Source organism: Quercus lobata, chromosome 1 (genome assembly GCF_001633185.2).
Source record: "Quercus lobata isolate SW786 chromosome 1, ValleyOak3.0 Primary Assembly, whole genome shotgun sequence".
NCBI classification, from domain to species: Eukaryota; Viridiplantae; Streptophyta; class Magnoliopsida; order Fagales; family Fagaceae; genus Quercus; species Quercus lobata.
In genome coordinates this window covers 6,001,943-6,074,031 of record NC_044904.1, presented here as the reverse complement: position 1 = coordinate 6,074,031, position 72,089 = coordinate 6,001,943, and the positions used below count along the sequence as shown (strand labels likewise).

The following is a 72,089-nucleotide window of genomic DNA, read 5'->3' as shown; positions in this document are numbered from 1 at the left end:
ACCTAAATCTGTGATAAAAAAATTAAAAGACAGCTTATTTTCAAAAGACTAATTTTGATTTTTTTTTTTTTTTTGTTTCTTAAAATTAAAAAAAAAAAAGGCCCAAAACAAAAACCAAAAAATTATTTTCGATTCTCATTCAACGCCATGCAAACCCTTAAAAAAAAAAAAAAAAAAAAAAAAAAAAAAAAAAAAAGTCGTGCGGGCCTATTGATAATTGATATATCATCACTTTTTTTTTTTTTTGAGAAACTATATATCATCACTTGGATAGACCAAGATTGATTTATTTATTTATTTCTGGCGTTAGGGAGTTCAAGATTCGAGATGGATATTTGGGCTTGAGGAAGTTAAGCTGAGGTTGGTCCTAGATAAGACGGTTTCAAGTGGGTTACATCTAGAGCCCACAAAACAACGAATGCTTTTGAGACCAGCAAATTTGGGCCATAGCAACCCTTCCAGCAATATTGGATTTTATCCTTCTAATAAACTCAAGATTTTTGGGTTTTATGGTTTTATGAGACTTGAATTTGTATTTGCCTCTGGGAAATCAGGCAGTGTGAATTTCCATCAGACAAATCGAGAAGTAACATGCGTAGCCAAAAGTTCCAATTACAGAAAACAAGGCATGAAATATAGTACCAAACTCGATCATTAGCAATATCAGTACACCATGGATAAAGTATTAAGTCTGTAATAAGGCAGATTATCAAAAAAAAAAAAAAAAAAAAAGAGTCAGTAATAAGGCAAAGTGGTGTAGTAGATGAGTTTTCTGAAATGGGGTTTGAGGGAAAAAAAAGAAGCTGTTGGGTTTTGTGGAGCTTAGTTTTGTTTGATTCGGTTTGACGACCCGACCTAACCCGAATAATGTTGCATGGTTTTTAATGGGAGATTGAAAAAATTTTGGCCTGTTTTGTAGCCCATTGTGAATCCTGTGCCCAAGATGTAGAAAACGCAATTTTGTGATTAGGGTTTGTTGTTGTCATGTTTCTTGAGTGAGAGAAAAACTGTAGCCACACTTTTTTATTTTTCCCTGATAATAGTGAAATCCTTGTAACTTTGTGGATGTAAGCAAATTGTCGAATCACGTAAATATTGTCTTGTGCGTGTGATTGTTTTTCTTTGGTTTTTTCTATTTTTTGTTTCTCACAAGTTGGGAATTCGGGTTAATTCCTTACAGAAGCCATAAAGAGATTGAGGATAAGGTGGAAGGGAAGAGAGTTTGTGTTCTCAGCATCAGTTGGGATTATGCATATGTTATTTTTGAGATTCAAAACCAGGTCCCTCATTAAGTAACAAAAGACTTGGGAAATTAAGCGGCCATTTGGTACAGTAGTTTAAGCAACACTTTTCACACACTTTTTCATCCACACATTTTTCCAAAAACTACAAACAACGTTACTAAAATAATGTAATGAAATATTTAGGCCAATTAGGCCATTGCCTAAGAGCATCCATATCAGTTGATGTAAAGTCTTCTAAACAAAAATTCCTTCATTTTACACATTTTGATCAAAAAACACTCACATCAGTAGGTGTAAAATTATGCATAAATACACAATTGCTACAGTAACGGTGCACATATGCACGGTTAATGTAGCACTTGAAATTAATATTTTAATAATTTTTTCTCTCTCCTTCTCTTTGTCTCTCTAGTTGCTCTCAGTCTCACCTCACTCTCACTGTTGCTGATCATCAGAGAACGCCAAATCAACAGAGAACGCCACACCATGCATCAACAGAGAACACCACATCAAAAAATTTCTTCCAAAATCAAGTAAAACAAGAAATTAGTATTACACAGGATTTGTTTGGTTGCCAAGAAAAACACGAAGAAAAAAAAAGAATAAATAAATTTTTGATAAACCTCACTCAAATTTGAGTGGAGCCGATCGTCTTTCCTTCTATTTCTACTCTTTTCCACCACTTTCTCACCAACCAAACAAGAAATCAAGAAAATTAACAACAAAAAAGGCATACCCTAAAGGACCTGGATCTTCAGTGCTAAGAGGAGCATAGGAAGACCGATCCAAGAAGCGAAGCCATTTTGATCACCGGATCGCCGAAACCAGACACCGACAAAAACAAAGGAGCTCACACGCCGACGAAAACAACCGCTACTTTCCTTTGTGTGTTGGGTCTATAAGAGAGTGTTGGGTTTGTGAGAAAGAGGGGCAGTTAGGGAGAGAATAATAAAAAATTGTAAAAGAATGAATATTTTATTGAATAAATGTGTAGAATAGATAAACTGATGTGGATGTTTTGTAAAAATAGGTGTGTAAAATAAAAAAAGTAGATTTTTTTGTGCAAAATAGATGAAAATTTTGCATCCACTGATGTGAATGCTCTAAGACCCCCAAGTGGAACGGTGGTTCCAAAATTTTGAAAAAGAAGGGGTAGTAGAAAAAAAAAAGGTTTTAGATGAAACTCCAAAAATCTGATACATCATTGTGACCAAAGAGCACAAAATTTGGAACATCCTTGTAAACATTGGTACCCAAAAAACTCTTTGGTCTAAACAAAATCAATTATCCCAAAAAAATTTATTATTAACCTCTAGAAAAATAAAAAATCAACTGGATAAAATGCAAATTTAGTCTAAAAAATTACCCACAAAATAATCTCAAATCAAAACAAATCAAAAATCTCAAATCCCTAAAATTTACTATACCCTCTCTCTCTCTCTGGTCAACCCTTTTTTTGCTTTGGGTAAAAAAAAATTGGATTCGGGTCAGGTATTTTTTAGGTCGGTTCATGGTATGTGACAAATTGACAATGGATAATAAATAAACACCTCTTTCGATGTAGTTCTTACACAAGATATATAAACTCATTTCTACTATGTTGTTTTCAACATTAAAATATATAGCTTGGATTAGCTTTTGATTTGGAAAAAAAAAAGTTTAACTCTAAACGTATTTGGAGTCTTAGGTTTCAATTACCAATAAGAAGATGACATGTGTCTTATTATGTGCAATGTACATTATTCACCTAATTAGTTAAGTTAAGTAAATCATATGTATTGTACATAACAAGAACTAATGTAATCATCCTATTAACAGGGCCAGCCCTAGGCCTAGGTCATTTAGGCCATGGCCTAAGGCTCCCTAACATAGAAAGGCCCCCGAATTAATATAGGGCAGTAAGTTTTGTTTTTTTTTTTTTTTTTTTTTTTTTTTTTTTTAATTAAAAAAAAAAGAGGGAGTTACTTGCACTATTTTTTTTTAATCGCATAGGTCTTATAAAATGCCAATGACCACAATAAGTAATTCAATACTTATTTATTTATTTTTATTGAAATGTTACATCAATTTGTAAGTTTTTTATAATAAAATTTGTAGTAACTTTAACAACTTTTCCACACACAAAAAAAAAAAAAAATTATGAATTAATAGAAATACAATACAATTACCAATTCACCATTAAGTGAATAAAAAATGCTAAAACTAATACAAATTTTATGACAAAAAATTTACAACTTATGTGACAGGAATAAGATTGGTGCCACTCAAATAATATAATAAAAAAAAGTTTTGAATAACTTTTGTTTTAAATTTTTTTATTGGTGACACGTTAGTTTGTAAAACTTACATAATAAGTATCATTAGCTCACTTGGTGTGAATTAGTCTTATTAATTAGTAAGAATTAATAATAGATTTGAAATAAAGAATAAACTAAGTATTTTTAAGTGATATTTGGATATAAAAATGCCAATTTAAAATTTTCGCCTTAAGCCTCAAACTATCTTGGGCCAGCCTTGCCTATTCGTTGTCGGAGTTTAATGCTCCATTTATAGTTATTATAGATTATTTAGTTATTCTTTTAAATTTTTTTTTTTTTAATTATATACCACTCTACACTAGTATCAATTTCAGTAACAAATTATTAAACAAATAAGCCTTTTAGTAAAGGTAATTAATTCAAACGTACATTAGTGCTGGATGTATAATCAAAGAATATATGCCTTCAGAATAAGATTTCCTTCCTCTCTTTTTCTTTGCTCGATATCCAACCAAAAAAAAAAAAAAAATTGGTTACTTTTTAGACTAAAGTTTTTATGTGGTGTAGCATAGGACGGGACAGGGAGTGACATATATTTACAATACTATCGCCTGGAAATTTGCATGGTACATATGCGTGTGCTTCAATCTTATATTGCCCAAACAAGCCTAGTTTTAAAACCACAAGATAAACCTGCAACATGAAGGAAATAGGCAGAGCCTTGGGAAGAGGAACTTTTTTTCGTTCGCCATTGATCTCATAAACGACTTTATTCATGGGGAATCAAGATAAGAGCGCAACAATTTGAATCCTAGATATTATGGACACACCTTAAAAAAAAAAGCACTAGAATATTGACCTAATAACAAGAACATTAAACTTAGATCTAAAAAGAGGGAGAACCCAAATCATGGAAAGTCTTGGTTGCAGTGTTAAAGGTCGTGATCTCACAACTCCAGTTGAGGGTGATGGTCTTGCAGTAGTCTTTGTTAAGAGAGAGATCTTATAATTGTATATATATATATATATATATATATAGTAGTTTCTTTTTATTACAAAAATGCAATTGAAAACAGAAAATGAAAATGCGTGTTAATTAAAAAAAAGAAAAGAAAAACTATTTTGCACAATAATTTTTCAGGACAGTTTTCTAAAACCTGTTTTGTGAAAGCAGGTGCCAAACAACATAACCATTAGTAGGACCCACTATTTTCAATTGCTCTTCTCACTTATAATATATGCTGTTATACTAGAATTAAACTCGGATTAAAACACAAGTTATTTTTGCATATATATTGTGGCACACACTTCAGCTAAATTGCAAATATAATTATGAAATGAATACAGTTCACAATTATATTTGAAATCATGTTTTTCAAAACATGATTTTAGCTGTCCCATACACACATAGTGGGTAATTATCACTCTGTCTAAAATGGAGATAAAAAGTCACAAAATCTAGACAAAGATTGAAATAACATGGAAAAAAGTTTCCATGTTTACCCAAAATCCATTCTTCCAAAATTCTTTCTCCATCAATCAGGCCACAATATCCTGTTCCTTCTTAAGTCTTCTTCCTCATTGACAATGCAGCACTGAAAAAGTCATCCATGGCTTTGACAGAAGACCCTTTGAAACCTTCCTCATCTTTCTTGGCATTCTTAATAATCTCCATCACTTCACAAGCTCTACTTCTCATTTCATTGCCTTTCTTTGTCTCATTCATCACCAACTCAATCTTCTCAACTATATATTCATGTCTAATCTCACAGCTCTTCCCTCTAGCTAACTCCACACAAACTCCCAACTCTTCCTCCAGCAACTTCACATTGAAAAATTGCTCTGCTGCCATAGGCCACCCGATAATAGGCACACCATGACTAAGCGATTCAAGCACTGAATTCCACCCACAATGACTCAAAAATGTAGAAACAGACTTGTGAGACAAAATGTCCAACTGGGGTGCCCAATTATGCACTAGTAACCCTCTTTTTGATCCCTTTATTCTCTCTTCAAATCCTTCCGGCAACCATTCATTTGATTTGAATTCTGAGTTCAAGTCAAACCCAATTGGTGGCCTAACTACCCAAATAAAATTCTTGCCACTAGCCTCCAATCCCATAGCCAATTGCATCATCTGTGAGGCAGAGATGGTGTTCATAGAGCCAAAAGACACATAAAGAACAGAATTAAAAGGCTTTGTGTTAAGCCATTCAAGACAAAGCTCAGAACTAATACCACCTTCTTTGCCAGCACGAGCTTGCCTTTTTGTGGATAAAAGAACCGGCCCAATAGGCCAAAAAGGCCGACCAAGTTTGCGCCTAAAGTACAATAATCCAACGAGGTCAAACTCTTCCACAGTGTTAAACAAAATCCCATCAGATTTCACCCACTCTGGAAGATTCTTCTTTTGGTGAAAGATAGACCAAGGATCGGTACCATCAGCCTCTTTTATATTTTTTGCCAACTGTGAAACATGAATGCTTGAAGCCTCAGCAAAATCAGGCAAAGAAAACTCATCAGAATCCACATACCTGTGAGGCAGGTGTATCCAGAGAGAATAGTAACAAGCCAAGCCGAACCCGCAATTACCACTAAAGATTGCATGAAACACATTGAGCTCTTTAGCAATACTTGCAGTCCATCCAAAGAAAATGTCAGCAATGATACAAAGTGGAGGGTTGCCTTGTTGTTCGGTGAGGTTTTCAATGAGCTTCTTGAATGATGGCTTGAGAGAAATGCCGGCTTCCACGAGTTGGATGACTTGGTAGTAAGGAAGAGCGTCTGTGTTCTCAGTGTTGGGAGGGAGGCCATAGTCAGAGCTTGAGAAAGGGATTTCAACGAGGTTAATGGAGGAGTTTGGAGGGAGAGAGGGCCTTAGCTTCTTGATGTTTAAGGGGGTATTGACCAAAGTTACTGTGTAGTTTTTGCTTTGTTCTATGTGGAGGGCTAAGGCTAGGAAAGGTATAATATGGCCTTGTGCCATGAATGGAAAAAGCACTATGTTTTCCTCTCTCTCTGCCATTGCTTTAACGGTGTATTTGGCTTGGAGTAGTGTGCTTTTGAAACAAAATATGGGACTTGTTGCAAAGGGTCCTAAAGGTTTCTTGACATCAAAGGTGAAAGGGTCTAGGGTTGAAATTGAATAGTATATGGTTAGACACTTTTTATAGGGTGTAATGTTAGTACAATGGAGATGGATTCTTTCACATTTTTTGCAATTTGGTAAGATAAGAGCATTCAGCAAATATGTAGGATTCAAAAAAATTCACGCATTAGTCTCACCAATCTACCAAAAATATTTAACATTCAACGTTACCTCACCACAACCCTGTATTACAACTGTTTTTTTCCTATACTACTATTTAAAGGTTTTCCTTGTTTGGAAAGGACTTCTTAATAGTTCAAAAATGCCACTACACCTTAAGTTTAAACAAAGACAAAACTTGAGGTTAATACTGTGACAATACATCTCTAACTCTCACGGTAAAATATTTCCTATAAAATAGGATCATTCTTCGAGAGAGGGCCTTAGCTTCTCGATGTTTAAGGGGGTATTGATCAAAGTTACTGTGTAGTTTTTGCTTTGTTCTATGTGGAGGGCTAAGGCTAGGAAAGGTATAATATGGCCTTGTGCCATGAATGGAAAAGCACTATGTTTTCCTCTCTCTCTGCCATTGCTTTAACGGTGTATTTGGCTTGGAGTTGTGTGCTTTTGAAACAAAATATGGGACTTGTTGCAAAGGGTCCTAAAGGTTTCTTGACATCAAAGGTGAAAGGGTCTAGGGTTAAAATTGAATAGTATATGGTTAGACACTTTTTATAGGGTGTAATGTTAGTACAATAGAGATGGATTCTTTCACATTTTTTGCAATTTGGTAAGATAAGAGCATTCAACAAATATGTAGGATTCAAAAAAATTCATGCATTAGTCTCACCAATCTACCAAAAATATTTAACATTCAACGTTACCTCACCACAACCCTGCATTACAGCTGTTTTTTTCCTATACTACTATTTAAAGGTTTTTGTTGTTTGGAAAGGACTTCTTAATAGTTCAAAAATACCACTACACCTTAAGTTTAAACAAAGACAAAACTTGAGGTTAATATTGTGACAATACATCTCTAACTCTCACGTAAAATATTTCCTACAAAATAAGATCATTCTTCCACTAACCCACTTATTCAAAATGACTATACATTTATGGTTTCTTTTTAAAAAATAGAAAAACAAGTTAAACAAACTCTCATTGCTTTTTTTTTTTCTTTTTTTTTTTCCTTATATTACTATTTAAGGGGTTTCCCTTGTTTGAAAATGACTTTTCAATAGTTTAAAAATATGTCTACACCTTAAGTTTAAGCAAAGACAAAACTTGAGTATAATACTGTAAAAATACATATCTATTTCTCACCTAAAACATTTCTTACAAAGTAGGATCACTCTCCTACTAATCCACTTATTCGAAGCAACTATACATTTATTGTTTTTTTCTTTATAAAAAAGAAAAAAGAAAAAAGAAAAACAAGTTAAACAAATCCACATTGCTTTTTTTTTTTTTTTTTTTTTTTTTTTTTTTTTTTTTTTTTTTTTTTTTCCCTAAGAGTTCAAAAATACTCCTATTCCTTAAGTTTAAGCCAAAACAAAACTTGAGGATAATACTATAAAAATAAATCTCTAACTATAACTTAAAACATTTCATACAAAATAGTATCACTCTTCCACTAACCCATTTGATCAAAACAACTATACGTTCACCTTTTTATTTTTATTTTTATTTTTTTTTATATATTTTTTTTCTAAATATTAAAAAAAATGGTTAAACAACCCCACATTGCTTTTTTTTTTTCCCCTATAAAAAAAATTTCAAAGAACATCCTCACGTTAAAAAAAGAAACTAAATAGATATACACACGTTTGATTACAATTTAAATAGCTTTTAACTTCTTTTAAAAAAATATAATTGCTCTTAAATTATTATACTTATCCTTATTTATTCACATGCACTCAACAAAAATTAACAATACCAAATCCTTTATTGTTCACAATTCTATCTCTATAGGTTGGAAGCCTTGAATCCAAGAGGTTTAATGTGATTTTTTATGTGTTTAATCATTAATGTTGTTTTGAAAGTCATATTCCTGATTTTAGGTTCACCGCTAATGCATTATGTTGTTATTTACTTATTTTTATTTTTTTGTGTAGATGAATTTCTTGGTTAAGATTTTTGCCTTATAGATTGTGTTGGGATCTCAACTATCAGATCTCTTTAAAGTTTCAAGTTTATTGTTTCAAATTAAAGATAAAGTCAAAATTTAATCTTGCTTTAGATAAGTCTTCATGTTTGTTATGTTCTATCTTGCTTTGGCTTTTGGTCTCTCACATTCTGTCTTTTACTTTTTCACCCGTGAGTTAAGATTGAAAAATTGTTTCAGTCTAGTAATAATGATGCGGCAATAGGGATGAAAGGGGGACTTCAGCGAAATCGTGAGTTAAGATTGAAAAATTATTTCCGTCTAGCAATAATGATGCGGCAATAGGGATGAAAGGGGAATTTCAGCGAAAAGCGATAAGAGAGAGAGAGAGAGAGAGAGAGAGAGAGAGAGAGAGAGAGACAAAAGGAGCATGGACTATGGAGGAACCACAACTAAAGCATATACTTTGATGTCTTGTGACAATGCAATATTAGCAATAAGAAAGTAGTTGTGTTTGAGACTATTAATAGTGTTGGGGTTGTCATCCACCACATCATGAGTTGAACTACGACACTATATATATATATATATATATATATATTTTTTTTTTTTCCACTGGGGGTTATTGTTGAAAACTTGGATTTGGATGATAATGCACTATTGCACAGGATAAGGCTTCACGTGTAGAGAGTTAGGAAGTTAATCATGAAATGTATAATAGTGTTTTTTTTTTTTTTTTTTTTAATTTTAAAATTATTTTATAGTGCCCGTTTGGGAAATATTTATTTCAGGTACTGTGGGCGCAAGCATCTGCAAAGAATGGTTTCCTCATGGGAAGTACGTTTCAGCCTAAGGTGGACCGAATGGAGGGTGTAAATGGAGTCTCCACTTAGATTAGCTCTAGGAACCTTAAGTATAGCACTCTTGTGGAAGGAGTGATCTTTACCAGAGCATGTGTTCGGAGTTTAGGTATGGGGATGGGAAGGTGTTAGGTACCCAACCTCACCCGACCCGTAGGTCGGCCTTCACTCATTGTGTTTCGAATCCTAAACCCATCAAAGGGTCTTCTAATATGTTATTCTATACCCGCACACACTATCATGCATCTAAAATCCAAACATGACATATGTCCCACACTCATCCATAGCATAAAACCCTATCATTCATCTAACACATATATATCCAAGGGCAGCAAGTATGCCCAAGGCAATAGCATCAACAAGGAATTTAATCAAGCATAGCGTCATGGCATTCATCAATCAAAAAGGCCAATCATTAAGTTCAGAAGCATTTTCATATTCATATGCATGGCTTACCTTCACTTACTTCAATGCACCATAACACCTCAGCACCTATGCATCAATGCATGTTCAAATTTTCATAAATTTTCATATGGTTCATCAAAGCATAAACCCTAATCATTAATCTATCAATTCAAGTATGTGAAACATGTTATTCTACTAACACTAGACATAAACATATGAAAATTAGACTCAACAAGACCTAAACAGAGTAATAAAACAAAGCAAAACAAATGAAATCAAGAAGAACCGTAAATCTGCGTTTCTAGGCCTTGAGTATGCGTACGCATGCATAAAGAATACATACACATACACACCTAGAAACACAGTTTTAAAGCAAGCAACAATATGACAATCAAACAAAACCTAGCATACTTCTATTATATTAATTCAACTCTTCATTCAAAACATAGTGAGACACAACAAATCAAAATAAAACAAAAAAAAAAATCATATTTCTAAGTATGCACAACATATAAATCAAATTAAGAATAACAAGAACACAAGTTATAAAAATCCAAATTAAGGAGGAGCCATAGAGAGAGACTCACTTTGCCTATAGAACACAACTTGGTAGATATTTAACTAGCCCTTTAGTGCCTACACAACAAGATCGAATGATAATAAAGGGAATTAAATATATCAATAGTCCGTTAGTAATCACAACTCAAAGTAAAAAGATATTCTTGAAAAGCTTTAGAAAGAATGTTTGAAAAAGGTTTCTTTGGAATGAGATTGATAGTTTCTACCTTAATGAGTAATAGAGAGAGGTTTTGAAGAAACAAAAACGTGCATAGTGGCTATGCGTGCAGAAGATTCAGAGATAAGAGTGTTCTTGGATGAGTTTTAGTGAAAAAGAGTCTCTCTTTATCTAGGGTTTGAGTTTGGAGGCATAAGATTGTATTTATATGCTTAAACTAGGATTTTCAGACTCATTTAGAGGGTTTTGGATGTTCTCAAGGGTCTAAAGGCCGGCCCACATCAAAGGATGATGTTTTGGGGACCTAAAATTGAAGTTTTGAAACCTAGAAAATCGGTGTGTGTATGGATCTTTCAAGGGTGTGTATGCACACTTGATTTATACGTACGTATACTTTCAAAACCCTAATTCCTAACAGTTCTAATGACCCAACTTCAAACAGCCATAACTCACTCAATATAAATCTAAATTAGGAAAAATTTATGTTAAAATTGAAACTCAAGATGCCTATTTTCCAATGAAATAAACCTAACACGCAAAATGTATTTGTGGATCAAAAGTTATGATCAAAATAGTGAACAAAGGTCATTTTTTAGCATTGTTTTCAAAGTAATTTGAGCACTTTTGAGTTGTGATTGCTTTCAAACTATCAAAGTAACTTCAATTACCCTTTGTAGAAATTTCAAGCTCATCTTGGGACCGGGGAGGCAGGGACTAAAATAAGTGAAAAGCCTATCCATACATATTATTTAAACAAATCACACAATTAATTAAAATAGTCATATAACAAAAATTATACATGGATAATTTTTTCAATTGCCATAGTGAGTTTAGGAAAAATTCCGCCAAATTGATTTGGAACAAAACTGTTTCCTAAAATAATATCTAAATTAGGGAATAGATTAATTAAGGAAAAATAACTTATTTGAAAACTAGCAAATTAGTTTTTAAAGCAATATTCCAAGTGAATTATTTTTTTTGTAAAAATATCTATGTTATGTATGAGAGGAGATTATTTCAATAGCTAAATCAAGAGATGTAATAGGATTTTACAACACTTTGATTAACGAAATTGTATTGAATATAAAATTTTATCAATGAAATATTGAAATTTGTCCAGCGCAACTATGCAAAGTAAATATTGATAATGAATTGTATCAAGATTGCATGGATTAAAGACTTATAGCTATATATTAATTTTAGTAATGCAAAAAAAAAAAAAAAAAAAAAGCATTGATTCAAGTTAATTAAGAAACCTAACTGAGCTCTCAGAGGCTGTTCTATTTTTTTTTTTGGTAAAAGTTAATAATTTGCATCTATTATAATTTCGGATTACTATATCTTTCAATCACAAAAATATCTAGGGGTGTAATGAGTATTTTGCGTTTATGGATGAAATAACTTTTTTCATAACACTCTTAGGTATTTTTGTGATTAAATAATATAATAATTTTAAATTATAATGAATACAAATTATTAACCTTTACCAACAAAATAAAAAAGCCTTTAAGAGCCCATAGGCTAGTTGTTGCAAAAGGACCTTCTGGTATGTGAAGGTAAAAGAGATGGTTTTTTTTTTTTTTTTTGAAAAACGTGAAGGAGATAACGTGGAAGGAAAAGTTGGGTGTAGGAAAGACATAAAACAATAAAATAATTATTTACTCAATGAGAGAGAAAAAATATTATTAAAATTAAATAGAGAAATAAATATTGATTCTAATATAATTTAAATTATGTGTTTATTAAAATAATAAAAGTGAATTTTTTGAGTTAATTTATCTAAAAACTTGTTGAGGCTATTGTGAATATTCTAATAACATTTTGAATGAGTTTTGGCATACTCACATTATATATTATAATCATTTTGTACCACTATTTATATTGTTGTATTTGTGACACCATTAACATTACAAATGCTTCCATGTTTTATTATTTTTCATGAAAAGTTTCTTTGTTTTAGAAGAAGACAGTATCTTATGAGGTCCATGTATCAGTGAGACACATGTTTCATGCGCCTAGTATATATGAAAGTTTTTCGTTTGAGAGGATTTACTTTTGATGTAGACAATTAACTAGCTAGTCAACGATACCAAGGGTTAAGATTCAAGGCTTGCCATTATTATTATTTTTTTAGAGAAAGGCTTGCCATTAAATTTTAGGGGAATGTGGACATTTAATTTGGATAAAAACTCTTACAGATTGAATTACAAATATCAATATAAATCAATAAGAAAATTGAATTGCTTTGGGTAGTATTTGTTTGCATACCTTGTGTAATAAACACTGCCCTAAAAGTTGTAGGATTATTTTTGTAAAGTTATTATCTATTTTAATTATTGATCAAATAGTTATTTAAATGAAATTTTTAATTCTTTATTCGCAAATATCTTAAATGCATACTGTCTCAAAGATACATAAGATACATCTCATGAGCTGGCTCAATTAATGCTAATTAATTAGTTTTTCAAACGTTGGTGGCACCTGATATCTTTCCTTAATTATTAAATATTTTTTTATTCTAAACTCAATCGTTTTCTAAGCTTTTTGAAGTAACGTTGCTAATCTGCTCCTTACAACCTTACAAGTTACAATTGATTTGACGAGTCAAAGCAATTATAAATTTACATCTTATCTTTATCTTATTAATTTATTAAAGTTGGTTTGGATTATTTACTTTATATAGGCTTGTATTGTATGACCTTTTTTAAAATATATTTTATGAAAAATATGTGTGCATGGTATATATTCTTGGGTTAAAAAAATGTTCGGTTAATGTATGCCCTTTAATTATTTATTTTTTTAGAAAAAATTGTAAAAAAGTTAGTCATTTTTTCTTTTCTTTTCCTTTTTTATAATTTTTTTTATCAAATTGTTTATTAATGTATGCCTAAGAATAAATGTTAATAAAAACCCTTAAAAAAATAACAGTTTGAGAGCTAATCTTGAGACCTAAGAAAGTTAACATACATAAAATTCCTCAACTTTTCTTTTATGGTCCGTTTGGATTGAAGGAGAGGGAGAGAGAGTAGAGTAAAGTTGGTCCAAAATTAATCTATTTTTAGTCAACTTTACTCTATTCCCCCTCCTTCCCCACGTCATCTAAACGGACCCTTAATTTTCAGGTCTTGCTCATGGGATATACTAGTGGTGGTAGGTGGCTACTCTAATATTGTTTGGGTTGTTGGAAAGTCTTTTGACTCTTTGGGACTTGGTTGGGATGTAGTTGGTTTCAAATTGAGATGAATAAAAGTATGAAACGAAAATGGCTAGGATCCGAAGGATGATGAGAGAGCGTCTCAAAGGAGTGTGTGTGTATATATATAAAATAATTGTCTTGAATACACATAAAATATATATATATATATATATAATTCCAACTAATGTCTACACTTTGTGAATGGTCTGTGAACATTGGGAGTATATAACGATCATGCTCCTTAATTCATTTAATTTTTTTTTCCCAACATTATCATGCATTAGAATCAACGCAATGTAATATTTAATATTGTGGGAGGGGAAGCCCGAAGAAGGAAGATCGTCAAATGGGCTCAACTCGAGAAATAGCCAAGCCCAACTATTTATCAAGTCAAGCCCAGCATTATCAGGATAATCTAGTTAGTGAAATCAAAGAAGACAGCCCTCGTGAGGAGCCCGAGGAATAGATACTCCTTAGGAAACTGGAGATAAACCACTAAGGCCATAAGGTTGAAGGCTGAGGAAGGAAATAGTGGCATGCAAACAAGGGAAGGAGGAAGCTTCCAGATAAAACACCCATCACCTCCCTATTTGATGCACTATACTAACTCAATCTATCGTATTAATGGCAGAATGACCCCTGCACAGTGCCTTCACAGCCTGCAGCCTACTTTACCACCACCAATAAAGCAGCAATGGGACAAGTATCTAAGGAGGGATCGGCGACCATCCAAATGGAGGGCTTGGATGCAATTCAAGCAGCTATATATAGGAAGGAAGATCCTCCAAGAGGGGGGATCAAGAAAATCAAAGGAAAAAGAAATAGAAAAAGAGAGTGAAATTGAGAACTGTGTAACTGAGAAGTGTATATTCTAAAAACTGTTGCTCCTCAACCAACCTGAGGAACAACTTGAATAAGAATATCTATTTTTCTTGCTATTATTCTCTACTAGGACTATTATCTTTGCCATTTTTCTTTCTTTAAATTACCAAACATAGCTACTAAGGCTTGAAGGGTTGACCTTAACAATCCACCTCTACAAATTAATTGTACTGGGCCTCCGTTCCAGCTTGTTCTCATACAGCTTGTGCCGAATTGTTCGTTTTACCCCCTAAAAATATATTTTATATAATACTATATTTTTCTCAACTTGATGATCAATTGGAATCCAACCTTCTTATATTCTATATCATATACTTTTGTATGTGACTAGTTTATTTTTTTTGAGAAACAGTATGTGTCTAGTTTTAATTAGTCGTTTTCATTTCAGTTTACCAAACCAATTTCCATATTTGTTAACCTACGCACCTTATCTTATCTAATATCTTTGTTTGATTATCTTATTCTTTTTAGTGTCTATTTTTTTTTTTTTTTTTTTGGGATGAAATTTAGTGTTTATTTGGCTATCTTATAGTTTCCCATAGTTTATTTGCATAGTATTTATCAAAATATATAATATTTTTTTATAACATTTATATTAAAACTGTGATAAAAAATTAAAAGCTAGCTTATTTTCAAAAGGCTAATTTTGCTTTTTTTTCTTTTTCTTTTTCTTTTTAAAATAAAAAAGGCTGAAGCAAAAACCAAAAATGTATTTTCGATTCTCATTCAAAGTCATGTAAACCCTTGAAAAAAAAGCTACATGGGGGCGTAATGCGTTAGTAGGAGTCGTGGACTGGATCACACCTGCATGTTTAAGAGTTGCCTGATTCGAGTCGTGTGTTTCATAAAAATGCTGTGTCACAACATGAGTAGCCTTAACGCACCCAAGGGTGCCCCACGCCATGAATTTTGTGGGTTCAAGTGGGCTAGGTCAATGATCACACACGTAAGACCCTTTTTTGTTTATTTAAAAAAAAAAAAAAAGGGTCGTGCAGGCGTATTTGATAATTTATATATCATTACTTGGATGCCAAGATTTATTTATGGCTTGACAGAGTTCAAGATTTGAGATGGATATTTGGGCCTGAGGAAGTTTAAGCTGAGGCAGGTCCTACATCAGAGAGTTTCAACTTTCAAGTGTTACATCTAGAGCCCACAAAAATAACGAATGCTTTAAGACCAGCAAATTTGGGCCTATAGCAACCCTTCCAGCGATATTGGAACTTATCCTTCCAATAAACTCATATTTTTGGGTTTCATGAGTTATCAGGGAGTGGCCTTGGAAAGAAACATGCGTAGCCAAAAGCTCCAACTACAGAAAACAAGACATGAAATATAGTACTAAACTTGATAATAAGTGAGTTTCTCACAAAATGGGAGTATGAGGTCTTACCTAGGAGCAAGTTGGGTATAATTATGATCACGCCTAGATAAAGAAGCCATACTGGTCGCCTCTCTTTACTTATTTTTTGCTTCACCAAAAAAAAAAAAAAAAAAAAAAAAAAAAAAAAAACTTGATCATGAGCAAATATCAGAACACCAAGGATAAAGTACTAAGGCAAAGTGATGGAGTTGAGCCATTTACTTGGTGGACAAGATGGTGGATGAGTTTTCTGAAATGGAAGGGAAGAGAGTTTGGGCTCTCAGCATCAGCTGGGATTATGCACGTGATTTTGTCAAGATTTGAAACCAAGTCCCTTATTAAGTGACAAAAATCTTTTTTAGTGCTGAGAAAAATCATGCTTGATGAAAGATATATCTTTATATAATATATATATATATATATAGAGAGAGAGAGAGAGAGAGAGAGAGAGAGAGAGAGAGTTGGGTTCAAGTTATATCTGATGTAATCTTAAGCAATGTTATGCTACCCAATAATTTGTTATAAAATTCATATTTTGAAAATCCTATTATTAAATTACACGTTCTATATGTTCTTAACATTCATGCCAATTTTCATGTCAATTAGATGTTATTTACCATTTAATCCATAAACTCATCTTTTATGCATTATTTTAAAATATAAAAACTTGAATTTAAACAACTAATTGATGACATGACTATTAATTTTTTATCACGTTGAAATTTGCAAACATAGTAAATATACGAAGATAATGTAATCTAATGGTGGATTTGTCAAAATTTGCATCTTATTAAAAAATATTGAGTGGTGTAATATTGCTTATTTGATATGGCTAATTATGAGTGCTGAAAAAAATGATGGGTCTATGTGAAAGTAACATGCACATTCCTTAACACATATGATAAATTTAATTAGAAATAATTATATTTTAAAAAAAATACAAACTATCTCTTTGTGCATAATAATTATAAAATTATTGTGTTTCTAAAAATAGAGATTTGTGGTTCGATTTCTATTTTACAACCAAGTGTACTAATGAAAATTTCAGCCAAAAAAAAAAGAAATGTATTAATGAAAATATTTATTCCATTATACTACATTGGAAAGTTTAGGAAAACAAAACTTTTCACTACTTAACTACAATTATGACGTAGCAAAGTATAATTGGTAAAGAAAAAAGTAGTAGATTTATGCTTAAGTGATGATTAATCACTCATAGTCTACCAAGTCAAATTGTGGCAAAAAAAAATTGTGGAATAATTTGTGATTCTAGAAATACTCTGTTACGTTCTGCTGTAGATTACTATTCTGCTAGGTGGTTTTCTTCTTCTCTCTCCATAACATTGTGGCATTGAAGAATTCATCAATGGCTTTGACAGAAGTCCCCGTGAAACCATCCTCATCTTTCTTAGCATTCTTGATAATGTCCATCACCTCACCAGCTTTCCTTGTCATGTCCTTTCCTTTCTCAGTCTCATTCATCACCAACTCAATCTTGGCCACCATATCTTCATGACTAACCTCACTGCTTGCCCCATTAGCCACCTCAACACAAACCTCCATCTCTTCCTCCAACTTCTTTGCATTGAAATGCTGCTCAGCCATAATAGGCCAAGCCAAAATGGGAACTCCATGACTAAGAGAATCAAGCACAGAGTTCCATCCACAGTGACTCAAAAAAGCACCCACAGATTTGTGTGATAAAATTTCCACCTGGGGTGCCCAATTGTGCACCAAAAGTCCCTTATTTTCAACTCCTACACGTTGTTCAAATCCTTTTGGTAACCATTCTTCAGCATTGAACTCCGAGTTAATGTCAAACTCTAAAGGTGGCCTAATAACCCAGATGAAATCCTTGCCACTAGCCTCTAATGCCTTTGCCAACTCCATCATTTGAGACAATGAAATAGTGCTTTGTGACCCGAATGAAATATATAGAACTGAACCATAAGGTTTTGAGTCTAGCCAATTCTTACAAAGTTCCCACGTAATTCCCGAGTCTTTTCCAGAACCAGCTTTGCTTCCCAAGGTGAGCTTCACAGGCCCAATAGGCCACACCGGGCGATTCATTTGCTGCCTGAAATATGTCAATCCAATTTGATCAATCTCTTCCACTGTATTGAACAAAAACGCATCAGATTCCAACCATTCATCAAACACTCTATGCATAAACTTTATCCATGAATCATCAGGTTTAGAAAATCTAAGATGCTCCGGCATTTGATTTATGCGTATTCGAGAAGAATCAGGAAAGCCCGGAAGTGGGAATTCATTGGAGTCTGTTTTCAAGTGAGGGAGGTTTAACCAGAGATTGTGAAATACCCCCATGCCATAGCCACCACCAGCGTTGAAGATTGCGTTAAAAACTCCAAATTCGTGAGCAACATCTGCAGTCCAAGAGAAGAACATATCAGCAATAATGCAAAGTGGTCTTTGGCCATTTTGCTCTTCTATAAGATTGGAAATGAGAGTTTTAAAAGAAGGTTTGAAAGAATGAGAAGCTTCGATGAGTTGGCCCATGAATTGGGGAAAAGCATCAGTGTTCTCAGCATCTGGAGGAAGGCCATGATCAGAGCTGAAGAAAGGGATTTCAATGAGGCGAATGGAGGAGTTTGATGGGAGAGATGGTTGGAGTTTTTTGATATTGAGAGAGGTGTTGATAAAGTTTACAGTGTAATTCTTACTTTGTACTATTTGGTAGGCTAATGCTAAGAAAGGCCTTATATGACCCTGTGCCATGAATGGGAACAACACTACATTTTCTTTTCTCTGCTCCATTATTGTTTCTTTGAGGGACAGTGTGGTGATTGAGGAAGAGGAGGAGACAGTGAGGGAGGTTTCCCACAAAACCTGCTTTTTAAACCCTAAGGGCACATTTGATATATAAGTATATCACTGAGAGTAGAAGATGATATATAAGGAAATTTTATATTTTTGAAAATATTTTAATTTGAAAATCTATGAAAAACTTGAAAAAGATGATATATAAGAATCGAAAATTTATATTTTTGGATATATAGATTTTAAAACCTATTAAATGCACCAAGAAATAGAGTCTAAATTTGGATTCCAAGAAATAGTTATTACAACCATTTTAAAAAAGGAACAGTTTCATAATTTAAACAATAATTAGTCTTATGTAATAACTAATTCAAGTATAAAGATGTAACCAAATGACTAAATTGCTATTACAGATTACTATTCCATTACTAGAGCTATTACAGCATATATACCAAACAAAGAGCGGTGTCTAGTGACCAAATACATGTCTGATGGAGATAAACATTCCCTTGCAACTACAAAAGATCAGGGCCGGCTCTATGGTGGAGCAAAAAATGCAATCGCCTAAGGCCCCATGTAAAAAAAAGGCCCCTAAATTTTAACCAATAGGATTATTTATAATCAATAAATAAAATAATTTTTTTTATTAGATGAAAAACAAATAAAAAAATAGAGAAAAATGCAACGTCGTCCACAATATTTTTCACAACATTTTTACAACTAATGCTAAGTAGCAAGTTATTACAGCCTATTGTTGATGGCAAAAAAATAATTATAGTGATATTTTCAAATAAAAAACAAAAAGCAGTTTAAAACCTAGGATTTGTTGTAAAAAATATTGTGAATGTTGCACTTCTAAAAAAAAAAGAATAATAATAAGAGTTTAATTAGCAAACTTTTACTAGTTTTCATCTAAATCAACCACTAATACCACTGTTTTACTTACCACTATCAATTTACCACATCAACAAGTATGAAAAATTTTGTCAAATTTTTTTTGTCTTAAAAATTCAAAAAAAAAAAAAAAAAATTCTATGTAGTTCATGTTAATTAGTAGTAATTTTGCATCTAAATAAGATGATCAATTTTCGCCTTAGGCCCCCAAATGCATCAAGGAGCCCCTGCAAAAGATCATTATATGGAAAGACCGATAGAGCATGCTTGCCTAATAATGATGAATGGCATTGTGCCATGCATAAGATTTTAAGAACTCTAAATGGAATTATCTTATGTTAATCTGTAGAGAGTTATCTTAAGAGCTCTAAAGAATCCTCATCCACTTTGATGCTATATTCTGTACTTTAAAAAGAAAAAAGAAAAAAGAAACCCTACTCGAAAGGAGAGAGTTAACCAATAAAATATCGAATAATAGCATTGGGCATATAAGGAACGGAATATATCAAATATGTCAACCTAAAAAAATTATATATGGGAACAAATCAGTAGAGATTAGAGAATAATGTGATGAAAATATTTAAAGAAAATTTGAACAAATCAATAGAGACTATTATGTTTAGTTACTGAAATTGGCTCGTGAACTAACCTAGTCTAGGAGTTGGGTCACTTATCATTTATCAAACATCAAGGTATATAACAATATATAAAATTACCACCATACATTTTTGGTGTGGTGGTCACTCCACAAGTATAAATGCTTATGAGGTGTGGGAGGCGAGGGCCGGGGTTCAAATTTCTAGGAAGAAGTTTTATACACATATACACTTAGATTAGGTTAGAGTATAAATTTTATCTTGTATTAAAAAATATATATAACAAATTAATAAATATAAAATAAGTTTGAGAAATCATAAAATAAATAAGTAAATTGAAAACTTGAAACTTTATCCTTATTGAAAAATCTAGCATCAACCTTATTCTAAAATCATTTGTTTTCTTTATGCCCCAAATTTAGAAACAGTAAAATGAACCTATAAATATAATTTTGTTCAAAATAGGTTGTGTGAAAACAACCTGTTTGGGTTGCACGAGTCGCAAAAGACCTTTTGGGTTTTACCAACTCAATTGCATAAGTAGTCCAATTAACCAACCGGACCGACTTATGTATCAGTTCAATGGGTTAATAGCTCGATCATGTCAAGCCGAGTTAAGTTAGTTTTAACAACTATTGAAAAAAAAATTGAATATATTTTATGTTTCCATATACAGTTATTAAGGGTTTTTATGAATGCTATTCTAGGATTATTATTTTATATGTAACAAGTGCACCTAAAGAGGTTGATAACTTAATATAGTTCATAGCATGCAGTATTTTTTTCTTTATTTTTTTGAGATGATAAAATCTATGAACTTTGAATGGTGTAAACTTAAGAATCTATATATTATTTAACTTTTATTTTTGAATATTTTGTTATTTGTTTTATTATTTGTATGGAAAGGAAGACAGCTATAATATGATTGTATTTTATTATTGTAGGGTCATGTTTTTCAGGCCAAGCCTAAGATGCATGAGACCTTAGACTAGTGAGCCAGATACAATAAATTTGTAGAGAGTGGGCCAAAGAGCTGGGCTTTAGTGTATGGACAACAATCATCACAGTGTTCCTCATAGGCCGAGTTTACCAAAGAAAATTGGTCCTCGGCATGATTCGAGGAGCTTTTCTTGGTACCTCTGGTATGTTGGGGGGGGGGGGGGGGGTCTCCCCCTTTTCTGTTTCTTTTTACTCCCTTTTTATAGTCGTTTTCTTCCTCCTGAATGGAGTCTCTAGGATAGGTACTTGTCCCATCAGCCTCTCCTTTCAGTTGTTGGGAGTGGTTGTAAGGACAGAGAAGTATAGCTCTGTTAGGCACAAGGTACTGAATGCAATAATGGTAGCCTTTCCCTTAGACGCTTCCGTTTTCTCCTTTGTCTTTTTCTACTTTAGTGCTTTTCCTGCCCTGTGAAACGATGTGGAGTGTCGCTACCGGTGGTATGTTGCCTCTTTCACCCTTAGTTATATCTCAGCCGAGGAGGATTCTCCCATGGCCAAGGAGGGGTTTTCCTTGGGCTGGGCCCTTGGCCCAGTGTAGACATCGACATGGGCCTATTAGTCTTTGACCCCCCACAATTATCATTAGAAATAATAATAAAATTATTATTATTATGTATGCCAAAAATTACATGTCAATCTTCACCTAATTGTCCCAATTCGTAACCTGATCAACCTAACCAATTTAGTAATTGGTTTAGGATGACTTTTTTTTTTTTGCACAAATTCGGATTGATCAAACCTGAATCCAATCAACTCGCGACTCATTTGCCAGTTCTTCACACAACTCAAAAGAGGATTTCAAGTTTTCAATCTCTAATCTTTATAATTTTGATAATACATTGAAATAACATGGCACGAAATTAAGTTAAGTTTGTATATACCTATTCCTTGGCAATGACTGAAGCCTGTTGAAACTGTGGGCTGCTTGGTCCACCAAGAAATTTCTTTGAACCAACTTTTACAAATTGGTTGTGTAGAAACTCGTGTGATAGCTTCCCAACCCCAAATTCTTCTCGTTCTTGGAGTACTCTATTCGTTCTTTAGTTGTTGCCCAAAACCCTTGCTTTATCCTGAGGAATAGATCATTTTGTTTTATTTTATAAAGCCCTGATTCATTAGCTAAGAAGCAACAAAAGATTCAGGACAAAGCCTGTTAGAGTACAACTCAAGTAAGTCTGAATTAAAAACATCTACAACCCTACAGGATGGGCCTAAAAAGAATAGAGTCCACATGATTGTCTTGTTTAGGGATGGCAATTTATATCCGACCCACGGATACCCGGTCCGGCTGGACCCTAATGGACCGGATTTTACCCGGTTCGATATATTATAGGGTCGAGTATGGGTTTTAAAAAAAACCTGAAGCAGGTCCGGGTCGGGTCTGGGTTTTGGCAAAAACTCGGCCCGAACCCGGACCCGGACTCGACTCGTTTATATATATAAGGTAAAAATATTAAAATACCCCCGTATATATATAAGTTAAAAAAAAAAACCCTAACCCCATATTCCCATTTCACACAATCACTCTGAGCCGCCTGCCTACTCTTTTTCTCCTCTCCCACTCTCACTTGGTCAGTCCCTCTTCATCACACCCAACCTCCGATCTGTCACCGTCGGCCTGAACATCTGTCTCCGGCATGATTAGCCTGAAGCCCTTCACCGCTGGCCATCACTTGCACCTTCAGCCGCCTCGCTTCCTCCATTTGTCTCCATTGGACCACCTCGTTCTCTATCTTTTTTTTTTTTTTTTTTTTTTTTTTTTTTTTTTTTTCGGTTCATTTCGTCTCAATCATGTGAGTTGTTTGTGATTGTGTTAGGATTTGTGTTTGTGATTTTGAAAGGGAAAACATAAATCTGAAATTTTTGTGTTTGTGTTTGTGTTTGTGATTTTAAATGGGAAAAATCATAAATCTAAATTTGTGTTTGTGTTTGTGATTTTGAATGGGAAAATTATAAATTTGAAAATTTTGGGTTTGTGTTTGTGTTAGGATTTGTGTTTGTTTTTGTGATTTTGAAAGGGAAAATCATAAATCTTTGGTCATTGTTCATCCATGATTTCCTAGTGGTTCTTTTTTTTTTTTCAAATTTTCAATTCTCATCCTTTGATTTCTTTGATTTTCTCTACCTAAGTATACTCCTGCTAGTATAAAAAAAAAAAAAATTTATGTTTGCCTAAAATCAAGGCTTGAATATGGGTAAACACATTCTCAAAAAATTTGGGCAAACATTTTTTATTTAATTTTTGGGCCACGGTATGGGCTTCAGGCAGAATTTTTTTTTTTTTTTTGGGATTGGGCCACAGTTTGGGCACAAATTGTGGCATGGCTACGGGGCCCGCGGGTACCCGACGGGCCGGGTTTGGGGTTAAGAAAAAAATCCGTTTAATAAACGGGCCGGGTTCGAGTTTTTGGGACAGACCCGTGGGTCGGGTCCAGGTATGAAAAAACCCGACCCGAACCCGACTTGCTGCCATTCCTAGTCTTGTTCCTATCTTGGCAAGAGCATTTACACACTTATTAGCTTATTTGAAATAATGGACAATTTTCTTATGGAGAATCCAGGAAACCAGTCTCCAATGATTATAGAGAATCAATACCAAAGAATAGATCAAATCAATACAACCTAAATCATATTTCATCAATGCTTTTAGGCCTCATAAAAGGTGTTATGAGAGTCAATAAAGTGCCAAAAGTCTTCTAACTTAATTAGTAAATTTTGATATTTTATAACATAGATGTTTAGGATTCAAATCTCCCGCTCTCATTGTAACTATCAATTAAAAAAAAAAAGTTAGTTGAGTCAAGCAAATTTTTAATTGGTGTTATTATTTTGGCTAAAATGCAAAATGCACATTTTAAGTTTGACTAAAATTCATTTCAATTTTCTAATTATATTTTCGTTCAATTAAATTCTCTAAGTTTCAAAATTATTCAATTCAGACTTTTTGTTCAATTTCGTTAAAAAAAATTGTTGTTAAGTATGCAATTAATTAATGAATTTTTTTTTTTTTAAAAAAATTCTTACATAAAAAAATCTATAAAATATTTTTATTAATTTCATAGGTTTTTTTAATGTGCAAATAATATATTTTTAAGGGAAATTTTTTAACAAAATTGAAAAGAATATTTGAATTGAATAAATTTGAACAAAAATTAAATAACTAAAATGAACTTCAGCTAAATTTGAAAAGTGTAATCTGTATTTTAACCTATTATTTTTATTTTTGAAGTAGTTGACTGGTATTCATAATTATTTAAAAATCAATTTAATTATTAGCATTCTTTAAAAATATACATAAATTGAAACATATCTCAAAAAAAAAAAAAAAAAAAAAAAAAAACTGAATTTCGGAAATAACTCTAAAAGCAATCTTGACTGTTTATTGAAATAAATAAACGGTGTGGATTACCCCCACCTCGGTGGCTCAGTTTGCAAACAATAAGGATTAAGGACACAACACCGACACGTGCAAGGCAAATCCCTAGAGTTAGATACCGTTCCGGTTTCTCTTCTAACCTCATATCTGCTTCTTCTGCTATTGCCATGGCGGCGGAGTCAAGTGCAGACCTTTCTTTGGTTCCCGATAGCCGCAAAAGAAGAATAGAAGAGTCAGAACCAGACCCATCATCTTCGTATGAATTCACGAACATCAACAAACTCTCTGATCTTTTGTTGTTCGAGATCCTTTTTCGACTCCCATGTCGATGGGCTCTCCAATGCAAATCCATCTCAAAGCGCTGGCTTTCTCTTATTTCCCATCCTTACTTTATTCGTCGCTACATTCACCACCGCCACTCAGACTCACAACAACAACCCTTTACTCTTCTGTTACAGTATGTACACAACTCTGAAAAAACCATCCTGGTTCTTCCATCCCATAATTCTGAATTCTTCACCGACTCTACCAATGTCGGACTCGATTTTCTCAACTTTCTCCCTTTGAAAGCAAGAAAAAACGACCCATTTTGCGTCGAAGTCGAAGCATCGTTCAACGATTTATTGCTGGTACGCCACGAAGTAAAGTTTTGCGAGTATTTCATCTGCAATCCATTTACCAAACAATGGCTGACCCTCCCTCCGAGAACGACCAGTTTCGTTATGGTTGGCTTTGTATGCAAACCCTATTGCCTTGACAAAGAGCAAGGGTGTGTTACCAATGTGCATTATAGATATAAGGTGGTACGCATTCATTCTCCGGCTGAAACCAATACTACTCAGTTACGTATGGAGATATTTTCTTCCGAAACTGGTGAATGGCGAGACTCGGTTGTTTCGTCGCCGCGGGGATTGAGTCCCTTCAAAGTAGAGTCTCTGCATGCTGGTGTTGTTGCCTGCAATGGGATGCTGCATTGGGTGAACACAGATGAAGAGAATAAATTCATCAAAGGTTTTGTGGTGTTCGATACATTCAACTACGCAGAACGATGCCATTATCTCGATCCACCTATAGACATTTCACCTAAACACTTTGCTGTTTCCATCGGCGAATTCCAAGGGCGTCTTAGGATATTCCAAGGCGGACATGGTCGCAATGATGCTTACAATTCTTACAATTTTTCGGTTTGGGAACTCGAGGACTACAGTGATGCAGGTACATGGTGCATGAAACACAAAGTTCACTTCAAGGACATGGTTTCAGAACATTCCGAGATTGTTCAGATCATTAAGATAATGGGGGAGTACGAGCTCCCGCCGCCCGTGTTGTTTCTAGCTTTCGACCCAATTGATGATGAAATTGTCTTCTTACAATTCCGCCATCACGTTGTCTTGTGTAACATGAGGACGGGGGTATTGAAAATGGCTGGCGAATTACTACGAGATAGGGGGAAAATCTTATCTGAAGTTTCCGGTTTCCTTTGGTCAGTACCTACAAAATATGCATTTTTACTTGGGCAGCCATCGTGGCCAACACCTGTTCCTCCCCTCCCATTGAAGTTTGATGAATGCCCTTCCAATTGTTAGTTACTGAAGTACATTTCAGCTGAAAGTTGTTAACTGTATGCTACTCTTTGTTGTTTATTTAGTCTTCTGATCTTAATTTCCTTCTTTTTCTGTAGTGCTTACATGACACATTTGGATTGGAAATTAGATCTTTATTCTGATCCCTGAAAACTCTTGTCATATCTGTAAGATTGAGCACCTGAACTCAAAATCATTGTTGAAATTTTGGATAGTGGTGTGTTTTTTTTTTTAGTATGCAAGAACATTTGTAGATAGCCATCAAAGGCCAAAACTTCAAGTGCTTTTCTTTCGAAATTATGTTTTGGCTTAATTAGCTACCAATATGAATTTTGTAGCAATTGAGTATACCTTGTATTTCTCTGATTCAAACGTGTTGTGATCATGTTTTCCTTTCAATTGTCTAGTGGACAAGAGTTTCTAATGGAATAGAAGTTTTTTTCTTTTGTGAAGCAGTATTCTGCATTATTTTTGCTTTCTAATCAAGTATTGGGCAGTGTCTTTTTGGATGTATTTTTCTTTGATTGTGACAAAATGCCTCAAACTTTCTGATCAAATTATGCAGATTTTTTTCCCCTTTTGCTTTGCAAAGGGTTAAATTTTATCAGTTTCAAAGTAGTTTTGGTGCTACTCAGAAGCAGATTTTGCGTATGATTTGGGGACTTGAGGATTACAGTTATGCAGGTACATGGTGCATGATACACAAGGTTTATTTTTAAGGACATGGTTTTAGAATATTCTAGGCTTGTTAAAATAGTAAGGAGCTCCAGCCACCTGTGGATTTGCTAGCCTTCCAACCAAATAATGGTGGAGTTATCTTCTAGCTTGTGCAACATGCGGAAGAGAGGGTATTGAAAATGGCTTACCAACAACAAAATATGGGAAAATCTTATCTGGTAACTCCAGCTACATTGTTTTTGTACCTATGAAATCTGTATCCCTATTGTAAACCATCATGGCCAACACCAATTCCTCCACTCCCTCTGAAAATTTGAATGCCTTCGCAATTGTTAGTTACCTGATGTTCTAAACTACACATGTATTGGTTTAAGTTAAAGGCATTTATTATGATTGTGTTTGAAAACTTACTCATAATGATACATTTTACCATGATTTTATTGTTTCTCTATAATCCTGTAGAGTGGTTTTATTTGAAAAAAAAAAATTGACGGATTTTTTCAACTTGTTTAATTAATTGTGAAATCTGAAAGTATATATATATATATATATATATTTTTTTTTTTTTTTTTTTTGAGAGAGAAAGTGTAATATTCTTTGTACAAAGTTGATTGCTTTGTGTAGGTTTTGGTAGAGAAATTTTTTTTTCTAGAGACTTTAAGAGGTGATTTGGTCGTTTTCAATGTTGGGCTATGCATGTTTCAACAATAACAGCCTCATTCTTTCCTTCCCTTATTTATCTTTGGATCCACCATTTATAAAATAAAAATAATATAAAAATAAAAAAATTATTAAAAAAAAAAAGTAAAAGGAAAAGAAACTCCCTAATGTGTTTTTATTTGGCAAGATAACAGAAGGTAGCTTGAATCTCTAGTGGCAAAGAAAGAAAATGTGCAGCTAAGTTTTGGCATCAGACAACAAAAACAACCCAAAAAGTCAAATAAGATATATTTCAAGTCATCAGTTAACCTTAAACTTCACCTAATACTTGACTAAGTAGAAAAACAATGTTGGTCAACAATAGAAGAAACCCACTTTTACATTTATTAACGCATCAATTTGATAATTACAAACTTCTCTAGGTGAGACTACCTTGGAAAAAAAAAAATTAAGAAAAGGGGAAAAAGCTAGCAATATTAAAACCAAATTCTAAACAATTAAGCTACAGATTTATACCTACAGAGAACCTTACACCTCAATACCCTGTCCTGAACATAAAACCCTGGCATCACCATGATCTTAACTCGGCTAGGACCATTTGACTTCTGCCTTTCCATGAACATGTCCTCCATGTAATGAGGATCAAACATCCTATTCTCTTCAACCCTTAAAATTCCCAATGGTGGATTGAATGAAAAGGCAAGCAAATGAAGCAACCATATGCATTTGGCAGCAACAAAGAATGCTTGCAGAAGCTGTTCAGGCCATGGTCTAGTCCAATTCAACGTCGTGATAATGCAACTCATTTTCTGGTCACAAAATTTACTGAATTCTTCACTGTAATATTTAGTCCCTTTCCTTAATACCTCATTCCAGCTTAAGTTCCTCAACGCCACAAATGATGAGAATTGCGCTTGGCGATCTTGTTGGGGGTCTAACAGCTTTGGGGAGCCATTTTTCTGAAATACTGAGTTCTCAAAGTCTTGGTAGAGTGACTGATTTATGAAAGCTTCCAAATGGTATAACACTGCCTTTGAGTATTTGGAACTCAAAGAAAGTTTATATGGTTGAAGAAGCGTATTTAAGTTGTCCACTAGAGTATTATCAGTTTCTTCAATCTGGCCAACAAGGGTCTTGCAGAATTGCTTTACTGACAATCTTGCTTCTGATACTATCTGCAAGAAACCTTCCACCATTACTTCTGTGCTGACAGGCATCAAATTTTCTCCATTTACATCTGAGGATTTCCCTCTCTTAGGAAAATTTCCAAGAGTTTCAGGAACTTGGGAATCCTTTGCCTGCATTGCTTGTTTTAGTGCTTTCTTCAGTTCTTCACAGTAAGTCTCCAAGTACTCCAGCTTGTGTTTAAGCTCTCCCAATGAAGATTTCATCTCAGAAACTTCCATCAATGCTGCATCTCTATTCTCATTTGCTTCCATCAGCTCTTTCTTTAACGTTTCAATTGACATTATCCCAAAGTCTTTATAGATTTGAGAAACATCTTCGGATTCTGCTCGATTAGGAGAATTTTCATTCCTATTTTTTTTCTTTAACCGAGGAAACAACCACGAAATCACTCCCCGATTCTTTGGTTGTGATTGAATAGATGTGTGAGAATCCGTTAATGGAACAACAATATTAGAGTTCCTGCTGTTTCTTGTCGCAGTTTCAGATTCAGTAGTTATAACTGCAGGCTTGCATCTATTGCAGGATGATACTGATTTGAATTCCCCCAAACTGTTTCTTCTGTTTGACTTGAAGTAGTCATTTCCAGGTGATGTTTGAAGCACAGTGATTTGGTTTGCACAAGAACCAGTGACAGATTTTTGATCCTCAGCTGGACAAATATGGGAGCCTACACTGGCCAAACCACAAGGCAATCCCTTTCTTGAGGATGAATTCTCCTTATAATCCGATAGGAAAGTTTCATTGCCATTTCCTCCTAGTCCATACTCATCCCAACTTTCTGATAGTGTGTGGTCTTTAAGTGGAATTTGTGGATACCCAGGTGTTGGTTCATCTTCATAGCTCTGTCAATGTTTCTCAAATTCAGAAAGCTCCCTCATTTTTTAAAAATAGAAATTCACTCATTAAAAATAGAGAATTTTTATTTGGGTCTGTAGTCTTAGGTTTGAATGATACAAAGCTTCACTTACTAAAGATAAAGTACCAAATTCAAAATAAACAAATACACACACAAACACAGACTGAAAAACAATGCAAAAGTTAAAAAAAGAAAAAAAGAATAGTCATCAGAATATTCTGCAGCTATGTTAAAAATATAACAACTACTATAATAGAACTGAATTTCTGGGTATAGTTTAGTTAAGCGTTTAAACTGTAAATATGGGATTACAGTCATAATAAGAGACTTCACCGGATGAATTAAGTAAAACCCACATAAATATAGATAGTATAAACTTTATTACCATGAGGTGCATTCACTTTCCAATCAATTAATGTATGAAAACTGAATAAATAAATGAAGAATATAATCACTGCAACACATGATAGTGACATTCTTGAGTTTGATATAATTAGAATCATCAACCTAAATAAATGCGTAAATTTCAGGAAAAATCTAGGTGTATAAATACCCAACACATAAACACAAAGAATAGAATGTATAAATCAAGCATTACTGGAAAAGAAGTAAGAAATAAATACTCACAGGTGTAAAAACAGGGTAATCTTGAGCAGAGAACTGAGAAACAGGGCGTGAAGCAGGGGAAGGAGATGGAAATCTAAGATTGGAGGGGCTGCTTCCTTGCATCAAAGCAGCATGAAGGGTTCTCAACTCCACTGCTTTGGCAATGGCAGCTCGGATATCTTGCCTGCTAATCTCACGGTTGGTATTGCTGCTGTTGTTGTTGCTATGGTTTTCAAAGACTTGAGAGGCAGTAGTAGCAGCAGCCATGAACAGAGGACAGAACAGAGCAGAACATATGAACTCAGAAGTAAAAGAATATGATATCTAAGTTTAGATAAAGTTCAGAAATTTTTTTCAATGACAGAAAAGTACAAAGTGGGTTAACATGAGGGTATCTAGCAGTTGGATTTGATTTGCACTGAGGAAAACCATATCCAGTGCAAAATCTTGGAGAACCAGAAATTCTAAGAGAGAGAGAGAGAGAGGGATGTAGAGGTATCTCAAACCAATGAGCTTTTGTCTTTGTTCTCAAAGGATTATGAGTAGAATGAGAGCATGTGAGTTGTGAAGTAGGAAGAGAGAGAGAGTCAGAGTAGTTTTTACTCTATGTAGGCATGCCTCTAAGTGTGAAATCAGTTTACCAAAATGCCCATTGTTTCCAAAAATAACCATAAACACACCAAAATCATTTGGTGGTACGATTGTCAACATGATTACTTTAATACTATCATAATAAGTAGTTCCACTATATTCCACTAGAATGCCAACAGTGTCAAGATGTGGTATCCTTTACATTATTGCATTGATAATCTTTTAGAAAATACTTTTTGTGTTATCACTTGTCATCACAGGCAATGATAGAGCCTGGTTTGCTTGCAATTTGATTGTGTTCTTAGACAAATATTGATTAGACTTTTCATCATTTTGGATCCCATTATGTATTGCTCTGGCAATCTGGCTACCTTCCTTTCAATTTGTCCCTGGCCGGCTATGAAGTTTGATTTTTGTATGGTTTCTTTTGGTGCAATATGAATCTATTCTTAGCCCCAAAAAAAATAATTACTAATAAATTACCAGGTCCCAGCACAAGAAAACAAAAGAAGATCCAATAATGCAATGAATTATTTTTTTTCTTCTTTGTTTTTTTTGAATGTATGGTGATGAAATTATAATCTTTTTTTGCAATTGATATGTAGCTGTGGATAGAATTATGGCATACTATATTTTGTTATGATGTGTATGCATAATTCACCAATATTTTAAATTTTGGTTAGGTGCTAGGTACAAATTTGATTTATCATAACAAAAGAGAAAGAAATAGATGCTAATTTGAAAATACTAAGAAATGAATACGACCTTATTAGTGGACTGGACCTGAAGCTTTGTTCTTTTTTGTCTTTTACTTTTCTCAGCCAGGCTAGTATTCGATAGATGATAGATCGCTTTTCATGTAAGTTTACATGTGCAGCCTTCACTGAAGAAAAGCTGAGGAGAACTTTCGTGGCAGTGGAAATTGCTTCTAAAGAGGGGAATTCCTCTCTCTCTCTCTCTCTCTCTCTCTCTCTCTCTCTCTCTCAATGAGCCAGGAATTTTTTTTCCCCCAAAAAGAACAGAAAAGAAATGCCCACGTTGAACATATGCAAGGAAAAAAAAAAAAAAAAAAAACTAAAATTACACTCCATTTTATTATAAAATATTTACAAATTAACTTCATCATAATAAATAAAATTCTTGCTTTTTTTTTTCTTCTTCTTCTTAATCTTTTGTTTAAAAGTTGACATATCGGTTTGTAATATGGATGAAAATGAAGTAATAGATGATTAGACCAAGGATGCCCTGTCTCTCCATGTGCCCTTTTTTAAGGCACAACCTATGTGGGGCATGTCGGTGATGAGGTGATTTAGAGGTGTTTCAATATCCCTAATGAGGTAGTTTTAACACTAATGAAGTAAAAATGAAAGAGAAAGATGATAGGTAATCATGAGAGAGAGAGAGAGTTTTAGGGATGGAAATAGAATAAGTATAAAAAATATATATTATAAATAGCATATGCATAAAAAATGTTAAATTATATATAAATAATTTAAACATATTAAATAAGTATATACACACACATTTGAGATGGGATGAGAGTGAGCATAATTCGTAAAGTCCCATCATTTTTTTAGGTCGGGAAAAATTCACATGGGACAAGATGAGTCAAGTGGTATGGAGAATTTTTTCCATATGCGATGTGTAAAGTCAATAAAAAAAAAAAAAATTGTAATAGTGCAGAATAGAATGAAATAGAGAAGAAATTTCATTTTCTTGATTGATGTAATATCGGAGCATTATGCCCATGGCCTGCCAATTGTCCACCATGCAAACGAGGTAAAAAAAAAAGTAAAAAAAAAAGGTGAATCCTGACCTTTACAATTCCAAGAAGTATAAGATCCTTATTCTTATACCATCCTAAACTATTGCAGAGAGTCAGCTAAAAACTTGCAATATTGATTAATGAACTATCATGTCCTGTATTTTATTGAATAGCTTTTATATATAAAAAAAATTCCTGCACATCACTATTGATGAGGGTTGACCTTTAGGTGGACAAATAAAAGAAAATAACAAAAAAATATTCCAAAAAGTTATTAGGTAATGGAAAATTACCAATTTTCTTTGCAACTCCTGTCACATTGAAAACTAATGTTGTGATATCTCGCATTGATTGGATAAAGTTTGACTATATATCATGTGGTATGTCTTGAGTCTCACATCAAGCACATACAACATTGACCTGGTCTATATTAACGACAGCAAAGAATCGTAATTGTGACTAAATTAGTTTCTTTTTGGATCTACGACTCTACATAAGTGTGCAAATATAACTAGCCCTTTTGTTCAGGTCGGTATAAATTTATTATACAATTATTTGTGTTGAGGGGCAAATTCGTCCATGAAAAGATATCGAGCTGTCCAAGTGCTGTTTCAACCGAAAGGGATTTGAGGTGTGGGGGACAGAAATATCCAAAACCTTCCAAACACTGTTATTACTCAGTTGTCTTTCTGCTTTTCTCTCTCTCTCTCTTTCTTCTCCCAAAGATTGAATCTAGGGCGTGGTGGCTGCACCCCTTCAGAATCAGTGGGGACCAAACGGAAATGGAAATTCCCTCCAGACCAAAAAATTACATAAATGCCCATAAGACACCACTAAATGTGTGTCTCAATAATGAGGGCTACATGGAATATTCCAAGGAAGTAAGGGTGGAGTATTTTTGAAACAAAAGGAAATATGTTTTTTATTTGGAAATGGAATTCCATGTAGGATTGTGGAATTGTTTGGATACGGAGTTCGTTGTTTCCTATAACTACTTTGTGTTAGGGGAAAAAAAAAAAAAAAATCATTATTTTATTGAAAATAACTTTCTGAACCAACAACCCCCAGAAAGTTAGTAAGATTTGTCAACCTAACACATGCGAAAAAGTTTTCCTCTCCTCTGATCAATAGCATCATAAAGTTCATGAAATTGGTGATTAGGTTCCAATTAAACTTTAGAGCCAGTAACATTTTTTAATTAGCAATTAAAGTAAGCCAATACGTTCTCTAACTTTATGACCTAGGACTGCTTTCTTTTTATAATTTATAAATAAAAAATATTATAGGTAACATCTGTTCAAAGTACTTTGGAAAATAATAAAAAAGTACTACTATTACTTTAGTTTTACTCTTAAGTAACTAATATTTTTCTTCAAAACTAATCAATTTGGTCCCTAAACTCAACTTGGTCTCTAAATTATTACTTTTTTTTTTCTTTATTATAGTGATTAAGGATCAAGTTGGCCAATTTTGAAAAATTTTAGATCTATATTTTACCTTTTTTTTTTTGAAATAAAAAAAAAAAAAAAAACTTTTTTAAGGCATCAATGAATTAATTTAAACGTTGCCCCTGTAGTGCAAGTAATTTCACTTCGGAAAGTAACTCAATTAGGTAGCTAGCTATGATCTCCAAGGGAAGGTTTAGAACCTAACAAGTAGGTTTTGTCTGCTTTGACAATAAGCATAATTAGAAAAATGTACTTACACAGTTACACGGAAACATTCACATTTCCAACAAGAAAATATTTTAAGCTAGGTTTATTATTCCGAGCAAAAAGTAATTATCATTTAATTTTTATTTTTAGATGAATCATTTTACTTTTTATCTGCTTGTCTTGGTCCTAGGCAGTACACCAGCCAATGATTTTTAGTAATTCGTGGCACAAAGGTTTCCTGAACGACATCAACATGTTTGATTCTTGCCTTTAACCCAAAATATTCGAAGTACAATAATACAATTTCTTTGGCCTTTTTCGTATTCGATAAGTGTAGTGATACAAAAATTTCTTTGGCCTTTTCGTATTCGATAAGTTTAGTGAAAAAAAAATTTTCATAATTTTTGAGATAATATGTTATGATTTGTGCAAATTATAATGTGAGATGCTGATGATAGGCAATGTAAACATAATTTTACTCAAATTTTAACTTATCATTATTAACAATTATAAAAAAAAAAAAAATGTGAAATTTGTGTGTTCCATATAAATTACAAGGCGTGAAAAAAAGAAAAGAAAAGGGTGAAGTTAGTGTAATAAAGACCAATAAGTTGAGTCAGGTCCCTACCTAGTACCTGGTATATGATCTTGATATGATTATAAGCAGTTGATATGTTTCGCACATGTAATTCCTAGCTAGTAGACTAGTACTGGCTAGGTCATAAAAAATTTGTAGCTGAAAAATATATACAGTCCTGGTATTCAACAATTCAGGGTGTTTTTCCCCCAATAAATATTCAAGGTTTAGATACACAAATAAAAGTGGGTTTCTGGTCCCCAAAAGGACAGGAATGAAAGATTTAATTAGGGACCTCAACTTTATGGAAGGTGGATCCAAACAAGTGCAGTACTGCCTTTGATGTTAGACATTGGTCAAAGGATTCCAAGCTTTTCTTGTGTCAAAACAATGTAGCAAAACTAACAAAATTAGTGGTTTGTTTGAAACAGTTTATTTAGTTGAAATTGAAAACTTTTTACCAAAAGTGTAAAAAAAAAAGTTAAAAACTAATTGAATAGTACAATGGAACCCATAAATAGTATTAAAAAGTGAAATAAGACTCATGAATAGTACCAAAAAGAAGCTAAAACTAAAACTAAAATAAACTGAACTTTTCATCACATCTCAAACAAACTCTAAGAGTATTTATAATTCAACTTTGCATCTTTTGATATTTTAAACGTTTAATATTCAAATCCTTCCTTAGTAATAATCGAATTTAATTATATAAAAAATGGAGCAAAGAGGTGATTATAAATTGAAAAGAAAGAAAGTGATATAGTGTTCATCATCATATCACTCTACAAACCACCCATGTTATGTTACATAGTGCGGGCATGCATGTCCTCCAGCATAAGGGTGCCTATCATGATCTGGGGTGTACTTCCACTACAAGGGATGGGGTGTACTTAATCACCCATAATTACTTGTAATTACTTAATGACCCAAAGCCTAAGGGCAATGCTATAGATAGGCCTATGTTTATAAGATAATCAGTTTATATTTGGGGGCACATGGGGATCATTACTTGTACCATGTTGTAAGGTTTACTCTAATATGTTCGTTTCCTTCTTCAAAGAACGACTTCTTTACTTAAAAAATTTCTTGAATCATGAGTGCTTTAAGCAAACCCCTCAATTAATATATACTGTATAATATTAGTCTTATACAATATGATAATTTTTAATTACATCCTTATTTTAAAATCTCACTGTTAAATTATATTCTCTCTTAATGCTTAAGTATACTAAATTTCAAATCAATTAAATGTAATTTACCATGCAATTTATAAATTCATTTCTTATACAATTATAAAATATAATAAAACTTAAATACCAACATTATATACTAATTATTAAGTTATTATTCATCAAAAACAAAACTAAATACTTATCATTATTATTTTATAATCTTATTGCTTGTAAGTATAGAAAGTGTTAAATAGCAAATATTATTATATGACACAAGCTTTACTTTTTAATTTTTATTTTTTTTATTTTTTTTTATAAATATAATAAGATTTGAATCTATGATGTCATTTCCACGATGATTATTCTTTATTATATTAGATTAAAACACTAATAAGCTAGTTTTTTGGTTTTACGATGTTTTTATTTTATTTTATTTTATTTTATTTTATTTAGTATAGTTGAGATTCTCAAATCTAATACTCAATGACAAAAGTCTTTATTAGGCGACCCATGGTCAAGATTAGATATTGGTTTATCATTCTTTTAAAAGGATTTTCTTCAGTTCATCTCTACTCTCACTTTGGAAACACCGAAACAGAATAAGAATATGTATACTTGCATCGCAAAATTAATGTATCTTTATGTTTGTTAAGATGTAAATGTAGTGCCGCTTTCATTTTCAAAAGAGAGGTGGCTTTTGGTTTCTCTCTCTACCCCAGAAGGAATAAAACAGGAATTGGTAAAGGATACCAGCATGTCCATGCAATAATGTGGCCGTAAATATATATGTTTTCTCTGACCCAAGAAAAAGGTGAATAGGGTTCTCTGTTCTTCAGTCAAATGGCCACAAAAACTCTGGCTCAGTCACTTTTGTGGTACAAACATATATAATAAGTATTCTTGTCAATGTTAAAGTATATAGAAAGATAACAGTATTTTACTATTTGTACTGGCTTTCTCGTATAACGTTTAGATTTTGTCCTGTTTTTGTTGTTTCGATCCCAGAAAAGAGGATTCGAATGTTAACCTCACAACATGCATATAGCCAGTACAATTTTTTTTAATCATATTTTTAATGGTGTAATTAAATAAGGTTTTTTTATATTTTTATTTTTTATTTATTTTTTATTTTTTTAATGTAGTCCACTAATCCTAATTCTTAGGACTTTTTATTCTTCGATGTCCTACCAAATTGTTCTTCTAGACCCTATCTTCTTGTTCTTGTAGCAAATTTGTTTAGTTAGAATTAAGGCTCAAGTGCATTCTCTGATTAAATTCTAAATGTTTACGTTGAAAATGCTAAGAAAAACTAAAATAAATGTGCCAATGAAGCGATCATGAAGCATTTGATTTCTTCCTGAAAAGGCTTTTGCCTTTTATGGGTTTTTCTAGTATAAAAAAAAAAGATATTTTTTGCTGGTTAGGGGTGGTTTAGTAAGATTACAATTGCTGCATTAGTTTTGCTCTGGCTAAAAATAGGAGTACTAGTGTAGAAATTGAAAAGGTAATTCAATGTTGATTATGAATTTCCTCTTCCATTGCAATGAAGATTTGGAAGACCCCTGCATTAGTTTTGCTTTGGCTAAATCTTTGCAGCAAGAATTTCCTCTACCATTGCAATAAATATATTGCAATTTATTGGTGTGCGTTTAGAACATCAATATATTATAACCCATAAGCAAACTTACAATTTCATAGTTATCTGTTTCTCAAAAAAGAAAAAAAAAAATCATACATAAGATATAAACTATAACAAACAAAGCAATGGGTTGTAAAACCCATGTTTTACATTATCTAATAAGAGATTGTCATATCAGTATTTTACTTAAAATTTAATACATTCTATCACACTTAATAACATCTCAATAAAGTCCCAATTTGGTTGGATTTATATATGAGAATAAGAATTGATTGAGTGTGGTTGTGCTTACTATTAGATTTGTGATGAGATGATGTGACATGTTGAGAATAGAAGGGTAAAATATGAGTTATATACCACATCTTTATAAAATTTAATCTGTAACAATAAATTTAAAACCCAAATTTTATTGAGAGTATCTGAACTAAAAAGGCAACTAATTAACTAGTAAATATACTCTCTTTGTAGTTGAATGTCTGGAAACAAAGAAAAAGATGAAAATGTATTAACTTGCTAAATTTTTTTAAGCATTATCTCCTAAGAAAGGAGATTCTTTAGGACTTTCACTTCCACGTGGGTTGGGTATGCAACTATGCATAGAGCATAGGTGAGGCAAAACCTTTAAGAATAGTCATATGAAAGTACTGATGGTACAATGTGGAGTTCATGTCTTTACAGGGTGGATATGGATTATAGATATGCAAGATTAAAGCCTGTACAATAGGAAACATCAATTCCCCACGAACACCTTATTTAAAAATTAGGCACCATGTTCTTGAACCGTGAATTTGGGCTTTTCTTCTTCGTTAGGTAGGCTTTACCTCGTTTTCTTTTGATCACCACATACTTCTTGCATTATACGAACCAAATTTGAAGAACCCAATGGTACAATTTTTTTAGTAGTCATGTCAAGTGGTTGGAAGAAACTTTGGAATTACTTTATCTATTCTATATGAGTGAGTTGCAATACAAAAATTTTCATAATTATATGGTGATTAGAACATTATCTTTGTATGAATTCATCATTGACCTCACTTTTATTAGCACCTATCATAATATATAAACAATTTTTTTTTAGTAGTCATGTCAACCAGTTGGAACTTGGAAGACACATGGATTAGTTTAGTTGTAAAAAAAAAAAAAAAAGTGTTTATCTTTTTTCATTTGAATAAGTTTATAGGTACAATAATTTTCATAATCGTTGATGACGTAGAAAGTTGTAAGAACATCACCTTCACATGACCACACTAGTGATAATGCTTTTATTTGCACCTATTGTAATATTCCACCCCAATATGCAGTTTTGAAAAATTTTGTACCCTCAAACTTATTGTTTTTTCTTTTATTGAGGGATCATCAAGGTTTTGTTGACTTTTATATAAATTCTAAGTAGGAAATGGGCAATCATTCTTAGACGTCTATATTGAAAACACCTCAAAAAATAAATAATAATAATAATAATAATAACCATTTAACATAAAGTTCATTGGCCAACTTTTGCTGATTTGTTATCAAGAGACATGACGTAATTTTGAAGGTTCTATATTACATTTCTTGAACACTTTCACTCATTTTGACATCGATTAATGTAGGCAGTATATGAATCAATTGATACATGGCCCTCAATTCATTTTGGAATGGATGCAAACCACAAGGCCCAACTTCATTCGCATTCTGAGAACCCAAACTATAAGTTCCACACCGTACATCTTGTTTTATCTTGCGTTGGAAACTTGGAATTCAACCGACCAGTTCATAAAGTTAATCTGGTGTTTAGAGCTACGCCTTTTTTTTTTTTTTGAGAAGGTTTAGAGCTATGAATTAAAACATGCATTTTCATCTAAAAATTAAATTAAATTAAAACCTGAATTTAAGAAAAATAATGCTCTTACCAAGCTTTAGTAATGTGAGCCTATAACTAAGTGAAGCGTTAAAGCGGTTAAAAATATAGTGAAAATGGCTTAATTGGGACTGCATGGTTTGTCCTTGGGTTAATGAATCAATACTTATTAAAAAAGAAGAAGAAGAAGACAATAATGCTCTTTGCCTACATTTACAACCAATGTCGATCAAAGTACAATATCAATGATATGAATTACCGTCCCAATCAACCAAAACTCATTAACTATACTAAAAAGATTCTCAAAATTAACACTAACTAATAACTATACCTCACAAACACATACACTCCAAATACAAATTAACTGAAATCTCATTATACACACGAAAATAAAATAGCAAATATAAAATTGAAATAACAAAAAACCTCAATATTAACTTAGAAACTTACAAAGAAGACATTCACAATTCTAAAGTTCTAATACACCCTATGGTACTTTCTCACTTAAACAATAGAAAAACACTTGACTCGCATATACTAGTATCTTTCAACCCAAGGAAATTACCAAACTATTCACCCCATATTCTCCTAAAAGAGTCTTCTCCTCTACCCATACAAGAATACCACTTGAGATAAAGTCTCAAACTCTATCTAGATTAATTTATTTACTAGAGTTTCAAATCTTATTCCTAAGTAAACAAAATATGGGACAAGGATTGAGTCTAGTGCACCTAAGCCTGTTTCCAAGAAATGTAACATTACACCTTTTACAAGCAATACCAATGATTTTTTTTTTTTTTTTGGCAATGAATAATTTTTTTTTCAATGACAAGAAAACTCAAATAGATAACCAAGTAAAAAATAATAATTTTAGGCAATTTTATAGTTAAATGCTTGCCAACGAACACCAAATTCACTCACCCTCTATGAATCTGAAAAATCAAATTGGTTTTTCGGTTTTCATTTTCTATGCCGTTTTAATGTTTGATTTCATTTTTGCAAATTTCTGTGTTTGATTCAAATCTTGCATTTCCAGTTTAATATGTCTGTTTTCTAATGTTTCAAATATCTAAATGTTATTCTCTCAAACAATCTATACTTTACGTAGTGTTTCAGTAAGTCCACATACAATCTATTCCTCTCATACAACCGCATGAAGATTTTGTTATATTAAGGCTACAAGAGTTGTAGGTTGAATTTTGGAGGAACTCATTTATATATATAATGAATTGATGATATCATTATTGCATCAAGAATGAGAAATTAATAGAAATTGAATGAAATTAAAAGAATTAATAGTACTGACTCTGGTCTGAACCAACTTCTAAATTATAGAACAGTCCGATCAAGAAAATTTCACTCAAAATGCATTGATAAAATAAGAGTACAAGCTCCCTTAAGAGTCAATACAATAAAGTAAGAATACAAGCTTCCTTAAGAATCAATACAGAGTTCTTAATAGTACAGTGAGACTCCTTAATAAAACACTTGTAACAATACACACACTATTAAATGACCAGAGTTCAGCAATATATAGCACACAATATACAATACAAAATGCAGAAATTAAGGAAATTATTTTTCTTCCCTATCATTAGCGTTACTCTTAGTAACTATTATTAAAAGGGAAAATGGGTAGTAGACAATGTAGCGAAAAATGGGATGGGACAAGGAACTTGGTAAACAAAGTGGCAAAAATAGTATCGTGAGGATGAGGATGAAGAATGATCCAATGATCAAAACGACATAAGCAAGCCAGTTGAGGCCTCTCACCATTAAATAACTACCAATCATGAATGATGAGGAGACCATAATAAGAGCTAGTCCCAATATTGGCACGGCAAACTTAAGGGAAGCAATAACCAAGTTAAGATCACCTAATTGTGCCCAGATGAGTGCAACAACAACAGTAACAGAACTATACATAGCTATGGTGTTGCTGATAATGAATGCTTGGAACAAGTGGTGTTGTAGAAATTTTGCCATGCCTTTGTGTGGATCAGAGTCATCGTTGCCGCCTGGCACAGTGAAACCTGCAGCAAACGTTACAGTGGCCACAAGTGTTGCAACCAACAATAGAGTGTTGACCCTATCCTTGTAATTGTCCATGTTGGGTGCTTCCCTTGGCTTTGAGCTTTGTAAGTTCTCCTTCACGGCGTCCTTATTCTTGTCCAGGTTAGATGGCTCCCCTGGATTTGAACTTGGAGGGTTCTCCCTGGTGGTGCTTGGACGAGCAGCATGTGGGGCACCGGCGTATCTCAAGGCTAGCCGTGTCAATCGCTGCATGGTAAATAAATAACATTTTTCCATAACCATATTGTTGATCACACTGAGCAATTATCCCCACTAGATAGCTTTTGTGGTCACCACTTGAATTAGTAACTTAACATCAATGGTATCATTCTACATTATATTTGTTAGAATTATTTTATTTTATTTTATTTTATATATATATATATATATATATATATGTGAATTTCCCTCCGGGAGACTTGAACCCCCCCCCAAATCCCTCTCACACTCCACAAACACTTATATTTGTTAGAATTGAAGTTAAGTTAATATGTTGGGTTGAGAGAGGGAAAAAAGAAGAAGAGAGAGCCGAAATGCAGAGAAATCAGGATTGCTAATAGACTTAGGAGACGTAGCCCACCCTTCCAACCCAATCCAAATAGAAGGACCACGTACAATTTCATAAGATGGGTCGAGCAGATGATGGGCCCAAGCTGTTTTAAGGATTAGGTTTTGAGTTAGGTGTCGGGTGGGGAAATTTCTCATCCCACTAACCTGACTTGAATTGATTGACTATTATGATGACATGTCATATTATGCTAAGGTAGTCGTGGAGAATGTCTATAGAGAATAGGCACACAAAATTTTACAACTTGACATGACAAGTTATTAGTGGTAAATACATAAATAATATGTGGGTCTAAATGAAAATTAGCAAAAACTTGTTAATTCAAATGTTCTGAAAATAAAAAAAGTTTTATTATTATTATTTTTTTATATATATATAACATTACTCTTTTAATTTATTGAAAATCTAACCTTATCTGCCACGTAAATCACCCACTCTTCCTTAACCAAAAAAAAAAAAAATCCAAGGAATCAATTAACGTGACATTTATCATTTGAATATTCAATTGCTTTTCCTTTTATATCGCCCCACCTAATCTGAAGAACATGGAATACAACATTGCACCACCAAAATCCCTAGCCTAACTCAATAAGTGAAGACCGAGAGGGAGAAAGAGAGAAAGAAATTAATATGGTTCGGCCTAACAATTTTTTTTTTTTAATAGTAAACGTTGGACCTAACAATTTACATACATAGCAAAAAGCCCTTGATTGGCTATATTTTAACTTTAAGCCCATTGAGATATATATACATGCTAACCCTTTAGACCAATCATAGACTAGTCTTGGAGTAACTTTACTCATACTCCTACAAGTAAGTTTACTATAAGTAGGATTAAGATTACTTTACCTAATCTTAATACACTAAATCTTAGACTATTTATAATAGTCTAGGGACTTGGCCTTATATCTCTAAGGTTATCTAAAACAGAGTTTGCTATTAGGTACGCAATTTTATCAAACTTTCAAGAATCACATACCTCTCGAAATGAGGGCACCTTCCCGCTGTACTTTCCTGCAACGTCGAGAGCTGTCTTGCCTTCGTTGTTCAACAACTTTAAGTCAACCCTTTTGTCCCATGTCAGAATGCTCACGACCTTAGGATGCTTAGTATTGGACGCCAAATGTAAAGAGGTGTTTCCATCCTTGTCTTTTTCATTGATGAGCATTTCCAACTCAGGCTTTTCAAGGATATAGTTTACCACTTTGGCCTTCCCATTCATAGCAGCTACATGCAAAATATTTCGACCTTGATGGTTGAGCAACTCAACCGAATCTGGACATCGCTGGAGAAACTCTTGAATTACCTTGATATGTCCTCTACTGGATGCTGTGTGAATTGGAAAAGAACCATTCTGGTCACTTTCATATTTGCAATATGTAGATTTGTTTAACAAGTAGCCAACACCTTCAAGGTATCCTATGGATGCTGCATAGGAAAGAGGTGTCATCCCTTTGTTGTCTTTCTCTTTGATGAGTTCTGGATGTCTGCTCAAAACACTCTCCAAGACACCTAGTACATAAACAAGAACTATCATTCACTGAAAAAATGGGAAAACCTTTAACTATCAACCTTAATTATGATAAAAAATGAGAAACGTGTTCATCCAAATCCAATATACTTTGTTAGTTTCCTCCGTAAGCATAAATTGAAATTGAAACACAGTGAAGTAGCTCACTAGTAAACTTACCTATGTTCTTCCCAGTGATGGCAGCGTGAGCAATTAATTGGACTTCCTCAGATGGCATCTGACTTATATTTGCTTTTTCAATCATGAGCTTTACTAGTTTTACATCCCTTGCTTCGGCTGCCATATATAGAGGAGATTTGTGTTCCTCATTCAGATAATATGACACTTCTGGTTCTTGCTCAACCAAGAAATCAGCCATCTCACTGTACCTACTTTTCAAAACCAAGTTAAAATCCACTTTGTATTTGTTTATCAAGGCCAAGTGAAGGGGAGTATTCCCCTCGTTATTCTTCACCTTTGGTAACTCAGTACCGGCCATTTTTTTTACCAAATCCAAATGCCCACCACTTGTAGCTACATGGAGAGGAATATCACCAGCAGAGTTAATTCTCAGCTCAAGTTCATAGTGGCTTTGACGGATCGCTTCCACAAGCTGATAGTGACCTGAGCTTATAGCAATATGAAGAATTGTATTCGATCTGGGAGTTTCTTGGTAGGAAATAGGACGCTCGATATCTTCAGCTTTCAGCTGTTTGATGAAATCAATGTCCCCACGTTTTGCAGCCATGTACAAATCAGGATGCATGTTTCGAGCCGTTCTAGAAACATCAGTAGATTCAGTACTGATATTGGAAGGCTTATTGTCTGCTGCTATTTCTTTCTCTAGCTCCTTCTCCATTTCAGCCTCCCCAACCATTTCTCGGTTCATCAGTTCCTCATTTTCCATTTCAGCATCAAATGCATGACGGCGAGCCCGTCGACGCGGTTGGGATGAGGAGGAGCCTGTACTCGCCATTGAGGTTTTCACAAGTGAAACAGTTCCAGGTGATTGCTGTTCACTTAACGTCAATCAAAATGTGATTGGGTTCGCTAGACCTGTCAAAACGGGTACGCTAATTTTTAGAGTCTTTGGTAAAATATTGGTCACAGGTATCGGAATTTTGCATGTTATTAAGTAAAGGAATCACCGAACTAACAAGCAAAAACGTTGAGCAATTCGGCAAATAAAATTTTACAGTTTATGGAATACATAGTAGTACATGCATTTTTATGTTGCGTTGGCTCTCACTTTCCTTCTATAGGTAATACACTAGTATAACAAGAGTCATGCTTATACATTTCTAAGTTACACAAAAATGATTCAAAATTCGTTCTGAATACATGGGAGAACACAGAGAGAGAGAGATAAATTCTCTAGATTTATTTGCATTCCAAGCATAATGATAATATGTACATTAAGACTTTTTATAGAGTTCTACAATTGATCACGTGGGTCTAACCCTAATAACAATCTGTTACTAACTTTCCTAATAGATTATATAAATATCAAGTTTGTTACAAAATCTATCTGGATCAGTTTGAAGTTATCTGGATTGGTTCAACACATCAGCAGCACAACCATGGAGGTCTGGTAGTCTTGATAACTAGAAAACAGAGTTGAGGAAGGAAGCTTGGAACGACGTCATGTTGGTCTCAACAGAAAATATAAAACTCGTCTAAAACAGAACGACGTCGTGCTACTAAAAACGAAAATGGCACGGTTTGATATATTACCGTTAAGTAGGCGTTGTGCTCATTTTTTGAACCAGGATCAGAATCTGACTATGAACTGGACAGATGGCTTTGGCTTCTTCCCCCCTCAAAATCATGGGGGAGATAGGCAGCATGATTTTGGCTCGCAGAAATAGGAAAGGAGCAGTGGGAAGGCTTTTAGTGAATACATCTGCCAATTGATCATCAGTGGCAATGTATTTAACTTGAAGAACTCAATCTCGAATAAAATGGTAATCGACTTCAATGTGCTTCGTTCTGGCGTGAAAAAGGGGATGGGAAGCAATAGCTAAGGCAGAAACATTATCACACTAGAGTTTGGGTCGATTGGAAAGAAAAATGCCCAAATCTTTCAACAATTGACGAAGCCAAGCAGCATTGGAGGCAATAGCTAGATTCAGATTCTGTGGAAGATAGGGAGACAGTCAGCTGCTTTTTGGCACTCCAGGTAATAGGACTATACTTGAAATAAACTAAATAGCCTGTAGTGGATCGTTTATCATATGGAACACCAGCCTAATCTGAGTCAGAAAAGGCTGAAAGTAATAGAGGACCTAGGGCAGATTAGGTGACTTATTATGCAGATTAGGTGTGGGAAGTCTTGCAGTTGCAACTGCATACGACCAGTAAGAGAGGGGAAGTTTGGAGAGAGATAACATTGTAAGTGAGCACTCAATGATATGCCTGTGTTTTCTCTTAGCAACACCATTTTGCTGAGGTGTGTGTGGGCAAGAAAATTGATGAATGATGCCTTGTGAGGAACAAAACTCAGCAAAGGCTTTAAAAGAAAACTCCCCACCACCATTTCACCTAAATGTCTTGATTTTTAGATTGAATTGATTTTCTACTGTGGCTTTGACAAATTTGAAGATATTAAAGACATTTGACTTGAGCTTAAGTAAATAAACCAATACAAATCTAGTATAGTCATCAACAAAGATAAGATAGTATTTGAAGTTATAAACAGAAATAACAGGAGCAGGACCCCACCCCACACATCACAATGAATGAGTTCAAGAGGTGATTCAGATTGAAAATTTGATATTACAAAGGGAAGTTGATGCATCTTAACACTAAGGCAATGCTTACAATGTGAAGTAACAGAAAAAGTACACTTGAATACATCAGAATGTTCAAGAACTGAGATTCCTGAATGTAAAACATTATCACTAGGATGACTTAGTCTATGGTGCCATAGCAAGCATTTATTTGACCTATTAATGTTGAAAGCTGAATGTGGAGCATACTATGCAGGGATGGACTAAGAGGCAGAATGAACAGAAGTGATTGAAGGATGAGTAAATGAAGGAAGCCTGGATTGAAGCTTTGAGTAGATAGGATAGACACCATTCTCACTCAAGCCCCTGTAGAGGAGTCTCCCCATAAGAATATCCTGAATTTTGAGTTCATTAGCATCAAAGTGACAAGAACAATTGTTGTGAAAGCAAAATTTGAACACAGACAACAGATTCATAGCAATCCTAGGGACATATAAGACACTTCTAAGAATAAACTTGTGGTATATGGTGTAGATAGAGGAGTTACCTATATTGTTGATTGGAAGTGCTTGACCATTCCTCACAATGACTTGTTCAGCACCCTTATACTGAGATGGAGTGGAAAGATTGTTCGAGTTGGTTGTGAGGTGCTTGACCATTCCTCACAATGAATTAGCTAACCATGGATCTTGGTTGCTGGTGATAGCAGCATTAGATGCAGTTGTCATAGCTGCAAGTTTAGTTGGAGGATTTTTGCCTTGATAAGAAAAATCCATCTTGTGATAGCAATCCAGTGCAAGGTGACTAGTTTTCCCACAAATCTAGCACACAGGACGATTAGAATTAGTTCTTAAGGACTGATTTCCAAAGTGTGAGTTAGTTTGATTTTGATGTGGAGAGTAATTCTGATGAGAAGAACCACCACTGTTATTGTTATCTGCCACCACCTCTTCCTTTGTTGGAGCCATTTCGACCCCTTCCTCTTCTAGAACCTTGATTCCAAGTATTGCTTACATTTGGCCTTGAATTAGCAGCAAACATAGCTAAAGATTAAGGAATAGCCTCAAAATTCTCAGCCATTGCTAGTTCTTCACTTTGCAACATAATGGAGAGTTGCTCATAAGTGATTGGATCACTTCTTGTATGTATAGCTGAGCAGAAGTGTGCAAACTCCTTGGGCAAGCCTCGAAGAACAATGCAGAGAAGTTCTTTATTATCAACTACAATTCCTACTACAAGAAGCTTGTCTCTTGCAATCTTTATCTTCTGCAAGAACACATTTATAGTGTCACTTCCGTTCTTTTGGCTTTGCAATTCCAGATTCAAATCGAGAATATTGGCTCTTGAAGTAGAGAAGAAACTTTGTTCTAAAGTATTCCAAATCTCTCTAGAGCTTGTGATTCCAACTACTAGGGAGAAACTTTGTGGTGTTAGAGTGGAATTATCAAAGAAAGTATGGCCTTGTCTTTGATTTTCCAAGCTGAATGCTTAGGATTCACATTCACAATAGAAAAGTCCTTGATTGTCAAGGAGAAATTGACATGATTGAGGCACAGTGCCATCAATATGATCAAATAGTGAATAAGCTTCAAGAATGGTGACAAGTTGATGCCTCTATGGAATGTAATTTGTGTAATCAAGCTTGATTGACATCAGATTTGACACGTTTGAGAGGAGTAGTAATGGAGATTGTAAAGATGGAATGTGAGATATGGAAGGTGAGCTAGTGCTTGATGAGGAAGCAGTGGTAGAGGCAGTGGAAGCCATGGAAATTAGCTTTGATACCGTGATAGAAAAATGAAAGGTTGGAAGAAAAGCTCAAATCTTAACATATATATATATATATATAGAGAGAGAGAGAGAGAGAGAGAGAGAGAGAGAGAGAGAGAGAGAGAGAGAGAGAGAGAGAGAGAATTGTATTGAATAGAATTCTCTAGAATTATTTGCATTCCAAGCATAATGATAAAAGACAAAAATGCAAAATTAACCCTTTAATTTTCAACTTTTTTCATTTCAGTCCTTTAACTTTCAGTTTTGTCATTTCAGTTCTCTAATTTTCAGTTGTTGTCAATTCGGTATTTTGTTAACAATCTGTTAAGTGTTCCTGTTAAATAAGCAAACAAAGTTGAAGAAAGGAAAACTTTGGCTGTCTGGGTAGAACAGAGCAAAGAGAACATGAAGAAAGGAAAAGAACCCACGTGCTTGATCGATTTCAGGATGCAAGAGACTGTGAAGGAGTTAACAATGTGCGTGTGCTTCATTTGCGCTATCTGGTCATCGGTTATCAAAGAATCGGACTTCGGCAACCATATCAACTTGACTTCTTCACGCACTTTCGCCAAAACCTCCGGATGCAAGTCGAGGAGAGTCATGGCCCAGAGGAGTGATGAAGTGGAAGCGTCCTGAGCAGCGAAGAGAAAGTCGAAGAGGTAGCTTCCGATTTCAACGTTGCTGGTGCTTGGTGGTAGCGGCGCCGTGGTTTCGCCGGATTCAGATAAAGCTACTAACTTCTTCACAGTCTCTTGCATCCAGAATTCGATCTAGCACTTGGGTTTTTTACCTTTCTTCATGTTCTATTTGCTCTGTTCTACGCAGACAGATTCTTCAACTTCGGTTTTTTTTCTTTCTTAAAAAAGGGCCAAAACGGTGTCGTTTTACTCATTTAACGGAAACACTTAATAGATGGTTAACAAAATACCTAATTGACAATAATTAAAAGTTAGAGGACTGAAATGACAAAACTGAAAGTTAGAGGACTAAAATGAAAAATATTGAAAGTTAGAGGGTCAATTTTGTATTTTTGCCATGATAAAATGTACATTAAGACTCTTTTTATAGAGTTCTACAATTGATCACGTGGGTCTAATCCCAATAAGAATCTGAAACTCACTTTCCTAACAGATTATATAAATATCAAGTTTGTTACAAAATCTATCTAGGTCAGTTTGAAGTTATTTGGATTGGTTTGGTAGTCTTGATAGCCAGAAAACAAAGTTGAGGAAGGAAGCTTGGAACGACGTCGTGTTGGTCTCAACAAAAAACATAAAACTCATCTAAAACAAAACGACGTCGTGCTACTTAACCAAACGATGCTGTTTGTCTTTAAATGAAAAAACGGCACCGTTTGATATATTACCGTTAAGTAGCTGTTGTGCTCATTTTTTGAACCAGGATCTGAATCTGACTAAGAACTGAACATATGGCTTTGGCTTCTTCCTCTTTCATTACGTGCTAGTGGGTCATTATATATGAAGGTCTAAGACTCCTCAGAAATATTTTCAACTTTGGGGGGCCATGGTGATGGAACTCTAATCCTTGAGTAATTTCACCATTAAGATCTGAAATACAAAATATATAGGAGATTTTTGAAAATCTTTGGGAGGGGATGGCACCCTTTGCCCCTTAATAGATTCGACAATGAGTGAGCAAGAAATATAGTATTACTCTTTTGACAAGAAATGTCAATTATTTCTTTGGCAATGAATAAACTTTTCTTCTACAACAACCCAAAAAAAAAAAAAAAAAATACTTAAATTGACAACCAAGTAAAATAATAATTTGAGGCAATTTCTCTTAGCTAAATTTTCATTGATGGACACCCAAATTCATTCTCTCTCTATGAAAATGAAAAATCAAATTAGTTTTTTGGTTCTCACTGTCTAAGCCGTTTTTATGTTTGAGTTCATTTTTGCACATTTATGTGTGTTTGATTCAAGTCTTGCACTTGCAGCTTAATTTGTCTGTTTTTCTAATGTTTCTAATATTTATATTTTATTCTCTCATGCAATTTTTAATTCTACCTAATGTTTCAATTCAATAAGTCCACATGCAAAATCCTTTTATTCGGAACTGTTTGAAGATTTTATTTTGCTGAGGCTACACAAATTATAGGTTGAATTTTGGAGAGACTCAAGGATTTATATGATGATTTTTTTTTTTTTTTTGAGAAAGTTATATGATGAATTGATGATATATTTAAATATGGCCCATATGGATCATAATACTGTCCCATAGCAATTATGATCCTTATTGCATTAAGAATGAGAAATTAATATCAACTTAAAGAAATATAAGAATTAATAGTGACTTTGATCCAAACCAACTTCTAAATTCAAAAACAGTTCGAACAAGAAAATTTCACTCGTCAGATATTAATAGAATAGAAGCTTTCATAAGAATCAATAAAGAGTTATTAATAGTACAGTGAGAGTCCTTTATAAAACATTAGTAACAATACACACCCTATTAAATGACCAGAGTTCAGCAATATATAGCACACAATATACAATACAACATGCATTAAATAAAAGAGATTATTTTTCTTCCCCATCATTAGTGTTACTCCTAGTAACTATTACCAAAAGGCAGAACGGGTAGTAGACAATGTAGCGAAAAATAGGATGTGGTAAGGAACTTGGCAAACATAGTGGAAAAAATAGTAACGTGAGGATAAGGAGGAAGAATGATCCAATGATCAAAACGATAGAAGCAAGCCAGTGGAGGCCTCTCACCATTAAATAACTACCAGTCATGAATGCTGAGGAGACCATAATAAGAGCTAGTCCCAATATTGGCACGGCAAACTTAAGGGAAGCAATAACCAAGTTGAGATCACCTAATTGTGCCCAGATGAGTGCAACAACAACAGTAACAGAACTATACATAGCTATGGTGTTGCTGATAATGAATGCTTGGAACAAGTGGTGTCGTAGGAATTTTGCCATGCCTTTGTTTGGATCAGAGTCATCGTTGCCGCCTGGCACAGTGAAACCTGCAGCAAAGGTTACAGTGGCCACAAGTGTTGCAACCACCAATAGAGTGTTGACCCTATCCTTGTAATTGTCCATGTTGGGTGTCTGCCTTGGCTTTGAGCTTTGTGAGTTCTCAGTGATGGTTTCCTTATCCTTGTCCATGCTTGGACAAGGAGCATGTGAGACGCCGGCGTGTCTCAAGGCTAACCACGTTAATCGCTGCACGATAAATGACAAACATTTTGTCATGACCATATTGGTCAAACACAACATATATAATCTTCCCCCATTTTATATAGTTTTTGCAGAATTGAAGTTGAGCTTTAATACAATTTTATAATTTATATATGTTAAGGGTTGAGAGAGAGAGAGAGAGAGAGAGAGAGAAGAAGAAGAAGAAGAAGAAGAAGAAGAAGAAGAAGAAGAAGAAGAAGAAGAAGAAGCACCTAGAAATCAAGATTAATTGCTCATAGATCTAAGAGACATGCCCACCCAAATGGAGAGGCCACAAACAATTTCTAAGGATGGGTCAAGCTGATGGCAGTCCACGAGCCCAAAGCTATTTTTAAGATTACAAAATTTGGCAACAAACTTGATTATAAGTTGTAACCTTAAATTACAATTAATGTTCATTTAATATATTTTTTAATCGGATATGAATTTTGATAAATATATTATTAAATTATATTTTCTTATTATATCTCCTATACTTGTAAACTTTTCAAAAGATTAAAGATTAATAATTACGTACATTAATCAAATATTTAAATTTCAAATTTTTGTAATTCAAAATTGTATATAATAAATAATTTTATAAATCGAATAATAAATAACATCTGATTGACACAAAATTTAACATATTTGTTAAAAATATAAATAACATATAATTCAATAGTTATATTTTCAAAATATGTAATAATTTTTTTGATAAAAATTATAGCTTTAAATTACAATCAAGTTTGTAACCAAACTTTTTTCTTTAGGTAAATTGCAAATTAAACCCCTAAAGTTTGGGGGTGATTGGGTTTTACACCTTGAAATTTCAGAATTTGGATTTTACCTCTTGAAATTTTGGGTGTTTGGATTTTACACCCTGACATTTCAGAACTTGGATTTTATTCCCTAAAGTTTAGGGTTGTTTAGATTTTACACCCCCAAATTCTGAAACTTTAGGGTGTAAAATCCAAATACTCTAAAACTTTAGCGAGTAAAATCCAAACACTCTTAGAATATAGGGGGTAAATTTTAAGTAAAATCCAAACATTAACAAACTTCAGAGAGGTAAAATCCAAATTTTGAAATTTCAGAGTATAAAATCCAATCATTGCCAAACTTTAGTGATGTAATTTACAATTTATCCTTTTTCTTTTAAAGACCAGGTTGTGAGTCAAACGTCGGTTGAGGAAATTTCTCACCCCACTAAGCCTATATTTGGAACCTCCATTGAGAATGCATAAAATCATTTACATAGGCAAAAAAAAAAAGTATTTTGTTATACGTTTCAGTATTTGTAAAAGTCATTTACCTAGAATGTATTTTTCAAATTCTATTTTCTAAGGCAGAAGTCAAAAGGTCAAATTCTATTTTCTAGAGCTAGTCCCACTGCAAAAGCTCTTCCTTCTCTTTCTTTTAATTAATTAATTAATTCTGTTTCTTCTCTAGCCCTTTCCCCATCTTCGTTTGTTCTCACAGAAAATTATTTCTCTTTCCATCAATCACTTTCTTTTTCAACCCAAAATCATAACAAAACAAAAATGAAATCCCAAAATTATATCAACAATCTCTCTCTCTCTCTCTCAGATTCCTTTTAGTGTTATTTATTTATTTTATTTATTGAAAATTTCAAGCACTCAAATGAGTAAAATCAGAGAAATGAAAATCCCAAATTTTGTGCTTCCTCAACATTAATATGAGATTCTGAGAAATAAAAATCACAAATTTTTTTTTTTTTGGGAGGAAAGAAAAAAGAAGGATCATTTCCAAATTGAACCTTCTTTTTTCTTTCCTCCGAAAAAAAAAAAAATCGCAAGGAATCAACATGAGCTCTTTCACTAGGTTTACATCTACCATTCAAATATATGAGATTGCTTTTCCATGAGTTTTTTTAGTCAGTAGGATTTTTTTTTTTTTTTTTTTTTTTTTTTAATTTAGAAACAGCTGGTAGGATTTGAATGACATTTATTTATTTTTAATTTTTAGGACATGATGTTTCTTTACTCAAATTTTAATTTAACTTTAGCCAATGCCAGTTCCAGCTTGAAATTTATTTATTTTTGGTTGGAAATGACCCAGGCACAAAACATAAAAAGCAGTTGCAGACCATTAATACAAGTAGCAAGCTAGCGAAAGTTTCTCTCTGAAACTTCTCCTAGAGAGTAGAATTGCCGTCCCTTCCTCGGAAGGCTGTCTTGTACCTTCAGATAACAAGTTTATCTAAAGGTTTTGTGGGTTTCTTTTTTTGGGGAGTGGGAAACAGTAATACGGTGTGGAAAAAAAATTTCTTGGTCTCTCATGGATGATCTTACAAAACATTGGATTGGTCTCTCTTTATCTGAGAAGGAGGGACCTAGTCTTTGTCTAAAGAAAGAACAGGCAGTAGAAGAGTTCTGTCTAGCTGCGAGTTTTTAACGAAACGGGCGCTCAATACAGATGCCATTGCCAAGACTTTCCAACCATTATGGCGTTCAAAAAATGGTTTCAAAGTTACAAATATGGGCGAACACGTTATACTGTTTACGTTTGATAACAAATATGAGATGGAACGGATCCTATCTAGTGAACCTTGGAGCTTTGATAAGCACTTGATAGTGCTACAACGATACGAGAAGGACAGCAATATACGAACTATGGATTTTAACAGAGTTGTTTTTTGGGTACAGGTACACAATATTCCTTCGAGATTTATGAACCAGGAGGTAGCGGAAAAAATATGTGAGCCCATTGGAACGATTTGTAGACCTCAAAATGCACCAGATGGAGATGGTGGAGGTTTCGTGCGGGTGAGAATAGCTATAGATATTACACAACCTCTCTGCCGAGGAAGGATCATATCTTTGGAAGATGGTCAAAAACATCGGATTTCTTTCAAGTATGAGAGACTACCACACTTTTGCTACTGGTGTGGGCGTCTCACACACAATGATAGAGATTGTGAACGCTGGATTGATAGTGAAGGAAGCCTATCCACTGAAGATCAACAGTTTGGCTCGTGGCTACGTGCACCACCCTTCTCGGCGTCGCGGAAAAATGTAGTGGTTGTCCCAGGTCTCTACTCAAAAAAATATGGGAATTCCACGATAGTGCCATCAGCTCCACCACCTGAACCACCAGCTACAGCGGTTCCAGAGACAGCCTCAACAGTCACAAATGCTTATCCCGATAAGGTATGTGCTGAAGCTGAGGAATGTCATAATTCCTTCCTTTTTCGGAGGCATTAAATGGCTCTATGGCTAAATTGTCAACGGAAGATACGGACCATGAAAATCAAGGAGGGCTGAAATTTTCAAGACGGTAGGAACACATAAATAAGGATGAATTGTTTTCGGCGAAATTGTCGGAGATTGATCAAGAGTTACAAAAATTTGATTCTGCAGAACAAATTCTTCGGGCAAAAAACCAGGAGGTATTTAAGGAAAAGATATTGAAAGCAGGGGATATTATGTCTTAATCCGAGGAAGATATTGCCTAGCCTGTCACAACTATCTCTCCTAAAAATCAGCCCACAGCAATGTTATCTGATATTTCCAATCACTCACAGCCTGCAGTGGGTAAGAAAGTTGCAAATTGGACACGTCAGGTGAGAACTAAAATTGGAACTGACACAATCATGGAGGAAGAGGTGGGGCGGAAACGTACTTTGAAAGAAGGGAATATTCATGGAGGGTTACCAACTAAAAAACGGGTGGTTTCACAAAATGAAAAAGAAAACCAGAAGATATTGGTGGCGGCTGGACTCCAGCCCTGCCAGAAGCAATGAGTCTCCTTTGTTGGAACTGTCGTGGGCTTGGGAACTCACGAACAGTTGATCAGCTCGCGGATTTGGTTCGGGCTAAAGATCCCTTCATCGTGTTTTTAGCCGAGACATGGACAGATGAAACAAGGCTAATACAAGTACAAGAGCAATTGAAGTTCAAAAATAGGTTTATAGCCCCTAGGAGGAATCAGTCAGGGGGCTTGGTAGTTGTTTAGGAGGAAGATTTTGACCTCACAGTTGAAACTTTTTCAAAGAATCACATTGACACTACGATAAAGAAGAACACTGAGGAAGAATGGAGATTTACAGGCTTTTATGGAGAGCCGGATACATGAGATAGACATGAAGCTTGGTTAAAACTGAGATCTTTGAAGAACCGTGGGTCGGCTCCTTGGCTTTGTGTGGGTGATTTCAACGAAATCACCAAACAATCTGAGAAAAGATGGGGACGGATTAGACCTCACAGTCAAATGCAACCGTTTTGAGACGTGTTGGATGAATGTGGCTTTATGGACATGGGCTACATTGGTCCTTAATTTACCTGGCATAAACACAACGCTGGGTACACAATGTGAGAGTGACTAGACCGGGCGGTAGCAATGAACGATTGGTTTGAAAAATTCCCGGACATTAAGGTTTATCACTTAGATGTTACTACATCTGATCACAAGCCTTTGTGGGTTGTTCCAGAGATCATGGAGAGTTACCAACAGCGTCCTTTCCGTTTTGAACAAATGTGGATGATAGAGAGTGGATGCAGTGACACTATAGAAGCAATTTGGAGGAGTGGGGATTCTGACCCACGGTCTATCAAGTTATTGAACAAGGTGGACAGGTGTGGTATTGCTCTTACAAAATGGAGCAAGATGAACTTTGGAAGTATACGGGCTGAGCTTAAGAAAAAAAGGAAACTACTACAACAAGCCGAGAGAAGGGCTATACAAGGGGGTAGCACGGTATGGATGAGAACATTGGAAAGGGATATCAACGACTTGATGGATAAAGAAGCAAAAATGTGGGCCCAACGAGCTCATGTATCTTGGCTGAAGGACGGGGATCGAAATACAAAATTTTTTCACACAAAAGCTTCACAAAGGAGGAGACGGAACTATATAAAGGGGCTTTATGATAATAATAACAGGTGGTGCACACAAAAACAGGGGATCATTGACATAGTGGTTGACTTCTATCAGTCACTGTTCACTTCTATCAGTCACTGTTCACTTCAGCAAATCCGGATAGCTTTGATGAGGTGTTGGACGAAATACCACACTTGGTAACTTCAGACATGTATACCCAGTTGACAGACACGTTTTCAGTAGCTGAGGTGGAAGCAGCCTTGAAGGAGATGGCACCGTTGAAGGCCCCAGGGCCTGACGGAATGCCACTATTATTTTACCAAAGCTATTGGTCACTTGTAGGCTCCGATGTCAGTGAGGCGATCCTTCACTATCTGAACACCGGCTCCCTGCCCCAATCTTTATGCCACTCTTTCATCACACTCATTCCCAAGTCAAGAACCCAGAACTTATCTCTCAATATAGACCTATCTGTTTATCTAACATGCTTTTCAGGGTCTTCTCAAAAGTCTTGGCAAATAAACTAAAGTCTGTTTTGCCAGGACTAATCTCAGAGCATCAATCTGCTTTCTTGATGGACAGGCTCATCTCGGATAACATTATGGTGGCCTTTGAGACCTTGCACTACATGCAAAACCACAGTTCCGAGAAAATAGGATTTATGGCTCTAAAGTTAGATATGAGCAAAGCATACAACCGTGTGGAATGGCCATTCATGGAAAAATTGTTGATAAAAATGGGCTTCAACGAGAGATGGGTCCAACTCATGATGATGTGTATTACTTCAACAACTTACTCAATCCTGATCAATGGAGAAGCACAAGGGCATATTACACCAACTAGGGGACTTAGACAGGGCGATCCACTATCTCCCTATCTTTTTCTTCTATGCACGGAGGGGCTGCATGGTTTGATCAAAAAGGCTATAGCTGTGGGGGATATTCGGGGCATCTCAATTTGTCAAAGTGGCCCTAAATTAACCCATTTGCTATTTGCAGATGACAGCCTGGTCTTTTGTAGGGCAACGGTGAATGAATGCCAAAAGCTAATGGAGATACTCTCAGCCTATGAGAAAGCATCGGGGCAGAAGATAAATAGGGACAAAACAAATCTTTTTTTCAATAAGTCTACTTCACAGGATATGCAAATGCTGATCAAAGACACCATCGGAGTTCCTATCGTACAACACTATGAAAAATACCTGGGATTGCCATCTTCTGTGGGTCGAAAAAAGAAGGAATATTTTGATAACATCAAGCAGCGGGTATGGAAAAAACTGCAAGGCTGGGAGGGCAAACTTTTATCACAAGCAGGGTGCGAAATCCTTATTAAGGCAATGGCTCATGCTCTACCTACATATTCGATGTCGTGTTTTAAACTCCCTGTGGGTTTATGCTAGGATATTGAAGCGCTGATAAGGAGATTTTTTTTGGGGCCAAAAGGGTGATAGCCGAAAAATACACTGGGTTAAGTGGCAGGAGCTGTGCAAATCCAAAAACCAGGGGGGGATGGGTTTTAAGGATATAGCAATGTTCAACGATGCACTCCTAGCAAAACAAACTTGGCGGCTACTCCATGACACAAACTCTCTATTCTATCGGGTGTTTAAGGAGAAATTTTTCCCAAATAGCTCGATCATGGAAGCCTTAGTACCATCTTCTTCGTCATACGCTTGGAGGAGTATAATCCATGGGAGGGATGTTATCAAAAAAGGATCGGTCTGGAGAATTGAGAATGGGAAGAGTACACGAATTTGGGGTGACAATTGGCTTCCAAGTAAGCACCAACCCCAAATAATTTCACCGTGTTTGCAGGCTGAGCAAGACATGAGAGTTACTCTGCTTATTGACCAGGAAAACAGAGGATGGAGAGATGAATTATTAAATCGATATTTTTTCGATTTTGAAGCAGAACTTATCCGGACAATCCCAATATGCAGATTTGAGCAAGATGATACGTTGATCTGGCCCCACACTCCTAACGGAGAGTACACAGTCAAATCCGGGTATAGCTTTCTCCAAATAGAAGCTCAACAACACCTACCTGGCCCATCTGACCCAGGTATGATTAAACCACTCTGGCAGGCGATATGGAGGATGAATGTGCAAAGCAAGATTAAGAACTTAGTGTGGCGAGCATGCCGTGATGCTTTACCATCCAAACAGAACTTGGTCAAGCGAAAGATTCTTACTGATGCAACTTGCGACATTTGTCAATCTGAAGTGGAAGATGGTGAACATGCTCTCTTCAAGTGCCCAAAAATCTCAACTCTTTGGGAACAGGTGCTTGTATGGAAGGTGGATGGTTTTAAACGATGTCCAAATTTCATAGACTTGTTGGGATGTATTTTTGCAGAAAACAGGGACCCGAAACTATTCTTTATAGTGGTGTGGTTTTTGTGGAACCAGAGAAACAACTTGCGGCTTAGTAAAGGATCAATCCCTCTGGACCAAGTGCTGCAGCAAGCAAGAAACAAACTGCAGGAGTTTCAGAGTGCTCAGACTAGAACAGGGGCCGCATTGACAAGACACAGCTCTTCGCAATGGCAGCCACCACCTAGCTCAGTTTATAAGATAAACTTCGACGGCGCTCTCTTCATGAAGGAACAGCGGGCTGGCATAGGGGTAGCCATTCGAAATGAGAACGGGCTCATCATGGTTTCATCCTCTCAACAGATTCCCCTCCCAGGTACAGTGGTTGAAGTAGAGGCATTGGCAGCAAGGAAAGCACTAGAACTAGCTCTTGACTATGGTCTTGATAGAGTAATTCTTGAGGGTGATTGCGAGATTCTCGCATGTACGTAGGAATTGTAATTCAGTTGCTCATTCATTAGCAAGAAGAGCAATTCTTTCGCCCCATTTTTTAGTCTGGATGGAGGATGTTCCACCAGATGTTGAACCGGTATTTCAGGCTGATTTAAGGAGCCTTCCTTAATAAAAGTCCCTGAACTCTTTCTAAAAAAAAAAAAATACAAGTAGCAAGCCCATTAATTTGGGCTATCAGTTCATTTTAAGTTATGTCCCAAAACTCTTGGCCCAAACTAGTGACCTGATTGGGATGAATCTGCCCACTTGATGTCCACTTACGGACAGTTTCGATAGCTGTTACACTTGATAGTCTGTGGTACTTTTTTTTTTTTTTTTTTTTTTAATATGAGAATAGTCGATGGTACTTATGTAACCTAAATAGTTGGGGTCAGATAGCAAATTCATATCAAACTCGACCTGACCGACTTGTAACCATCCTTAATAAAAATTTATATGATTTGACCTAACAAGCTACGTGCACAGAAAAACACCGTTGGTTGGCATTATTTTTATTTGAGTCCATTGAGATATATATAGATCCTAACTCTAGACCAATGATAGACTAATCTTGGAATGACTTTACTTATACTCCTACACCTACAGTCCCACTACAAGAAAGTTTAATATAAGTCGGATTAAAATTTCTCTACTTTTTTTTTTAGGGTAATTAAAATTACTTTACTTATTTTAAAAGCAAATCTTAATACATTAATGATTTGTTTGGATTGAGAGAAAGAAAGGAGAATAGAGGAGAGTAAATTAGAGTAAAATTGGCCGAAAATTAGCTTAATATACAGCCAACTCTACTCTACTCTTTCTTACTCTCCATCACTCTCTCCTTAATCCAAACAGGTCATAAATCTAGACAAGATATAACAATTTCAAGGATCACATACCTCTCGAAACGAGGGCACCTTCCCACTATACTCTCCCGCAATGTCGAGAGCTGTCTTGCCTTCATCGTTCAACAACTTTAAGTCAACTCTTTTGTCCCAAGTCAGAATGCTCACGACCTTAGGATGCCCACCATTGGAGGTCAAATGTAAAGATGTGTTTCCATCTACATCTTTTTCATTGATAAGCATTTCAAGTTCAGGCATTTTGAGCATATAATTTACCACTTTGGCTTTCCCACTCATAGCAGCTACATGCAAAATGTTTTGATCTTGATGGTTGAGCAACTCAACCGAATCTGGACATCTTTGGATAAACTCTTGAACTATCTTGATATGTCCTCTACTGGATGCTGTGTGAATTGGAAAGAAGCCATTCCGGTCACTTTCGTACATGTAATCTACAAATTTGTTTAAAAAGTAGCGAACCCCTTCAAGGTATCCTATGTGTGCTGCATAGGAAAGAGGTGTCATCCCCTTGCTGTCTCTATCTTTAATGCGATGTGGACCTTCACTCATAACACTATCCAACACATCTGGTACATAAAAATGAACTATCATTCACCCATAATTAAAAACTTTGATGATAATAAGAAATAAGAAATAAGAAAGATCTTGATCCAATCAACTTTGTTAGATTCCTCCACAAAGCGATCAGATTTAACAAAAGAAAAAAAATAAATAAAAAGAAACTCATCAAGGGAGGATAGAAAATAAGGAGAGAAAAATATGGTGGAAAATGACATTTTCTATTATTTGGTTGAGAGGGAGAGGGGGAGAGAAAAGTGGTTGGGTCCACAAGTTTTCTCTCTTCCCCCTGCAAAATACAATCTCTCCAAATTGGAGAGAAAATTGAAGTGAAAAGTGAGAAAAGCATCTGGACAAAACTGCCCCCACCTCTTTAACATTTCTAGCTTTTTTTTTTTTTTTTTTTTTTTTTTTTGAATTTTCCTTTGTAACGCCTGACCTTTTGTTTTTTGTTTTTGTTTTTTCTTTCTTTGGTTTTGTCATATGGTGGATTCTTCTTCTTTTCCTTCTTTTTTCTTCTTAATTTTTATTTTTATTATTTTTTTAAGAAAATACTTTTGAATGATTTCTTATGCTATTTTTTGAAATGTCCACTTTCATCTGTACACAATTTTTTTTAAAAAAAGTATAATGTATTACTTTTTGTTTTATTTAAGAGGGACGTGATGATAAATTTATACAAAACTTATTTTCAACTAAACCGAAAAGTTTTTCATCCTTCCACTTTTCCACCCTCTTAATCAAACACAAATGAGGAAAACTAAAAACTTTTCTATCCTCCATTCCATCCTCCCTCTATTTTCTATCCTCTTACTTTTCCATCCTTCCAACTAAATGGACCCTTAATTTCTCGTTGAGTATACAAAGTTTATAAAAAATAAATAAATCATATTTGATTTCAATAAGCTTTAAAATTTGATCCCAATATGTAATTTGCCTTTTAACTGTTCACATAAATTTGGTAAAATTATATGTTACACCTGATGTAACTCTAAATAATATTACATCACTCAATATTTTCTAATTAGATGCGAATATTAACAAATCCACCGTTAGATTACACTATCTTTGTATATTCTTTATTCTTGCAAAATTTCAAAGTGATCAAAAATTAATATCCATATCATCAATCAATAGTTAAAATTCAAATTTTTATAATTTAAAATAATGCATAAAATATGAGTTTGTGGATCAAATGGTATATAGCATCCGATTGATATGAAAATTGGCATGTATATTAAGAACATATAGAACATGTAATTCAACGGTTAGATTTTCAAAATATTAACTCAATAACAAGTTATTGGGTGTGTAATATTACTTAGAGTTATACCAGGTGTAACTTGAACCCAACTCATATATATATATATATGGACAAAGTTTAGCCACCAAATTGGCTGTAGCCTGAGATTACAACCTTACTCAATATCATTGATAGGCCAAAAATGTATTGACCCCTTGTGATAAATTAACCAATTAATTTAGCCAAGTGAATTAATTAAATTAATTAACATGCAAAGCACGTGATAGTACAAACAAATTACTAAGTAACTAAGTATGCAACGGAAATTAAATGACACGGTGATTTGTTTACGAATGGGGAAAACTAACACGGCAAAAACCCCACCGGGTGATTTTAAGGTTACCATTCCCGAGAATTCACTATTATCACAACAAGCGGTTACAAGTAAAGGAATCCCAGTACCTTATACCAACCTACAGTTAAAACCTTACCCCAATACCCAATTAGACTTGTTCTTTAGTGACAAACTCTCCTTTCAATGCACGGCTCCGAATACGTGACTAACCAATAGATGTGCGGATCTCAATACTCGACTTAATCACCAACTTAAGAAGAATGTTGGCCGCAAAGTTTTTCAGTTCATCCAGACGATGAAGATCACGAAACTTCTTAGTCACAAAACCTATCGGCGTACAAAAACAGCAGCTTCTTCAAGAGAAAGATGAACTAGGGCAAATTCTGTCTCTGGTCACAATTTACATGAATGAAACTTTGCTTCACACTCACACAACTGTGCAACCTTTGACGGCCTTTAAAATAATCTTTATATATATTTAGGGTTGTGAGAAAAGAAGGCCTAAACACATACTCATGGATTGGATGAAAATCAGAGTTGAAAATCTGTTTTTCATAAATCTCGACAGATAGCTTATCTATCGAGAAGCTGTCTAGCATCGAGATAGAGCAGCTTTTTAAACCTCGATAGATACTAGTTGTCGATCTTTAAAATCCAACTCTTCTTTACTTGATTCTTGGACAAATTTGCATAGTTTTAACACTTGAACTTGAAATCTTGTTCCTTGAAGTATTAAATACATCCTAGATCTACCCACTTACAAGTAAAATGCGTTTTGTCAAAGGATTAGCCAATTTTATAATGACATATGTTCATAACATGATTCACATATGTCCTAACAATCATTAACATTACTACATATTTCAAAATTCTAACAGTTGAATTGCATGTTCTTTATACTCTTAATACACTGGTCAAATTTTGTATCAATTAAATAGTATTTACTGTATGATTTATAAGATTATATTTTATATATAATTTTAAAATACAAAAACTTGCAATTTAAACAATTTATTGATATCATAGCTATTGATCTTTAATTTTCTAGAAATTTTGCAAGCATGGAGATATAAGAAGAAAATATAATGCAATAATGGATTTGTCAAAATTCACTTCCAATAAAAATATGTTGATAATGTTGATACCATGTACTAAATATTGTCAAATTACATGTTTTTTATGTTCTTAATAGTTATACCAAACTTCGTATCAATCAGATTACATTTGATACCAATTAGATGCAATTTATAATCAAATCTAATTAGAATAAGTTGTGTCGTTAGATTTATTTTTATTCTAATAAATATTTTTAGTTGAGTTTAAATTCTTTTTGTTCTATATTTAAACATTTTATAAGAACTTTATCATTTCGTATTTTCTTTAACCGGTAAATAGATAATATACTATAATAATTATCAAATTTCATATTTATACAAAAAATAAAAGAGAGAGAAAAAAAAAAAAAAAAAACCTACATTTGTTAAACTCTATGCTTGAGAAGAAAATGTGAATTCTTTTCATTTAACTTTCCATCTTATCAAAACTTCGCATCTATGGGTCCGTTTGGATACAGCTGAAAACTGAAAACTGAAACTGAAAACTGAAAAACACTGTAGCGAAATAATTTTTAAATGTGTGAATAGTATCGTGGGACCCATTTTTAATGAAAAAGTTGCTGAAAAGTGAAATTTGTGGGTCCGTGAACAGTACACGATGTGCTGTGATTGGTCCAAAAAAATTTGAAAAGTCAAAGTTTGCGGCTACTGTTCATTGAACAGTGCATGAACAGTAGCCGCAACACCCAAAACGCTCCAAAACGCGTGAAAAAAAAAAAAAAAAAAAAGCAAACAAAACGCAAACGCAGTTTTTTTCAGCCGAATCCAAACGCTCTCTATGTTAATGTATTAATTAATTGACATTTGCTAATAGAGAAATGCATTTATTTTTGCGGGCTACGGGAATTTAAAAAAAGGGTAATCGCGCCATGTGTCATACCCATGGCTAAAAGGGGCCATCATCATGCCGAAGAGGTCACACCCTTGGACAGCAAAGGCATGTCAGTGGCACATCACCAGAGGAGGCATGCTTTAGAGATAGAGCTTTGAGGAAGGGGTTAGCCCTGATGTGACTGAAGGAATGGTGGCTGCCACCATATTTAATGCATCCCACCAAACCTCTTAACTACATTTATGTGGAGAAGACCCCTAAACAGTGCTGCTTCGACTGCCACAACTCACAAGGGGTTTGGAAAGGTGCCTAATGGAACAAGCACTCAAGTAGTGACCTAGATGATCAACAAATGAAGGGCCAAGATCATCTAAAGGGAGTAATATAATGTGAGAGAGCCTCCAGGGAGGAGGGATCGGAAAATCTGAAGAGAAAACTGTAATACCCCGCATATTTTTTTATTTGAGGTTATTATTAAGTTTTCTTTTAAATATAATTGTTGGGCCATAGGTTTTCTTTTATTAGTAACTGCAGCCCGCTACCCCACTAAGTCCACATCTTTACTACAACTACAGGGTAGAAGAAGAGACAATCAGGGTTTTCATAGAAAGGGTTTTATCAAGAGGCTAAGAGGTTTTTTCTTTGGAGTTTATAGCACATACAAGTGAAAGGGCAATCAGATTGTTCAAGGTATGATTTCTCACCGTTAGAAACAAGAATTAAGGAGTTAGAATTTTATTATGAAAGAAACTTTAGTGGTGTGTAGAGTTTTGAATTGGTAATTTCTTAGATTATGGTTTTACGTGGTTTCAATTATTCTGAAATCTTGATTGTCACTGTTCGGACCCCTGAGCAAAAGCCGAAACTGTTAAACCCATGTATAAGGCTAGCGTCACTTTTGTAGGGCCATATGAATTTTTGGGCTGCCGTAACTCTAATTCTAATTTGCTGGAAATTTTGCACCTAACCCCACCCTTATGTCACTTGTTATCTCTCACTTTTGTCAGGATCCTATTCTTCTTATTGTAGCTTTAATGGTCTATAGCCTAGGTGTTGATTAATTCCAATCAGAATGATACTTAAGGTTCAACACGTCTACTATTCTTTAAAAGGTTAATGACAAATTTGTTTCTTTTATCCGAATTGTAATTTCATCCCAAATATTGTGGTATTAAATCCATTAGGGTCAATGAAATTAAGTCCTGGAGCAAAGTCATAATAGATTCGGCCCACAGTTTTCTTTGGGGTTATATATTTAAATCTTAAAGTATTAGCTGCTGCCTATGGGTTTGATAAATTCAAGGAAACACATTTTTGGGTAGAGATGCTTGGCATTAGTGCTATCATTTAGTTCAGCAAAGTATTTTACTTGTGAGTCAGTTTGTATAGGTTAGTAAGATTTATATTTTGTGGAGGATATTAAGTAATTTCCATGATTGATTCTGGGTCCCATCTAAGAGTATTTTGAGACTATTTGGAGGGTGTTTCAGCTGGACTTTCAAAGTGATTCAAGTGCTGTAAGTAATTATGCATAATATGCACAATTTTGTTCATTAGGTTCTTAGATGTCAAAGGTTTTCAAAAGTTATGTTTTTAAGCTTATGTTTTCTAAAGTCTATCAAAAGCATTTTTACAATTTTGAAAGAGAAACTTCGATTTTTTTAATAATGTTTAAAGAGAAACTTTGAATTTTAAATGAAGTTTTGAACGTCTAAGTCTCATTTAAAAGATGATTTCTAAACTAAACTACTTTTAGAAAATAATTGAGTTTCAAAGTAAGTTTTCTAAAAGGTTCTTGTCCTTTAAGTTTATTTAAAACTAAGCGATTTCAAAGTCATATTTTCCAAATGGTATTTAAGACATTTCTTTTAGCAAAATGGGGTTTTCAAACTTACTCAAGAATTGTAAAAAAAAAAAAGAAAAAAAAAGATATTTATATAAACTCTTTAGTTCTTATTCATTCCCTAAGAGAGTCAAGCATCCTTTGATTTATATTCTATTCAATATTGTGATCTTTGATATGCCTCTGTATATGAAAAGAAATTGTTAATATCAAGTAAATTATTTTATTTTGTATAAACTTTGCTTTGTGATATGTGATTTAAAATAAGTGTTTTTAGAATTGATCAGAGATATCAGATATGTGTGTAAATCCGCTCACAGGATTGTATGTGAGAATATGTGTTGATCCCTCACCAACAGGGGTTAGATGTTGAGAATATGTGTATATGTGACACTGTGTTCTGATCAATTATCTGTATGTGTTTTCGAATAACTTTAAGATTTGATTATATACATGTGTTTAGTGGTTCTTTATATGTTTGGAAAACTATATCAAATATTTTGAGTGAAATTGTGAAATCAAACTCGTGTTTTGCTTGACTCTATTCTGTTGTATATTGTGTATAATTACTTACTGGATGTGTGGCTCACCCCATCAATTACAATTTTCAGATTAAAGTTGGTTGGGGAACAGGACCTTTGGATTGCTTAATAAGGTGCAAGGTAGAGCGTGGGAGTTTTAGGCAAAGTCAATAATACTTGAAGTCTTAAAAGATTATTAGTTATTTCTTTTTTTTCCACTTTAGATTGCATTGTATTTTGGAGATTATTCTACATTTGAGGAGTTTGGATTTTTGTAAGAGATTTATCAATAGCATTGTTTATTTGGAGTTTTGAATTATGTTTAAATTAATCATGTTTATTGAGTGATATTAGTTCAACAAGTTAGTCATGTATCAAAATTCATGTTCCATGGATTTGGGTCGTGACAAAAACACTGTAGCAACAAGAACTAAAATTGTATTCAAGTCTAAAAGAACTATATTCCAGAATCATTCTCCTCGAACTTCGCCAAGGAAGGATTTCCTTGCATAGAACTTGTCTTTCTTTTCTTTCTTAAATATCTTTGATCCACTGTGCGTGTTGTTTGTTCCATTAAAGCCTAGCTTTTAAGCTCATTCTCTATAAATTCATTGTGTTGAGCTCTTTGGGCCTGAATCCATTCATCTTTGGGCTTAGGATCCAAAACCCGCCCTTACAATTTTCATATATTAATTATTTATTTTTAGACAATGCACTTATTATTGATATAAAAGGAATTTATATGATTATTTTAATAAAATTTATTCAAGAAAAATTTTATTTATAACACTTATTATGGAAAAAAATGATTTAGAATAGGAATTTTTATGCAACTTGCAGGATTTTTTTAAGCAATCTACTACATGGCAGTTAAAAAACCATCTACATATAGGCATTCTTCCTCAAGTTTAATTTCTTTGGGAAAAAAAAGAAGGAAATAAAAACCATCAAATAAAGAAACAAAAATTAATAATACATGCAATAAAGAATATAAAAAATAATTGTGCACTTAAATTATTTGAAATAATTAAATATTTTAGAATTCACAAAAGTAACATGTTCATATTTTTAATTATACTAATCTCAATAATTTATATTTCATAACTTCTTTTTTCTAATGCCATGTAACATAGTGTGTTTATTAATTAATTATTTATAGGTAGGGCACCAATTATTTATATAAAATTAATTTTTTTTAAATATATTTATATAAGAAACCATTTATTGGGTATGATATCATTAAAACAAAGTCCAATAAAGATAAAAGAAAATTTAATATAGCGTGCAGTTCAAATAAAATAATAAAACCCTTTTGTATTAGAACCAATTTCTCTCTTTCTTGTGTGTGTGTTTATTTCTCAAAAAAAAAAAAAAAAGATAATAAAAAATTGTATGCTTAATATAGTAGAAATAATTAAACACCTGTTCCATAAATAAATAAATACATAATTAAACATCTGTTTTACTCAAGTAATAGGTTCATAGTGTGCATATAAAGTTCATAGTCTTAATCATATTATTTCTAACTATTTGCACTTTGTCTTTTCTAATGACATGTAATATAATCGAAGTAGATTCTCCAAATAAAAAGATAATATAAAACTTTATGCTTAATTTAGTAGAAATAATTAAATATCTGTTCCCCCAAAAAAATATCAAACATCTGTTGATTTACTCAAGAAATAGGTTCATAGTTTGTATATAAAGTTCATAGTCTTTCTCTCAAAAAAAAAAAAAAAGTTTATAGTCTTAATTATAGGATAAATTTTAGCTACAAAATTGGTTATAGCCTAAGGTTACAACCTTACTTGGTAAAATAAAAATTACTATATATTTTGAAAATCTAACTGTTGAATTATATGTTCTTTACACTCTTAATACACATGTCAAATTTTGTGTTCATTAGATATTATTTACTATATGATATATAAACTTATATTTTATGCATAATTTTAAACTACAAAACTTCCATTTTAAACAATTTATTGATGACATAACTATTGACCTTTAATTTTCTAGAAATTTTGCAAGCATGAAAGATATAAGAAGAAGATGTAATCCAATGATGGATTTGTCAAATATCACCTCCAATAAAAAGATATTAAGTAAGGTTGTAGTCTTAGGTTACAACCAATTTTGTAACTAAACTTTGTCTTTAATTATATTATTTCTAATGATTTATATTTTGTCTTAAAAACTAGACCAGACCGACCAGTTTAACCAGGAACTCAGCACCAATTCGGTCTAGTAAAATCCATTAAAAACCGGTTTTTAAAACCATGGTGCAACTTCACTTTCATTAGAACCATTGTTAGGAACTCATGGGTAAAATTCACTAGCTTGTAAGTGGAGGGTGCCCAAGAACTTATAGGCACATAGTTAAACTTACACTTAATCCATGTGGAACGCCAAGATCATAACAACCATCAATAATATCATTGTATTATACACTAATCATAAACTACCATCTCAACAATTGTGAAAAACTTTGTAAAATTTATTGTGTCACTAAATTTATTGGTGTTAGATTAAATAATTAAATTCATTATTTTCTAATAACCCAAAAGTTTTGTAACAATCATAATTTATCAATTGGGATGGCTGAGAAAAACATGGAAACGGCTGGAAAATGAAATATAGTGAAGTAGCTAGTAAACTTACCTATGTTCTTTCCAGTAATGGCAGCGTGAGCAATTAATTTGACTTCATCAAATGGCAGCAGAATTCTACCTCCTCCTTCTACCATGGCCATATTAATTCCATCTGCTTTTTCTATCATGAGCTTCACCATTTCCGCATCCCCTGCTTCGGCTGCCATATATAGAGGAGATTTGTGCTCGTTATTCGGACAATATGACACTTCTGGATTTGTTTCAACCAAGAAACCAGCGATCTCACTGTACTTAGTTTTCAAAACCAAATCCACTTCACTGTATTTGTTCATCAAGGCCAGGTGAAGGGGAGTATTCCCTTCATTATTCTGCAACTCCAGAAATACACTACCAGAGACACAGGCCAATTTTTTTAACGTGGACAAATGCCCACAACTTGCAGCTACATGGACAGCAAGTTCACCAGCAGAGTTTGTATCCATCCAAAAGCCACTGGAGTTTTCAAGCATCGCTTCCACAAGCTGAGAGTGACCTAAGCTTGCAGCAATATGAAGGACTGTATTCAATTGGGGAGTTTTTTGGAAAACAGGACGTTCCAAATCCTCGGCTTTAAGATTTTTTATGAAGTCAGTGTCACCACGCTTTGCAGCCATGTACAAGTCAGGATGCATGTTTGCAGCCCTTCTAGAAACATCAGTACTGGTCTTTGAAGTTTCTAATTTTCGTTCTGGTCTTGCTGCTATCTCTTCCTCCGTTACAGTTTCAGACTCCTCAACTTTTTCTAGGTCCTTCGGTAGCTTTCTTTCCATTTCAGCATCAATATAAAGAACCTGTTTTGGAACATGATGAACCTCTGGGGATGAGTAGGAGTGTTTTCTCGGCATTGAGGACTTCCAGGTAATTGCTGTTCACTAATGTCAATCAAAATGTGATTAGGTTCGCTAGACCTGCCAAAGACTTTCAGAACTAAAAACGGGTACACTAACTTTTTTAGAGTTTTTCCGGAAAAATATTGGTTACAGTTACAGGTATCCGAATTGCTTGTTAATTGGACAAAGGAATTGCCGAAATAAAGAGCAAAAGGTTGAGCAATTCGGCAACATAAGTATCGAATCAAAGCTGCCCCTTCCGTGTAAGAGATTCCACTTACAAATAAATTAAATATCAATATATATTGTGTTGATTTTTCTCTTTTCGTTTCAATTATTTGTTTGACATTAAAATAGCCTAATTAAATAGGTAATAAACTATAACCAGAGTCATGAATCATGCTTATACAGTTACACATTTCTAAGTTACACAACCAAATTATCCATACACAACTGTTTGCTTATTTAGATTCAGCTATCCATCATGGACGGACCTGAATCTGACTAATGCCGTTGCCAGAGGCTCCTCCAATTGGAGATACATCGAGAACTTGATCTAATTCTCACTTGTGAACAAATTGAAGCAGTTAGAAAATCACAATAAATAAAATATGTTTGCTTATGAAAAATAACCTCAAAATCCACAAGAAGAGAGACTAGAATCCACCAAAATAATATTAGAGAAAACTTTGAAATTTTATTAATTGAAAACTAAATTATCTTGGAGGCTACAATGTGTTCAAATAGAAAAGCAATCCTAAAGCTACTAGGAGATGCTTATAAAACCCTAAAGCGCTCCTAGAGTGACTAAGAAAACATCTTAAAACCCTAATTCGTGTTAAGCACAAAATTAGGTGGCAAAATAGGAAAATTATCAAAAATGGTAAAATTGAGATAATTACAAAATAAAATCCTACTATCTCTACTCTCTAGGAGACGTCTCAAATCGGAGAAATTATACAGTTCTCTAGTGGACCATGTCATTTATCCACTATTCTACTAAAAAACTTCCACTTGTTTAAAATTATTGAGTCAGTAATTAATTTCTGTTTAAAAAAATTTTCTAACTAACAATTCTAAACAAGTGGAAGTTTTTTAGTGAAATGATGGACCACATCATTTATCCACCATGTGGATCTTATAATTTCTCCTCAAATTGGGATATTATTCTCGCTTTTAAATTAAAAGTTACAATAGAAATAAAAATGACTAAAAATGAAAAAAAAAAAAAAAAAAAAAAAAAAAAAAAAAAAAAAACAAAGATTTCGAGGCCTGAATAAAGGAAATTTTTTCAATAAGCAAATTCGATTGTGGCCATGGGTGATGAGTTTTGCTCCTCGTGTCATTTCCCTTGTCACCAATTTTCATGCAATTATGTCGTTGTCACCAATGATTTTTACTAGCATTATTTTATTTCCTAGATTTCTTGCACACTAACTTTTGGCAATTTCTCTACTTGAGGAAAGACTATGATGTCTGTTCTACATCCAAAATCTCGAGAGCTCGAATGACTCTCAACGTCCATGACAAAGCCAGTGCCTATTCTTTGGGACTTCCTTTCTGTCGTTGTCGTCATTAGTGATTAACCCAGCTCTCAAACTCTCTCTCTCTGACACACACTCTCAATATTACATAGGAAAAAGTATCTTATGAGATGATTTTCAATATTTCATAGGAAAAAGTATTTTATGAGATGATTTTCTAGTACATCTCTTTCACAATATGTGTGAGTCCCACATGTGTGGGTTCTATATGTATAATATCTATGTTTATACTACTTGCCATTATTTTGTTTCATTCAAATTGTTTTAGGATATAAATAGCTAATTACTAATTTTACTCGGATTTCGTTTTTTGGATAACCATCAAAATTTAGCTTAGGTACCCATATTCTAAAACCATATGATATGTAAACCATTCTCGAACACTTAAAACTCATTTTCACATCGATAAACGTAGGAAATTCAGTATAATAAAAATCAATTGAATCCCAACTTCTTTTTTTTTTTTTTGGAGGAACGGAATCCCAACTTAACTTGCCATCTGAGAACCCAAACTTTAAAAGTTCCACCCTACTTTTTTTTTTCTATCTTGCGTTTGATGCTTGGAATTCCACTGCCAGTTCATAAAGTTAATCTTGGTATTTAGAGCTACCAATTAAAACTGGTTTGATGCCTTGTCTAAAGAGGAATA

At 34.0% G+C, this 72,089-nt stretch overlaps 6 protein-coding genes across 6 annotated transcripts; 1 reads left to right on the top strand and 5 right to left on the bottom strand.

Moving 5' to 3' along the window:
• Positions 1-4,809: 4,809 nt before the first annotated feature.
• On the bottom strand, positions 4,810-6,620 carry LOC115973869 (UDP-glycosyltransferase 92A1-like). Its single transcript, XM_031094138.1, has one exon. The coding sequence runs from the start codon at positions 6,525-6,527 to the stop codon at positions 5,067-5,069; it is 1,461 nt and encodes a 486-aa protein (XP_030949998.1). The 5' UTR covers positions 6,528-6,620; the 3' UTR covers positions 4,810-5,066.
• A 10,830-nt stretch (positions 6,621-17,450) lies between these two features.
• Positions 17,451-18,956, bottom strand: LOC115994283 (UDP-glycosyltransferase 92A1-like). The gene has a single exon (XM_031118357.1). The coding sequence runs from the start codon at positions 18,915-18,917 to the stop codon at positions 17,451-17,453; it is 1,467 nt and encodes a 488-aa protein (XP_030974217.1). The 5' UTR covers positions 18,918-18,956.
• Positions 18,957-24,896: 5,940 nt separating this feature from the next.
• Positions 24,897-26,820, top strand: LOC115973791 (F-box protein At3g26010-like). Its single transcript, XM_031094052.1, has one exon. It carries the CDS (start codon positions 24,953-24,955, stop codon positions 26,369-26,371), a length of 1,419 nt encoding a protein of 472 aa, XP_030949912.1. The 5' UTR covers positions 24,897-24,952; the 3' UTR covers positions 26,372-26,820.
• Positions 26,821-28,056: 1,236 nt separating this feature from the next.
• LOC115976142 (IRK-interacting protein) lies at positions 28,057-30,943 on the bottom strand. The gene is made up of 2 exons (XM_031097268.1): positions 30,378-30,943; positions 28,057-29,736 (listed from the first exon to the last, which is right to left on the bottom strand). Exons 1-2 carry the CDS (start codon positions 30,621-30,623, stop codon positions 28,204-28,206), a joined length of 1,779 nt encoding a protein of 592 aa, XP_030953128.1. The 5' UTR covers positions 30,624-30,943; the 3' UTR covers positions 28,057-28,203.
• Positions 30,944-40,940: 9,997 nt separating this feature from the next.
• Positions 40,941-44,651, bottom strand: LOC115976134 (protein ACCELERATED CELL DEATH 6-like). The gene is made up of 3 exons (XM_031097255.1): positions 43,927-44,651; positions 43,216-43,748; positions 40,941-41,875 (listed from the first exon to the last, which is right to left on the bottom strand). The coding sequence occupies exons 1-3, from the start codon at positions 44,633-44,635 to the stop codon at positions 41,171-41,173; spliced, it is 1,947 nt and encodes a 648-aa protein (XP_030953115.1). The 5' UTR covers positions 44,636-44,651; the 3' UTR covers positions 40,941-41,170.
• A 5,986-nt stretch (positions 44,652-50,637) lies between these two features.
• On the bottom strand, positions 50,638-69,954 carry LOC115973104 (protein ACCELERATED CELL DEATH 6-like). Its single transcript, XM_031093617.1, has 3 exons — positions 69,077-69,954; positions 59,982-60,514; positions 50,638-51,445 (listed from the first exon to the last, which is right to left on the bottom strand). Exons 1-3 carry the CDS (start codon positions 69,909-69,911, stop codon positions 50,789-50,791), a joined length of 2,025 nt encoding a protein of 674 aa, XP_030949477.1. The 5' UTR covers positions 69,912-69,954; the 3' UTR covers positions 50,638-50,788.
• Positions 69,955-72,089: the final 2,135 nt, after the last annotated feature.

Coding starts and splice junctions, on each gene's coding strand:
- LOC115976142 (XM_031097268.1), bottom strand. CDS start 30,623: ATGGCTGCTGCTACTACTGCCTCTCAAGTCTTTGAAAACCATAGCAAC. Junction 29,737..30,377: donor ATTACCCTGTTTTTACACCT/GTGAGTATTTAT, acceptor AAACATTGACAG/AGCTATGAAGATGAACCAAC.
- LOC115973869 (XM_031094138.1), bottom strand. CDS start 6,527: ATGGCAGAGAGAGAGGAAAACATAGTGCTTTTTCCATTCATGGCACAA.
- LOC115994283 (XM_031118357.1), bottom strand. CDS start 18,917: ATGGAGCAGAGAAAAGAAAATGTAGTGTTGTTCCCATTCATGGCACAG.
- LOC115976134 (XM_031097255.1), bottom strand. CDS start 44,635: ATGAACCGAGAAATGGTTGGGGAGGCTGAAATGGAGAAGGAGCTAGAG. Junction 43,749..43,926: donor CATCACTGGGAAGAACATAG/GTAAGTTTACTA, acceptor TTTATGTACTAG/GTGTCTTGGAGAGTGTTTTG. Junction 41,876..43,215: donor AGGTGCCCTCATTTCGAGAG/GTATGTGATTCT, acceptor TTTACCATGCAG/CGATTGACACGGCTAGCCTT.
- LOC115973791 (XM_031094052.1), top strand. CDS start 24,953: ATGGCGGCGGAGTCAAGTGCAGACCTTTCTTTGGTTCCCGATAGCCGC.
- LOC115973104 (XM_031093617.1), bottom strand. CDS start 69,911: ATGCCGAGAAAACACTCCTACTCATCCCCAGAGGTTCATCATGTTCCA. Junction 60,515..69,076: donor CATTACTGGAAAGAACATAG/GTAAGTTTACTA, acceptor TTTATGTACCAG/ATGTGTTGGATAGTGTTATG. Junction 51,446..59,981: donor AGGTGCCCTCGTTTCGAGAG/GTATGTGATCCT, acceptor TTTATCGTGCAG/CGATTAACGTGGTTAGCCTT.